Below are 72,089 nucleotides of genomic sequence, written 5' to 3'. Positions count from 1 at the left end.
TTCTGTGCTGCTGCCACTTCTTCTGGTGTGCTGCTGCTGGTGCCTGTTACTCTACCAGGTTGCTGCTGCTGGTGCCTGCTGCACTGCTTCTTGCCTCTCTGCAGCTGCTGCTGCCAATCCACTTCTCTGGGCTGTTGCATTGCTGCTGATTGCTTTGCTCTCCACAGCTCACTTCCAAAAGCCCAGAGCACAATCTGAGCCCAGCTGTAAGACCAAAATCAAAGCCCAACTCTCAAAGACCAAGCCCAATTACTGTAAAAGGCCATTTCACTGTTCAGGTGAGATTGAGCCCAAAGCTTAAACAAAGAACCAAAGCCCATTTGCACTTTAAATATAACTGAGCCCAAGCTCAGTTCATTTTATGTTTAACAAACCAACTAAGCCCAATCCATTCAAAGGGTATTCAAACCCAGTAGTACATTAAGCCCAACACTTCCAAAGGGCTTCTAAGCCCAAAGCAAATCTAGGAACCCAATTTAGCTAAAACACTTCCGAAACACACCCGATCTCTGTGGATCGACCCGTACTTGCACGAGCTACAACTGACGACCGTGCACTTGCGGTATTACTGTAGGCCCGTTTCATTTCGCTCATTTCTACACACCTCTCAAGGCCCAACAAGTTTTTGGCGCCGCTGCCGGGGATTGGTGCTGTGTTTTATCTGTGTTTTTCTTAGCTATTTTGCATTTCATTTCATAGCATTTGCATCTGCATCTGCTTCATTTCATTTGCTGTTGGACCTGCTGATTCTGAACCTGTTTTTTCTCCGCTGGGACGCCACCAAGGAAAAGAACCAAAACCCAACTGGGTTTTTGCAACAATATCAGAGCAGCTGGGCTGTGCTAAAAAGGTAAGCCTAAACCCATTCCATTGAGAGAACCCAACCTGTGGGCTTCCAAATTTTTAATTGTGGGCTTGTAATAATTAACCCAATTTTTTGGGCTTTTTATTTTTCTATTTTGGGTTTGTAATAATTTATTTGTGGGCTTGTTTGTTTAATTTGTGGGCTTGTATTTATTTTGTGTGGGCTTGTTTAAATTCTTTCATTGGACTTGTATTTTAGACTCTGGGTTTAAACCCAGCTGAGCTTATAACTGATTGTGGACTTGTAAGTGAAGCTCGAAACCAAAGTTTTAAAAACAAACGTCGGGCCTTAACCAACTGGGCCAAATTAAACTTTCAAAATTAAAACTTGAATTTTCGTAGGCCGCAGCTTCCATTTCATTAGAGGCTTGCACAGTGGGCTTGCTCCCATTTCAAAAACCAAATTTTATTTTCTTTATTTTATTTAAAAAAAAAAAAAAAAAAAAACCAAAATTTTCTTTTGCTCCCAATTTTAAACCAAATTTCTTTTATATCCCACCAAAACCAAATTTTTCCCAAAAATCCAAACCCATTAAAAACCAAATTTTGGGCTTTGTAACATAGTTACTTAGCTTTTGAGCCCAATCATGTATAGATCTTTTTCTACAGTTGGGGAATACAATAAATCCCTTAGAGAACTTGCGTATGGACAAACTTCACGTTATGAACCTCCCACGGACCATGATGTCAATAGTTATAGGAATTATTATGGACATTTTCAAAGTCCCGAGCCTCAATACATGAACCCTAATGACTATTCACACATGCATCGTTTGCCACAACGTGAAAATGAACATTTTGCTAGTGCCTCACTCACACAATCATCTCTTGTGGATCAATTAGAAGCTCGAATCGCAGCTTTAGAAATGCAATCACATGAGGAATCTGTCACATCTAATTTTCTTAGGCAACCTGAAATCTATGCATGTCCCGCATGTGGTAGTTTAGACCACCCTGTTGAGCATTGTCATATTTTGCATAATTTTAGGCAATCTAGAGAAAATCCAAGGTATGAAATGCCCATAAATTGTGAGAATGGTAGTCATTGGGACCATAATCAATCCTTTGAGGGTTGCGATCAATCTTTTATAAACCCTAATGACCATGCACACATGTACCAATCACCACAATTTGAACATGAAGAATTTTGTACTCCCATGAATTTAGACTCCACCACAGAAGCTTTCAGACTTAGTGAGCAAAACTTCGATAGATCTACATCACGAATTCAGGCATATTTAGATCAGATTTTGCTTCACCTACAAAAGGAGGAAATTCATGAGGAAATGTATGTTGTCCCTAATGAAGTGTCTAGTCCCATTCATATAAATAATGTTGAATATGAACCTAATTTAGAGGAACATGAATTGACTAACGACACCACCACTGTTAATGAGGACCAATATGCATGCTACCATGATGATGATTATGATGATTATGATGATGTGTTAGAAGAACATGAAAATATTGTGGAACCTGTTGGTTCAATAACATATGGCTTCTCGCCCTCGACCTTCATGAATGTTGTTTTTTCTAATACTCATTGTAATTCATATGATTTTGATATTGACATGGGATTCGTACAATTATTCTGTGAAGATGAGCATGACATAGGAATAGTTGAATCTTCTGTAGACACTAATATGCATGAAAATATATTTGATGTGTCTGATTCTCTACCTAGGTCACATTGTGATATTTCTCCTGATTTGCCAATGCATAAGAATAAATTTGTTGATGATGTTGATGATTCTGAGTGTGAACTTGCTAATTTGATTGATGATTGTGAGCATGATGTGACATGTGTAGATGAGTTAGAAGATTTTGATTTGATTGATAATGATATGCCTATTCTTCTACCTAAGTCACAATCTGATGGCCTTCCACCCAACCTAGATTTGGTTTGTACCAATATTATAAAACCAATTTCTCTGAGAATGCCCAACCTAGGTTTGGAACTGTGTGCTTCCCAAGTCCTTTGGACTATTTTGCTTCCAAATAATACATTTGAGGAACCACAGTTGGAAATAGCATGTTTGCCCGTCCCTAGCACAGTTCATTTCGAGCTAGACCTTTTGCATGATGAACCCCCGAAACTGCGCGATTTTGTTTTCAAAAGTATATCTTCTGTAAAATCCAGATTTGGGGGTAGCTCATTTTGTTTCACAGTTTCACTTGCGTTTCTTTCCTGTTATTATTGTGTGAAGCTGTTGAAATGTCTACACTTCGTCTTTTGGGTTGATCCTCAACTCTTTAGATTGTTAGTGTATGGTGAATTTTTTGTATATAATCCAGTAGATAAAATTTTAAAAACCCTTTTGTTCCTTTTGTATATATTTTGCTAATCCAATATGATCTCGGCTGAAATATGTTGGATTTTTGCCTTGAATAACGGAGTTTTAATTCTGCTTTCGCCGAAATCGGGTATTCTCTCTCCTTTTACTCTACTCAGCATGTCCCTTTCCATATGTTGCATTTTAATTCTTTCCATATTTTGAAACATTGAGGACAATGTTTAGTTTAGGTTTGGGGGTATAGAGTAGATACCACGATAATATGCTATAATTGAAAACAAAACTCCTTCTTCTTTTTGAAAAAATTGAAAAATTCCAAAAAAATTAAAAAATTAAAAAATCAAAATTCAAAAAAATTAAAAAATGAAAAATCATAAAAAATGGAGCTCATTTACCTTGAAATGTTGACTCTTGTGCAAATATGTATTATTATTAGGAGTCTTAGTCTAGATATTTAGGCACCCTGATTCTAGCACAATTCACATAGTGATAAGAATTTGCACGCGCACGATCTACCAATACATGTATGGCCTCGATCTTCAAGGTGTTTGATAGGAAGTTACGATTGCCAATCACTTTAGAATACTGAACGAAACTTGACTAGCTTGTTCTTTGGTTGGTTGGGATAGAAGGTGGAGGTTACATTAAGAAAGACAACCATCGAATTTAACTGGGTGCATCAAAAAGGGCTACCTCTTGCAAAGTGTCATGTAATTTTTTGTTTCTTCTTGTTATGTATCAAAGTGTTTCCTTGTTCAAAAAAAAAAAAAAAAAAAACGATGTATATATTCAAAAAACGATGTATATATTCAAAAAAAACGATGTATTATTCAAAAAAAAAAAAAAAAAAAAAAAATATCAGAAAAATACCAAAAAAATCAAGTATTTATCATTCCATCATCTCTTGTTCCAAAATAAAAGAGATTTGTCAATGTAAATAAGAGTCATGTAAATAGTCATCTTTTGTTGTTTCTTTGTAATAAGCAAGGAGGGTGTATGCCATTGATGTACAACGCGAGAAATTGTGAAATACCTCCAACTCATTCACAATTCTCGTAAAGTCCGGACAGCTAGCTAGATTTCGACCTCAGTTCTTAGCCTGAGAAAACTACTCTTGGTGATTAGTAGTCATAACTTCAGATCTTCTTTACACATGTGTAGATACACTTACACTCTTATCACATGTCCTTATTTGTTATCAGTGCTAGGATTGTGCCTTCGATAGCTAGATTGACATCTCCATTTTGCTGTGAGCTTAAACTGTTTGCACATGTCACGTTTGATGGAATCTGAGCTTATATTTTGTCCTTAGGTTTGTAGGCACACCTCTGGTAAACCTTCACGAGACTTCACTCGTCCACTAGGGACCTTAGTGGTTTAAAAGGCTTAGTGCATACGCTAAATGCATTCGAGAGACCAGCGACAGTGGTATAGGTAGGATTTCCTTAGTTTTGTTTTACTTGAGGACAAGTAAAATTCAGGTTTGGGGGTATTTGATGAGTGCCAAATATTGTATATATTTTATCCCTTTTGTTGGCATTTAACTCATCTTTTGTGCATTAATTCTACATATTATCCCATATTCTGTATTTTCATTGTTTTCAAGAATAAATATTTATTAATTAATTTTGCATTTTTGGTAATAAATAAAGTTCGGATGAGTCGTGGAGCGAAAAGAGCAGAAAAGTAGTGAAAAGCTGGGAGAAATTACGCAAGGAAGCCGCGAAGAATGGTGCGCACAACCTCATTTCTACACACAAAAGCGCCTCCGTTCTCAGCCATCAGATCAGTTCTCAGAAGCATCCGACGGTCGCTCCTTCATAGAGCATCAAAATCGGAAGTCTCTGCCAAGCACCACAGCGCTGAAATTCCAAGCCTTCAGATTAGATGGTAGTTAAATCCAACGGTCGCTCCCTTTCTGTGCATCAAAGTTTGATATCTCCGCCTTACACTACAGCACCTAACTCCATCTGGTGCCGTTAACTTCGTTGCACCTCAGAATCCGATGGTCGCTTCACACACCCTTCCATCTATCCGTTCGATTCCACTCAGATCTAATGATCCAACATCTAAGCTTCGCAAATATCGAACTCGATGCAGCCGCTTCACACCCTAGCACCGAACCCATCCACCCCAAACAAACAGACCCTTCTCCCATTCTTCTCCCGAGCTCTTCTTCCCCTTCTTCCCAAAAAAATTGCAGAGCTCTGCAACACCACCTCCTCCTCTGTCTCCTCTGCCGCAACCATTCCCTCACCACCACCAGTTCCATCACTGCCACCACCATCTCCAACACCCGACAACACCCTAGCCTAGCTATTTTCTTCATCTCACAACCTCTGAAACCCTAGGTTTTGGGGTGAGTAAAATAGCTAGAAATTAGGGGACAATAGGAGCAGGAAGAGCATCAGAGGGACATCAAGAAGCATGGGTCGAGCAAATTTTGGGAGTTTGTAGGTAAATTTTATGTAATTTAAAATTGCCCTAATTTTCTGATTTGGGGAAAATGGGTGTAAACCCTAATTTGCTAATTTGGGTATAAAAGGGGATGTGTATGAGATGTTAAAACTTGTTCTTGGACTAGCCAAGTTTCCCCCTAATTGGGTTAGGTTTGATTTTAATTTCACTTTCATTCTAAATCATTTGCATATTTTTCTTCTTGTTCACTGTGCTGTGTAATTGTTTGATGTTGTGTAATTGTTGATGTGTTGTTAGTTTAATGCTCCTGTTCATTTGTAATTGTTCCTGTTTAGTTCTAGGTGTTAGCATGTTCTAATTCACCACTAGGGTGAAGATGAAACCTTAATGCCACTGTGTAGGAGACTACAATTTTGGCCTCTCATCACTTTGCTCTCACATTGTATGTCAGGCATACATTGTAGTTAGGATACCCCTGTGATTGAAAGTGCAGCAGCCCATGTTAATTGATTATGGTCCAAACCTCAGACTAGTTATGCTCTAATCAGATAGCTAGTACCTTGGGAGGATAATTTGGTTGCAATTGGAATATCCGACTTAGTCTAGGTTAAGAGGTGGAATCAATGCCCTAGTTTGCCATCAACCTTCATTCTCATCCACAATTCCATCTTCTACTGTTTAACTTTGCTTTCTTGTTTTCTTTCATTTGTTTTACTTTCACTTCTCATTTGCTTTACCTGCACTGCTGCATTACTACTTGCATTTCTGTTTTGCACTTTCTTTACTACTTGTTTAACCTGCAACTCTGTTGCATTTCTGCTTTGCATTTACTGCACTGCTGCTACAGCTCTGTTGCTACTGCACTGCTGTGCATTTTCTGTGCTGCTGCCACTTCTTCTGGTGTGCTGCTGCTGGTGCCTGTTACTCTACCAGGTTGCTGCTGCTGGTGCCTGCTGCACTGCTTCTTGCCTCTCTGCAGCTGCTGCTGCCAATCCACTTCTCTGGGCTGTTGCATTGCTGCTGATTGCTTTGCTCTCCACAGCTCACTTCCAAAAGCTCAGAGCACAATCTGAGCCCAGCTGTAAGACCAAAATCAAAGCCCAACTCTCAAAGACCAAGCCCAATTACTGTAAAAGGCCATTTCACTGTTCAGGTGAGATTGAGCCCAAAGCTTAAACAAAGAACCAAAGCCCATTTGCACTTTAAATATAACTGAGCCCAAGCTCAGTTCATTTTATGTTTAACAAACCAACTAAGCCCAATCCATTCAAAGGGTATTCAAACCCAGTAGTACATTAAGCCCAACACTTCCAAAGGGCTTCTAAGCCCAAAGCAAATCTAGGAACCCAATTTAGCTAAAACACTTCCGAAACACACCCGATCTCTGTGGATCGACCCGTACTTGCACGAGCTACAACTGACGACCGTGCACTTGCGGTATTACTGTAGGCCCGTTTCATTTCGCTCATTTCTACACACCTCTCAAGGCCCAACATATATCTCCTGTAATTTCTTCAATTAAGTACGATATCGCTGATTCGTGAATGAACGAATGAAAATCCATGTGAATTTATGGATAACTTTGCCGAAATACGTTACCAGAAAATTTCAGACTTCAGATTTTACTAGAAACGCTGTAGAATCCTCGTCCGAAGTCAGATTTTCTCGGTTTGCATATGTATCTTCAAGCCCAGAAAATTTCCAAGCTTTTTCAAAGAAGATCTTTGAAGTTTGAGCATGTTTAGGGTCTGAAAAAGGCGAAATAGTGAACTTCCAGGAGAACTTCAGAATTTTTCCAGATTGCATGTTGTTCGATGTTTTGGACACATATGTTAGCTCGTGCATCATATTGCTATGAAATTTTGATATGTTGTAGTAAACATCCATACGAAGAGAATGGTATATGACCAAACCTTAAATTCCTTATCAATTGCTCCCAGTTATTCGTTGAATACAGGGCAGTGTAAAATCTCTTCAGCTGAGCTTGTTTGAAAACGTGTTTCATGACTTCTACACTATTTGCGCATGTATTGGGTGCATAAAAAGGAAATTAGATGATGTTAGTTCACTTACATTATGAATTTTATGGTTGTGTTGGGTTTCCACGCTTGAATCATTCTAATCTCATGTAATCTTCACATTAGGTGCCAAATGCTGAAGTTAGGAATAATGGATCCAACAATGATGACTTGAGAAACTATGGAGCCGTTGATAATGAAACCTACATCCCTGTACCTCAAGGTCATGTAAATATTGTTTTTGATGCCGTGGAGGTGGCGTGAGATGGTGGAACTCTAATCGAGAATGGAAGAAGCTGCTTCAATCAAAGTTGTTCCTATGATTGCTGACGCTGCTCCAGCGACTGAGAACCGGATAATAGTGCATGAGTATCCCAACGCAGGGACTGCTTTTACTCCTCCATTTGGTGAGATATTCCCATATCGCAGGTTTGTTTGTGGATTTAGCGTTCCCATTAGACATGCTGCTATGTACAAGAAACCGTAGAAGACGTATGGGCACATCGTCGTTACCAAGGATCCGGAGCATAGTTATTTCTTGACGAGGCAAGTAGAATCCATCTTGCGTGTTATAAATGATATCCGCATCAAATCTGGAAATACTTTCACCCGGGGTGTACTCTTTGATTGGGAGTACAACTTGAAGAAAGCTGAAGAACTTGGCTTCAATCTGAAATGGCTTCGTCAAAAGATTGATGCTATCAGGAAAGCAGTGGAAGGTGACACTCCTTTCTCCACCAGTGATGTCGCGTTGAAGAAGATGGATGAAGTTGATGAGCTGACCAAGAAGCTGGAGGCGGAGAAAGCTGCTTTGCAAGTCTTGGAGGATGCAGAAAAGCAGAAATCTTATTTTGCTGACTTTCTTTAGTTTTCTTTCCATGATATCTTGAACCTTGGACTTCTGAGAGATGTGAGGTTTTATTCTGGTCTTGATTTCTTGGTCGGTTTTGGATTGTGAAATCGATCGTCTTGACCAGTGGACCGTCAATCCCCAGTATTTTTTTGAATCTCTCTCTTTCGTTTTCCCTTCTTCTGGCAGGACCTAAATAGAGGATCCGGGTAGAAAAATTGATGTAAAGACCCAGGTAGTCGAAATTGGAGGTACCTTGATGAAGGACTTAGCGAAAAGACCTGGTGGACACCGATCGACTGTGGAAGTCATGAATACCGTCTAAGAATTGTTGCTTGCATGTTGTATGCTCAGGAAGCTGTAGGAACCTCATACGACGTCGGAATCTGATGCTTGACCCCAACTTTTGAATCTAAGAGACTGAGTTGTCACATGAGAAAGAATCACTCAATTCGTAGTTGTAGAGGTCAGCCAAAGAAACGTGCACATTTGTGATTTGTAATCCCGTATAGATTTTTCATATTTCATAAACCTGACTGTAAAGGCCATATCTTTCAATGTCCGATCAATGCGCCCTTTTGATATGTTGTAGAAGAGACATAGAAGAACATCTTTCATTGAGGAAGCATTGTCCCATCCTCACCCATTGGTACGTTTTTGTAAACCCATGGCCTGAAATGTGTTGTATCTCATTTGTAGAGGTGATGAGAACATCTTGTAGAAGACTTTGGATTATGCCCACCAGTCGTGCCAGATTTAGGAAGACTTTCATGTGAGCATGTTATCAGGTCTACACATCTTGATATGAATCATTGGTTCTTAGAGGAGTCCGCTTCATGTGTAACACTTCAGAGAATGATTAGTTGATGAAGCCCTGAAGATGTTGCTCCTGAGACCGTTGTTGGTGCCGAGACCATGATTACGCTCCAGAGATCCTTGTCGATGCTGAGATCATGGATGGTGTTCCTCTAGAGATTATTGTTGATGTTGATACCATGGTTGAAGTTGCTCCTAAGACCGAAAAGGCTAGAACCATGATTATAGATATAATCTTTGCTACTTCATCCAGTGAGCCTTTTACATTCACGAACTAGTTGATAAGTTGAGCGTTCGTAACATGAAGGTGTACTGAGAGTTCAACCTGAATGCTCCTGAAAGCATAACTTTACCACAAACTGGCTCTGTCAGTGAGTCGACATTGTTGTGGTAGATGGCATCAAGAGTTTTCATACTGGATGTGAATGGTGAAGAGAGAAATTTCATCAATCATGCATGGGCTTGTGATGTAGCGAAAACCCGTTGATGAAGTTTCACGGAATCACCTCAGGTTTCCCAGTGTATATTGAAGGAGTTAGCGCCATTCATGATGTTGCATATGCTTCAGAAGTCTTATCATGGGATAATGAAGACTTATCGTTTAGTTACACTTTGATCGTGCTGATGTTGAATCAATGTGTCATCGTCGAGATATTTGTGCTGAAGCTGTACTCTTTGATTGGGAGTACAATTTGATTTTTTTTAATGCTTGAGCGTTGAAGCGTATATTCCTTAAGCATTGAATGTCTTAGGGGTTTGATCGTCTCGGCCCTGGAGTATCTTCTGTTGATTCAGCATCCCTTTCGTTGCAGTAGTGGGATTCGACACTTGTGCAGAAATCAGAGCTTTCTGATTTTTTGGAACACATGGACTTGCAAGAGAAACGCCCAAAGTGTTCTTTGCCATGTTTGGACGTCATTAATGAATATTTCAATGCTTGATTCGGAGAAACGGTGAAGCTACCATTCATAACGTCTTGTAGAGTTGCTAGCATAATTAAGTCCCCATGCTAGGATAGCATGTGAGGAAATAAATGACATAGACATGGAATGATACTTGCCTGAGCGCGGAACCTCTTGATGAATGTCTATGCATATTTTGCAGGTTCTTGCTTCAACCTCGTCGAAATTACTCAAAGTACTCTGATGATGGAATGTCCGTCAAATCTTCGGGATTAGAACTTTTTTCGTTGGAAAGATGTGTAACCAAAGGCGCTTTGTAAGTACTCCTCTTTTCAGCATGGATCCACGCTCGTCTGAAGGACATGTCATATCCTGGATCTTCTTGATTAATTATGTGAAACTTGGTTTCTGTCCAGGTTGAACTTATGTTCACTTTGAGAATGATGTAGCCATAAATATTTCCGAGCGCTCCTTCAAGGTCTCTGATTGATATGGAGCATGAGTATCTTCTTGTCGAGTGATTCATGTGGATCCAATGGTTTTCAGTGGAATGTTGTTGATGGAGGTGTCAGCATCGATCAACGTTCTTCCAAATTCGTTTCTTCTGAGACTGAATGTGGTAAGCAGTACCCATACATATCTTGGTATGTGGCTGGAGGCTCAAGAAGTATTTTCGGAATGGACTTCTTGACACGATGTGGTTCAGTAATGTGAACATGTCTCTTCTTTGTGCCTTCGACAGATAACGCAATTCATGTTCGACCAAGGATTGAACTGCCTCTGTGATAGGTTGTTCAGAGAGTGTAAGGTTTTGACTGGGAGAGGATTATTGTGTACTCCTTCAGTCCCCAGTTGAAGCTATTGTGGATCAACCTTCTCTTTGAAAATGTGCTTCAAAACTCCGCAGTCGCTTGTGGGATGATTGACGAACCTGTGGAAGCGGTAGTAACGAGGACTTTCCATGTCTTCTTCAGTTGGTTCTTTCTTGACATATGGCAACTTGATTGCACCATCTTGGACCCAGACATCCAGGAGTTCGATTACCTCTTTAATGGAAAAAGGAAAGTCAGGTGCTTCTTGATCAGGAACTCTTGTGCGTTGGCCAGAGGCTTGTGCATCTTTCTTATCCTTCCTTTGTGATTTTGAAGGAGCTGAGGTATGATTGCGCGGCGGTTTGGCTTTCCGTTTGCTCACTTATGAAACAGTGTTTGTGGAAGGCTGGAGGTTTTACTGCTTCTTGATCATACGTCTTCTACCTCGAGTGTCTCGCAGTTCTTCAGCCTTTGTAGCTTTTTTTATTTCCAGTAAAGCGGGTGCAGTAGTTGCTGATATCTTCGCCGCTTCATGAAGCTCTGAGAAGGTCTGGAAACGGATATTTTTCAATAAAGATCTATATACCGGGATCATGTCGTTGATACACAAGTCTACCAGTTGTTGTACCGTGACGTTCGGATCATGGCAATCCAACGCTTGAACTCTGAACCTTTTCACATAATCGTTAGGATGTTTGTTGTTCCTTTGAAACATCCTTCTGAGATCAGAGAGGGTAATTTTCTCTGAAACGAAGAAATACTTCCTATATAAAGCATTAACCATTTCTCCCCAACCGTTGATAGTTCCTAGTGCGATGTTGTTGTACCAGGTGTATGCTCTGCCTTTCAAGGATTTTGAAAATTCTTTGAGACGAACAACATGGTTATGCTCATGTTCACTCAAAGCTTCCAGGAACCGAGAAACATGTTCCCGAGCATTGTCGGTTCCGTCGTACAAAGTAAAGGTTGAAGAGATATAACCTTTTGGAAGAGGAATCCTCTGCGTAGCAGCAGGGTATGGAGGCTAGCGACGATGGACATGTGGGGTCTTGTCCTTTCCACGGTTCTCCAGAAGGCGTTCCAAATCCTCCCGAGTGATGAAGTTTGATGACTCTTTCGTCGATGGATCATCTGCAGCTTTGCGGACTTCATCATCATCTACTGTATGAATCGTAATTACCTCAGGATCAGCGTCTGAGGATTTTTCCTTCTGTTTTCCTTTTCCTTGGGTCCTCCTTGACATTGTATCAGTAAGAGCCTTCAGTTGATTAAATAGCTCCTTCTGTGTTGTAGCCATATCGGTTTGATTATTTGCAAGAGTCTCTTGCACTTTGATGAGATCAGCAATGGTAGGTGGTAGATTCCCTCTGACTTCCTCAGGGTGTCGGCCGAACAAAGGATGACCCTCCGCGTTGACGTGAGGAGGAGTAACATTACCACCTTCAGTGTTAGAGGCCGGAATCGTTCCCGGGATATCCTCGTTGTCGTCGTTGTTCTTGTTACTAGTGATAGCGTCGTTTGCGTTGGAACCTGTGACTAACCCATACCTAAGACCAGCCATCTTGTGGAGTTGTGAGATTGCAACCGAGAGAATGATCTCCCACTGTAGTCTCCATTCTGTAGATGTGGAAAACGATTTGTTGGTTTTCACGGGATTGAGGAGACGACCGTACGGAGGAGACTCCTTGAACCGAGCGAAATGTTCAACCTCACACAGATGCACTGCAAGAAGGGAGTGCTTTGAATTCGAGAGATAGTTCTGTAGTACTCCGGCCTAAACCAAGACAATGGACATTCCAAAGTAAATTCGGTCACAAGATAGGATGGGTTGATCTGTAGGAGGGAAGATGAGAAATGTGTGGAATCAATGGTAATCAAAGATTGTGGGTGTGTTGTGAATTCTGAATAAGATAAGTTCTGAATGACTGAAGTTGCTCAGTTGAGAGTAATTGCTCAATTGATGAGGTGTTGATCTCGTGTTGTCTGTGAGACGTGAGATTCTTCGTTGTTCTCCAATCATGATTCAGAAACTTATTTATATTGTTGGAATTGTAGACACCATGATCCCATGAAGTGTGACAGTTGATGGAATCAAAGAGTGGGAGAATGGAAATCATGTTTGAAACCAGTTGCTCATCGTGCGGAGACTTGGTCGATTTTTCATCCACTACTTTGTTAACTCCTTCAACTGATTGCACGACTTGCTCACATTCACATTGTGTGTATGAACACACGTGTCGTAGACTGTCAGACCAAAATCCTAGTTGATATCCCCCATGTGACACGATTGACGTGTCTTGGTTAATTAGTCAGTTGTTGACTTCATGACTTTATGGGACGATGAGTCCATGTATTTGCTGAGTTGAACATGATTTTTAAAAATGTTCTGAAGCTCATGAATTGAACGTGTCTGTTGAGACAGATGTATAATTCTCACGTTGATAGTTGAGGTGAGCAAGTATTGCTCATTCGATGAATTGTTGAATATTGAGGGTTGAATCAATATTCCTTGGTTTGAGCAAATATTGCTCATCTAAGCAAGTGTTGCTCGTGTGATGAATTATTGGTAGCGTGACCAAAATAAAACATTAATTAGAATACTGGTAGGTAGTTGAGCCGATCACAATTAATAAGAATACTGATCATGATATCGTCGTAAAGTTATTAGTGTTCGAATCTGGAATTATGATCCTTGGACTCAGAAACCCTAATTTGATCAATTGATGACCAATTGATGATTTATTTCAAAATCAACCATGGGACGAAGGAAAGACCGGCTACATGGGATCATGGACCGACCATTAAGTGCCCATATGCTTATGTGAGCAGATACCAAGGTCTCTTGAAGAGCTGGTGACTTGTTGATGAAAGAATGATTAAATGTTGGTTCAATCATTTCTCATATAATGCTCGTTTGAGACTTAGGTGATAAAACCTAATTAATTATGAAGAGGTGAGGGACCGACCAAGGGGTCATGAAATCATCCCTGGGTGGTCACGGTATCGACTGACGATCATTCCATGAAAATCCAAAATTATTTGGAAGAGTTTTGGACCTAACACGTGCAATTGCGCAAATTAGGTCAAATCATGAAAATATGTGGGACCGGCTCATTGCGAGCCAAGGAGCCAACCCTGGTCGGTCAAGGTAACATGCTCATGTCGTCAACACGTCTGTGTCTCAATCCTGAGAATTTTGATATTTTTTGGCGTGCAGTTGAGCATCCATTCGAGAAAATATGACAAAATTAGGGTTTTGCTCAAACTGAGGAAAATTCATGAGATGAAGGAAAGTAATTATAAAATGAAGGAATATGCGGCGTGGGACCGCTGGAGCCAAGGCATGGCCGGCTGGCCAGTGACCACGGTCCCATGGTGCCTTTTTCTAATTTTATAATATTTTTCATGATTTTATGAAAATATCATGAAATCAAAGAATTTTGTTGAAATTAAGGAGTTTCCTTAAAGTGAGAGTTTCCATGGGATCAAGGAAGCAAATAATATTAAAATAATAAAATAACTGCGTGTGGGGCCGACTAGGGCATGGCCGGCCGGCTTGGGCCCGGTCTCACGAGTTTCCTTAATTTTATGTGTATTTTTCCATGATTTGAAGGAATTTTCATAATTTAAGAGAAATACCATGAAATCAAGGAATTGCATGGGATCAAGGAAACCTTAAAATAATAAGGAGTGTCGGACCGGCTGAGGCATGGCCGGGCGGCTGGGGCCGGTCTCACGGGTTTCTCTAATTTTATATTATATTTTCCATGGTTTTGTGAAAATACCATGAGATTAAGGAGTTTTCATGAGTTTAGGGAAATAATAATAAAATAATGAGGAACCATGAGGTATGGGGCCGGCTGGGATCAAGGCATGACCGGTTGGCCAATAATCACGACCCCATAATATTTTCCCTAATTTTATATTATTTCCTTGGTGTGAAGGAAACACCACGAAATCGAGGAGTTTCCTCAAAACGAAGGATATTTGTTCAAATGAAAGGATTTTCATGAGATCAAGGAAAATAACAGAAAATAGCCAGTAGGTGGGCCCATGCTCCCAGCGCCTTGGTCAATATTTTAGTTATTTATTATTTTCCTTCCTATTTTGTATAGGTTCATCGTTTCGTCGTATTCTGAAATATTCGTTCGTGCGGTGATTGTTAGTGCATCATCGTTGAGTACACTTGCACCTTTTGAGCCGGGGCTTACTCAGAGGTAGCTCAGACGCCCGTGAGTTAAATATTTATTACTAACCCATGGAATTCTGCTGGGAAGAACCATAGATTGAAGTAACGAAATACTGCGAAAATATTTGAATATTTTCGAAAATTCAGTGGATGAATCCAAGAATTTAGGAATAATTAACTTATGGCTCTATAGTAGCAGAGGAAGCTGTCTAGGAGCATTAATTATTCTGACATGAGCTTGTTGGAGCTTCATATCCTTTATATAGTCAGGGAAAACCGTTGTTTGTATCCTGAAGATGTTATCGCTCTATACTAGCAGATCAAGCTGTCTAGGAGCCGTCAATCTCGTGATTCTATATAGAAATAATTACTGAAGTGTTCAGTATTCATGAGATATGTCGTTGTCCAGCCGAGAGACTACATATCTGCATGTACTCTGAGAGAAAGTATTACCAGTCAGAGGATTCGATGAGATACTCGTGTCTCAATACTCACATCTGATTGCTGGATCAGAAGTTCGTATAATTATGGGTTTACGATTTTAGCCTTTGTCGAAAATCCGCCATCTACAAGACCAAATTTGGATCGATTCCTGGCATGTCTTCCATCGACCATGCATATATATCTGCGTATTCTTTTAGTAGCCTTTATAGTTGCACTTCCTCCTCTTCTTCAAGCAAAGTCCCGATATTTAACATCTTTGGTTCTGCCCCCGTTCTGATGTTGATTTTCTTTGTTGATTTTATTGGTGAGCAGATTTGAGGAGTGCTTTTCTGTAATTGTCATTTGGCGGAGACATCTGCGCCTGGAGTGGCGGAGGTGCTTTTCTCCGGTGATGAGACGACTTTGGGTGTTGAGGGGGCTGCGTCCTGCACTTCCTTGGTATTTTCCTTGCGTCTCTTTCTTTCATGTTGTTGAGCAGCAGTTCTTTTTTCGTTGAGCCTGATTTTTGCTAGATTGCATAGCCTTGCGTCTTGCTGGTCTCCTTTGATTTCCATTTCTCCCATAGGTGTAGGAAAGCGTAGGTATTGGTGATACGTCGAAGTTGTTCCTCGTAATCTATGGACCCATAGCCTGCCCATGATCACATTGTAGGGCGAGGGTGCTTCTACCACGCAGAAGCGTGTGTTGGTTACTAAGGGTCCTACATGTACCTGCAAGACAATTTCTCCCTTTGGTCTAGAGACTGCTCCGTTAAAACCATATATTGTGCAGGTGGAAGAATCCATTTGCTCTGCTGTTAGTCCCATGCGCAGGTATGGTTCGTAAAATATCACATTTAACGAATTTCCCCCGTCCACGAGAACCTTTATAACATTCCATCCGTGTATTGGAAGGGTGATCACTAGTGGATCATTGTGCATTTCGACCTCCTGGTTGACATCCTTTGTCGAAAAGGTTAATGGTGTGGCCATAAATTTCTCCCAAGTGTTAGTGGGTGGGACGCTTAGCTTGAATACCTCATGGGATTCAATTTTCTTTCTGTTTCGAGCCAACTCGAGGATATCTTCGAGCATTTCTTCTTGACCACCGCTGGAGAAGGTGATCATGTTGATGTATTTGTCATCATGGGGTAGTTATACTCTTTTCTTTGGAATCTCCTCAGTTTCCGCTGGCTGCAGCTGTACGTACTCCATGAATTTGCCTTCGTCGATGAATCTTTGAATCACGTTGCGCAGGTGGCAGCATGTATCAATAGTATGTCCATAGTATTGGTGGTACGCACAGTACTCCTTAGCTTCATTTTTCCTTTCAGGCTGCTTTCCCCAAGTATTAGGGTAAGGAAAGCCTGGCTTTGCTCCCTCATTGCTTAGGATGTGAGAGAAAGTTGTATTCAGCTTTTTGTATACTTTATCCATAAATTCTTCTCTTCCTTTGCCTCTTTTTCCATCTACGTGTTTGGATAGCTTGTCTCGAGAGCTGGCTCTGCCCCCAGCTTCGTTTTGTTGCTTAGGTACCTCCGGAATTGGTTCAGGGAGTTAGTTTGTTGTGGAGTTGTTGTTGTCTTTGCTTGCGCCCTGGGGTTGTCCCTCTGGATTTCTTCGAGTCTGATGAAACGATCTTGGACAAACCTGAGTTCGCCTTCAGAATCTAGGGCTTTGTTGTGAAGCTCCACGAAGATGGCTGAGGTTCTATCAAGTCCGTACTTATATCAATTTATGCTAATTTCTGGATTGACTTTCCCAATTGCTTGGCATGTCTTCTGCCACCTGTCTGTGTACTTCCTCAGTGTTTCTCGGGGTCCGATAGCTAAAGCAAATAGCCTATCTAACCCAGCCTTTTTGTTGATTTGTTGTACATGTATGTCTCCAAAAACACCGTGGACAATTGCTCGAATGAGTCAATTGAGTTTGCTGGTAAGTTGTCATACCAGGCTAGTGTTGATCCCGTTAAGCTTGCTGGGAAGTATCTGCAAAGTACTACCTCATTTCTCTCCAATGGGCAAGAACACGAGTGTAATATTGTAGGTGTGCTGCGGGGTCTGAGGTACCATTGTATGCTTGGAATGTGGGTATCGGGCATTTCGGAGGGATGGACTCCCTCAAAATGCGAGAAGATAGCGGGGACGTGGTTGCTTCTTGTAGCACTTCTTCTAGTCTTGCGCCTGTGTGGCCAGTTTTTAAGCCTTAGATCTCCTTCCGCATTTTCTCTATTTGCTCCATGACCATGTTCACATTGTGGGCATCTTTGGAAAATGCGTCGTCGTAGTAGGACTGAGAGGGTTTGTACGTTGAATCCATTTCGTCTGGGTCATGGTGTGCTCTCCTTGCTCCCTTAGGTTGATTCGCCTTTGGTGGGTTGGAATCCACCCTTCGTCTTCCTGAGTTAGCTCCGTTTTCACACCTCTGCGGCGGAGGGTGAGTCTGGGAACCTTCGATTTGTATGTATAGCATATCTTTGAGATTCTGATTCTCATGGGCCATCTCATGCATGGCATCTTAGTTTTCCTTGTTACGGAGTAACAAAGCTGCTATTTGAGCCTCCATTTGATCTTCGTTGTGGGCTCCACCTCCCTGAGGAGTGCTGTCGTCTGGATCTTCAGAGTTTTCCACTCCTTCGTCTATAATTGGCGCATCTAGATATATCTGAATTGGGGTTAGGTTTCCCAACCCTCGTCCCGTATGAGCTAAGGTTATGTGTAATGGCATGTCGTAGATTGGTTGAGCTCCAGATGTCTGCCCCATCCCTTCAGCAGGAATAGTTGACTTGTTAGAAATTGTTCTTCTCGCTATTTCGCTTTGTCCGTCCTCCGCTTCATTCCTTTGATTTGCGTGAGCCGGATTTCGGTATCCTGCGGTCACAGAAGAGACAAGAAAGTTTGCCACTTGGGTATCTTCGTAAAAAGTAGCAATTAATGCTCTGACACGGAAGACGGCTAAACAGCTTTTTCAGAAAAAGGACTCAAATAATGTTTTTGACAGACGGGTATTAAATGCTTATGACACCCTTGGGAAAAACAACCTTAAAACATTGAATACCAATGAAAAGGGGTGTCAAATCTTGCGAAAAACAAGGCTATTAAATGCGTTAGAAGATCTTTTATCCTTAAATTCGACTGAGATTCCTCTGTCAGTCAAAGGTTCTCAGATCTAGAATATGCTCTATTAGAGAGGTTGTTTTAGTATAAAACAAAGATTTTGGCGTTTTGTGAGTATGTTTTTTGAAAAAAAAAAGTGTTGTAGATCTGTAAAGAGGCACGTTTTTAGAGGCTATGAACTCGAAAAACGTACACAACCAATGGACGAACGAATCACTAGAGAGTGAGATTCATCGCCGAAACACATATCCCTTCGTTTAAGAAGACGTAAAAATGAAATATAAAGTTGTGTCTAAACTCAGGTTCGTGAGAAAAACACGGTGGGCGCCAAACTGTGACTACTCGTTTTCCCATAGCCTACGCGATGTATACAGTTCAAAGGGGCTGATACTAAGAAGTATTGATACCTCTGTTGAACTGATAGCGCTAAGTAATAAATAATATCTAAGATCAATAATAACGAAGAACACAAATATAATGTAAAAACTTCTAAGTTATCATGAGACACAAGATATAACGTGGTTCGACATTTGTCTACGTCCACGGGGTAATGAGTGATTGTTTTATATTTAGTTTGTGGTGGTTACAAAGATCTTAAATGCTTCCCAAAGTAATAGAGAGAACTCAAGTGGAAGTAAATACTTAAGTTCTAAACATTAAAGAGGTATAAGCTTAAGACTAGATCTTCTCTCCTAGATATTGAATGCCCCCAGTTTGTTGGTGAGTCTTGGTATTTATAGCCCCTCCTGCTCCTAGTATATCTTTGCTGCCTCTGGGTCCATCGTCCGCTGATATACCTTTCGTACTAATGGTACCTTCGTCCACCGTGTACTTCTCCAGTTGTATCTCGCCACCTCAGCTGGCCCACGTTCCTTCGGGAACTACCCAACCTTAGTACATGTTGTACCTTCGTTCACCGCCAGCTTCCGTCAATTGGGTTCTGCCACGCTTTCTCTCTCCACGTGCCTTGATTCATGCGTGTAGATAAGATATTTGAGCATTTAATGCTGATTAGATGCGTCATCTACCTCTGTCCCCTCGCCAGATGATTAGATGTGTCATCTACCTCTGCCAGGCTTTTTCTTTCTTTATCTTGACCGTTCACGTCCTTTTTCTTGGGATGAGATAAAGTAGATCTGCGGAGGTATCCCTTGTTACTCAGGCTCCTCTGTTTAGCGAAGGCTATACAGTTAGATATGTATGCGGCCACTAAGATGGTGGCACGTGCTCCGCAAAATATTGGTATTCACTGAAATAGTAATTCCAAAAGTTAGATATAGATCTGTTGTATATGGGCTTGGTTATACTAGTGACACCGATGATTATGTGATTGTGGTAGCTACTTGTTATGATGTCCTAGCTGGTTATGAAGTTCAGGTTTATACATTAAGGTCAAATTCATTCAAAACCTTGCCCAACATCCCCCGTTATCTAATTTTTTATTGCATACAATGATGTTGAAGCAATATTTGTACATGGAGCTATTCACTAGATAGAAATGCAATCTCAATCCGGAAAAACATGCATTCTTTCTTATGATATCCGTGACGAGAACTTCAACGAAGTAGCATTCAGCCCGCGAGTCGAAGAAATATTGAATTATACGAATAAAAGACAGACGTCATTGGCATTGGGTGTTTTAGGAGGGTGCCTTTGCATTTTACGGATATACGAGGGTTATAGTATTTCAGTTTGGGTGAAGAAGGATCATAATGTGAGAGAATCCTGGACTAAATTGATCATTGTTGATCTCTTTCGAGTAGTTCCAAAGTCCATATGTTGAAATTATTATCGGAATTCAAGAATGGTGAAATTTTATTTGTAATATCCATGGGGCCACCTGCTAGGAATCGTTGTCTAGTTTTATATGGTTAGGTGAGTCAAAAGTGTAAAATTACGGAGATTCGCCACATTCTGAGCTCCAGATGGAATGTAGGAGTTTATGGTGAGAGGAGTGTAGCGTCACTCAACCCAACGAGTACTCAGGGAAGAGAACAAGAGCAAGTTGCACAATGCACACAGTAAGGACTAAGAAGATCAGTACGTTTGGCGAATAAAACGCAATTAGCTGAAAGAAAAAGCCTACTTGGAGGAGAAAGATAACTTAGGAGGCAATTATCCTTTTTTGGAGAATTGGATTCAAAATATGTATCAATTTTATTTTCTCCTCTAATCACATCGTTGTCTAGTCCTAGAAAAATAAAATATTAAAATTTCTGGTTTTTTTTTTGTTGATAGAGAATGCTTATAAACAAAAAAGAGGATACATTACCTGGTTGGTATTAGTATCCTTTAGATCCAACTAACTGTTTATCTAGTTTTTTTTTTTTTTTTTGGGAATAAAGGAAAAAGCGTAGCATCCGAAGAAAACAGTTAATTTAGGAGGCAATTATAAAATAACTTTGGAGAGATGGCTTCAAATAATGTATCCATTTTCTTCTCTAATCCCATACAATATTTCTAGGTACACAGTTGCATTTGATTTGTTAGCCAATGCAATGGTTGTCTGATTCGCTCTCTTAGTTATAGAAATTAAATGCCTTCGTTTGCAAATTATAATAAAAATTGACATTTTTGGTTTCGAGTACAAATTTGTGCACCCCTAAAAACCGGGTCGCACATTGCCGCTTTTACTATTGATCGAATTAATCATCAAAACCACTCCCCAAAATCTCGAAAACCACTTTCGTTCTTTTTGTTTTTTTTTTTAATTTTCCTTTCTATACGAAATTAACCAGTAATTTTCTCAACTTCTCCCCCATAAGCTCAGAACTTAATTGAGATTTCTGATCTTCTCCCCAAAAGCTCAGATTTTAATTGAGATAATTACCCAGCAAAAAAAAAATGAGATAATTAATCAACACGATTTCAAACATGAGCTAGTGATAGCAACAACAATGGTGGTGGACTAAAGGCAATTTTGAAAATAGAGCTCCTTTTGCTGATCAAAAAAAGAAAATAGAGCTCCTTTTCACCCCAACTAAATTTGACTGTGCTTTGTTAACTAATTGATATGATAAATTAGCATCATGCAAAAGTAAAGTTGACAAAGATATACTTATGATTTGATTAAACACTACGACTTATTTATGGTTGAAACTTGAAAGGGTTATATGGGACGGATTTCAAGAATAGTTGGATGGAATAATAATCAGAGTTTCTAAATATAATAAAAGAAAAGAAAACAAAGATCAATCTTACCCGCTCCTAATCCTAACACCAATAATGAAAAAATAATCACCCAAAATTTAATTTGATACACAACATATTGAATACTTGAGAAACTAGAGGAGAATGTAAGAAAAAAGAATGAAAAACAAGTCCAGTTTTGATCAAGATGGGGAAGCAGGAATACTAGAATCTTTCTATGACGGAGTACTTGAGTCAGAGAGAAGATGAACATTTTTATCTTTTTTAATTACTTTCAATTTAATATCAAAAACAGAAAAACCCATCAGAATCGGAAACCAACCAAATCATTTCAACCAATCAAGAGAGTCGGAATGTGCATCCCGGTTTCTAAGGGTGCACAAACTTGGACTCTTTGGTTTCCTCCCATGGAGGTTTAACTTGCCGTGTCTTTTGATTGAGCTGTTACATTTGGATTCTATGTTCATGACTATATTTATAAAAAGTTATGTACTAATAAATTAATTTTTGTCCAGTTTGATTCTTACACGCTGTTTGTCTGCATCTAACTCACCACAATAGATGCATCACTCGACGCGAATCAGATGCCAGACTGTTTTTCTGTAATAGTTTTTGTCGGATTTGACTCTCATTTGACTCAGATCTGATCCTTGACTCAAATTTGTTTGAGGTCAAGAATGTAGATGTCCCCGACTCATGTGACCAAACTATCGTCTCGCATACTTTTAGTCAGTTGAGTCACATATGACTCAAAAAACAAACATATCAAGTCAAATATCCAGATAAATCAGGTGATTCAGTTAGATTCAGACAAGTCAAACTCCATAAAACAAAAACAAACATGATGCTAGAGCAAGCATTATGATTGCATCTATGTTGCACGGACACTTCAAGAAAGATGCTGTAACCGTGGCAGACACACGAACGGACACGACACTTCCCGACACTCGATGGACATGCCACATCATCTGTCGCGTAAAAATTGATATTGGACACATTGCGGACACCAATTGGACACTTTCGGACACATCATAAATGATTTATTTTGATTAACCAAGTCAAAATAAACTAAATGTGACGCTAATTTATTCTTGTTTTAGTCAAATCAAGCATAATTCATGAAAAACTTTACCATTATTATATTATTATTAATTTTATATAATTAGTAATTCAATATTTTACAAATAAGAGTAATTATTTTGTTGTGTAGATTGTAGTAATATTTCGTTTTTAATGATGTGATTAATATATATATAATGTGTCCCCGTAACCCGTTTTTTTGAGATTTGACGTGTCCCCGTAACCGTGTCGTGTCGTAACTGTGTCCGTGTCCGTGCAACATAGGATTGCATAAATTTTCTATATCATTCTACAATGTAGAGAAATTCAACCACTGTGGTAGGTAAACTAAAATTAGCTAACACAGACTGAGGATCCAACCTGATCATTTATCTTATTTGTATTTATGATCGGTAAAGAATTTGGAACTAATGTATTATGATCTCAACTTACTTACTTGTTATCACCACCTAATAACTTTACCACTATATTTCCGTGATACCGGTTCATAAAACTTGCTTTCGTCTAGTAAAACTTTCCCTACATTTTTACAGTTTATAGAGTTGACAGATGTTCCCTTCTCAGCACCACCAACTACTCGGTTTACTCACTGCAACTCTACTCTAACAGGGGGTTAGTCGTGAGAGAGTTCGAGAGATTTTAATGTATTTAGGTTTTCTCCTGTTAGTCCTGAGGGGGTTTGAGGGAGTCTCTCCAAATCTCCGTTAGTCGTGGGGGAGTTTAGAGGAGTCTCCTAAACTCTCTAGAAAACACCTGTTAGTCGCTGGGGAGTTTAAAAAAAGCTCTTTAACTCCCTGTTAGTCATAAAACCCTACAATATTAGGGAGTTGGTTGCTTTGGGGAGTTCGAAGGAGTTTTTAGTGTATTTTGGTCTCACAACAAATCTCTCAAAAGAGTAGAGATTTGAGAAGGAGTTTGGTGGATAGAAAACCATAGGAGAAAGAAGAGGAAACGTTTTTTGGTATGTTTTTTTTCTTCTTTGATCTCCATGATTGTTTATAATAGTTTGATTTGTGTACTATTTTGATTATTTTTCATATCTTTGATCTCCATGATTGTTTATTTTGATTGTGTGTATAGTTTTTTTTTGTGGGTACTCTCTCTCTGTCAAAACCCTAATTTGTGGTTCAAAAGATCTTGGTAAGAAATTGCATGATTTGATTATAATGATATCTTTAAATTTAAACGTTGGAATATGATGAAATTTGCGTATGTCGTACTTTACCTTGTTATAGAAGTACAGTAAAATTTTCACGCGGATCAGGTCACGTTTGCTACTGCAAATCTTGCACAATATATGACTATGGTCTGCTGAGTTTAAATCCCGAATAGGGGACTGATTCCTATTTATCTCATTCTCCGCTTATCGGACAAAGCTGAAATTTTAGTATGATGTTTGTATATATGAAGGTTACCTACTGTAGAAATTTCATGAAGTTCTGATCATTTTAGGTACACCAAAGTGTGAGAAATCCGGAACTGAATTTTGTATGCACGTATTGAAAGTAGTCGGGTTCTGAGTAATGTATCTTTTTAATGAACCGTTGGAATGCTATAATTTTTGAGTGTGTTGTGGAATATTTAGTTTTAAGCGTACCATAAAAACTTAAAGAGGATCAGGTAAGTATTAGTACTGCAAATATTGGACAATCTGAAACTGTGTTTCGGTGAAACAGAATTCCTTTACAGCTATCTTCATAATTTGTTATGTCATCATGCATTAATTGGCTTGCTACTTTGCATGGGTGTCATTGAGAATCACTATCACTTGTTAAGTCATCTTATTTAGACACATACTTCTCTTCTACTCTATATGCCAAAGTTCAATATAGTGGCGTACTTCATTCCGTATTGGCGTGTTTTAGACAATTCATACGGTGCTTTTGTTATAATGATATCTTCAAATTCAACCGTTGGAATATGATGAAATTTGAGTATGTCGTAGTTTACCTTGTTATAGAAGTACAGTAAAATTTTCACGCGGATCAGGTCACGTTTGCTACTGCAAAGCTTGCACAATATATGACTATGGTCTGCTGAGTTTAAATCCCGAATAGGGGACTGATTCCTATTTATCTCATTCTCCGCTTATCGGACAAAGCTGAAATTTTAGTATGATGTTTGTATATATGAAGGTTTCCTACTGTAGAAATTTCATGAAGTTATGATCACATTAGGTACACCAAAGTGTGAGAAATCCGGAACTGAATTATGTATGCACGTATTGAAAGTAGTCGGGTTCTGAGTAATGTATCTTTTTAATGAACCGTTGTAATGCTATGATTTTTGATTGTGTTGTGGAATATTGAGTTTTAAGTGTACCGTAAAAATTTCAAGAGAATCAGGTAAGTATTAGTACTGCAAATATTGGACAATCTGAAACTGTGTTTCGGTGAAACAGAATTCCTTTACAGCTATCTTCATAATTTGTTATGTCATCATGCATTATGGACGGTACACATATCCCAGCAATGGTAGAGAAAATAAATGCAGCCGTTTATCGGAATCGACATGGAATTACATCTCAAAATGTGTTAGCGATTTGCAACTTCGACTTGGAGTTCATATACGTGCTCAGTGGATGGGAAGGGTCTGCTCATGATTCGAAAATACTTAACGACGCAATGACAAAAAGAAATGGACTGAAAATACCGCAAGGTAATTTTACTTTTATCTAATGTGAAGTTTTGAGTTTTTTTGTTAAGTTATATTCGGGTTCTACTTGACGAAGTTTTCTTTTTGTGTTTTATTCAGGTAAATATTACTTGGGGGATGGTGGGTTTGCAAACCGACGATATTGTTTAACACCATTTTGTGGCCAATGTTATCATTTGAAAGAATTTTCTGGTACGGGTAATCATGCGAAAAAGGCTGAAGAATTATTTAACATGCGTCATGCTTCTTTGAGGAATGTAGTTGAAAGATTGTTCGGTGTTGTGAAGTCTCGTTTCTTGATCTTTAAGTCTCAACCTCCATTTCCGTATCAGGTGCAAGCGGAGATAATGACAGCTTGTACAGGCCTACACAACTTCTTACGAAAAGAATGCCGTTCAGATGAGTTTCCGGTCGAGGAAGAGGAAGAGGAAGATAGCCATCCATCAACGCTTGTAGATGACGATGAAATTTTGACACAACAAACTCAAGAACAACAACGTCAAGAAGCTAATGCATGGAGAAAGAGTATAGCGGATGATATGTGGGAAAATGTTCGTGAACAAAGGGAGTTAGAATTGTATGGAGACCGTTAAATTGAAGGGAAAAAAAATTATCTCGTTGCACAAAATAACATACTATTGATACAGAGATATGATCATTTTCATTTATTTTTTTCTTTTGATTAAAGATCAATATTATTTGCAAATAAGGGTTTATTGTTTCTTAAAAGGGAATGAGTTAGGAGTGAACTCTCTCAAACTCCCCCAAACTCCCTCTAATAAACTCTCTCAAATTCCCTACACTCCCCCGAACTCCGTGAACTCAAAAACACAAAACTCTCTCAAACTCCCTACACTCTCTCAAACTCCCTACACTCTCTCAAAATCCCTTAGATTTAAAATACACTTCCCTCGGAAATCACTCGAGGACTAACCCCTATAAAACTTAAGTTAGAAACGAATGTAATCATGCGAACAATTCATCTCCTATCTCACACTAAAAACAGATTCAATCTTATGTCATCAAAATCTCTTCTTTCCTCAGTTTCACTCACAAAATCAAACCCATTTTTTGATTTTCTCACTCAATCCCATTTTCATCATCAACGACCTTTCAAATCTTTCTTGAGTTCTCCTCCACGAACATTTGCAACCATGGGAGAAGATTTAGTAAAAGGAAACGTTTTTCCTAATGGACTTGCTGTCATCACTCTTGATCGTCCTAAAGCTCTCAATGCCATGAATCTAGGTTTTCTCCTTACACATTATTATGATTCTTGAATTCGTTTTTTTTTTTTTTTTTGATTTCTGACTTAACTGTGATGCTGCAGAGATGGATTTGAAGTTCAAAAAGTATATGGAGGAGTGGGAAAATGATCCTATGGTCAAGTGTATTCTGGTTGAGAGTAGCTCACCTCGTGCATTTTCAGCAGGTATTATTATCTTCTTCTTTAATATGTTTTTCTTTGTCAATAATCATCTTAATTGCTTCTTAATTGAGATATCAGAAAAATTGGATAAAACCTAGTGGTTAGTGTAGAAGAAGGTCCTTATTGAAGAAACTGTATGTTGTTTACAGTATCTTTCATGATCCCAATTTGATTGGGGTTTTCTTTAGTTGTCTTTAACACACCAAATGTCATATTCGCCATTCACCGCCCCTTGAAAAGAAGTTCTTCCTTTTTAATTTGTAAAAGATGAATTAGAATTGTTTGATATTCGCTACTAAGAAGCACATTTCTGTTTGTTTCGCAGGTGGTGATGTGAAGCAAATTTCTACCAGACGCCAAAAATCAGATATTATTGAGGTACTAAATTTTATAAGTTTATTGTCTCCGACGAGCCTATGATTGTCACACTTCATAGCATGAAATTATCTCACCTTGTGTGGTTATTAGTTTGGATTGTTTGAGAATGTTGCTTTGGAACCTTGCATCACTCATCTGTTCTGATTCGTTCATCATATTTGTCGTTAGAATATTACAGGTTCTTGCTTTTTTGTGGACAACCAGTTCTGTACTTATGATTGTGTTATCTGCAATGTGCCTGTACACACTGTGCTGGAGTACTTGTTTAGAAGATTTATCTTTCAAATATTTAGACTTTTCACAATCGCCCACAAATTGCTTACCTGGATAAGCTATTAAGCGCATAAAGCATATAATTGTTGTTATCTCGAAGAACATGTTTTACATTTGTACTGTTTTGGTTAGAAAACTCACTCTTTTGGTTTATAATGGATTTCAGTTTGTACATAAACTTAGATGTACTGCCTTTGGATACAGATCTCCTTACAGTTTTGCCCCTCATTGTGGTAGGCATTCTTGTGTATGAGTCTTGTGAATTTAGTTTTACATAATTATCCTCCTACAATTCTATTGCAGGTGTTTACTGCAGAATATTCTCTGATATGCAAGATATCTGACTGCGAAGTGCCATATATTTCCTTTATGGATGGAATAACAATGGGTTTTGGAATTGGTTTATCTGGGCATGGTCGCTATCGCGTCATCACTGAGGTAGTCTTTGCTTGCTAGACAGAGTTATATACATAGAACATTTAGAATCTGTATTACATTTTTCCTGTTTAGAGTGGGATATTAAATCGATTTTCTTAGAAGATGCTCTAAATCCTCGGTCATGTTTGGTCCAAATGGAGATGATCCAGGTACTAAATATTTTTGTGAGCGGCCTCACAAAGTATTGATATTCTGAATCATCTGCACGTGTGAGGCCCCACAAGACTAAGTTTTCTAAGTGCTTCTTAACCAGTATATAAAAAATCTCTTTTTTATTAAAAATCCTGCTTCTTGGCCAATATATATTTACTAGCATCACCTTATTTGTGTGTGCCTTTCTTAGCGTACAGTTCTTTCGATGCCCGAAAATGGTATTGGCTTGTTCCCAGATGTTGGCTTTGCTTACATAGCAGCAAAAGGTCCAGGAGGAGGATCAGTGGGTATGCGCACATAACTTCAGTTGCAGCTCTTGAACAGTTTTTATTATTGTACATCCTTCACAATATTCATTCATTCATTCATCTGTCTGCCATGATCACTAGATTAATTTTTTGAATCTTCTAGGTGTTGACATATTGTTGCCTGCCTTGAAATTGTGATGAAAAGATTGGGTGCTCAAAAACAGGCTTTAGGTTTCTTTACCAACAGTTACAACTTATACTTAACTTGAAGAAGTAGATGAAATTCTACTAGGCTTACTATCATTCCACTTTCTCTTATTTAATAGGAAGTCTCTCATTTTCTGTCTAACTAGTTAGATAATAAATTTAGATTCTTAAATGCCACATTAAGTATCCGCATGCCCATGACGCTGGTGTATCTTAGGTTATGTTGCTTATAACGTCAATGTCTGGTGAGTAATGCACTTTAATCCTAATGCTAAAGTGGTTGACTGGAGTATGAAATACTGGTTGGATGTATTAGCACTGAGACCTTTGACAAAACTCCTCATTGTGGTGAGGGTCGTGGTTGTTGAGTACGACATTGTTGGTGTGCATGGCCTGCGAATAGGGACTCATCTAGCCAGTTTGCTTTGAATCTCTGATAGTTTACAAGTTAATCATGCAGTCTTCTGGCCCAAGATTCAGTTAACCTCTAACTAGAGGTCCCTTAAAGCACTACTGATCAACTGACAAAGTTTGCACTTAAGCACACATTGGAACATCTTTGGATAAGTCTTCGTCATGCTTCGGCAAATTGTTATCATGGAAATAGTTATGATATTATGAAGTAAATAAATTTATTATATATTTCATGATATGTAATAAATTTATTATATATTTCATGATGGTTGTAAGCCTTCAGGTAACGCTTTCCGTGGTCGAGGACTCTCTTACATTTGTTAGTGTGTTCCCGAAGGATAGTTTGGCTGACTTTCGTCACATAATGATACTAGCAAGTTATCCTCCATTGTATTATTTTATATTTTAAGGCTCCTTTGTATCCCCACTTCATAAAACTATGTCCTCCTTTCTTTGTTTAGTACTCAATGGTTTCAGCATTTACATCTATTGTATCTTGCTGATACCATGTTCATGTTTCTTGACAATCAGTACTGTGCTTAATTAAGCATACAAGTGCTGACTCTTAACATTTACACTATCTTTTCAAAAGAAGATCTTTCAGCAACTTGGCTGAAGGAATTTTCTTACTCCTGAATTTAGTATAGAAGCTTCTAAGAATCTGTAGCTACATTCTAACATGTCTCTCTGTGTACTATTTGTTTCTTGCACCATTTGACCCGTCTGTGTTGGTTTCTGCAGGTGCCTATCTTGGGATGACTGGAAAACGTCTTTCAACTCCAGCTGATGCCCTATACGTAGGTCTTGGAACTCATTATGTGCCGTCGCGAAGCTTGGGTTTACTGAAGGATGATCTTCTAGCGTTGAATTTGTATTTCACGGTTCACTTTCTCATTCTGGCGTCCAACTCTATATAAGTAGATTAATCCTATTGATATCCCACAGTTTTGTTATTTGTCCTTGATATAGCCCCTACAAATCCTAATACGAGTGCACACTCAATACTTGCTAAGAAACTTCATTCATATGAAAATATTGTTTCCATATTTACCCAGGTTGATGCCTTGGTGAATATTGCCATCTGGGATTTCTATATCATGTATTGTTTCTAAGGACCTTATCTTAAATCTAGGATCAGAGATTCAGAGTCATTTATCGCCAACTTTAAAGTATTTCTGGGTACTATACTTGGTTACTGTTATTGTTAGGGAAAATTATATGACAAATACACCATTTTTTTTCTACTAATAATATTCATCATACAGCTCAGATGACTCACACAACGATGTCAAGGGGCTACTGGCAGAATACAACATGAAACCAGAATCAGATTCTCAACTAGAGTTGCTTTTACCTCAGATTGTTTCATCGTTTGGTTCAGGCAAATCAGTCATTGAGATAATTGAAGAGCTGAAGAAGCTTCAACAGAGTACTGATGCTACAGGTGTGGTGGATTAGTATCTTCTGTTTGGGAAGATATTCCTTTCTCTTGTTATGTTTCTGAATTTGCATTCAACAGATTTCTGTAAATGCCTCAAATATTTCTGGACCTTGTGGGTCAATATTCTCCAGTCCTCCCTCAATATTGTCACCACTTAGTGACCATAACCAGAGAATGCAGTCATCTGCCTTATATACCAGCAGTGTCATGCGTGTTCTTTAGTTTTAACATCTCTTATCTCCCATTGATCAACTACAATATTCTAACCTTGGTTATTCTCTATTTCCTGTTCTGGATTCTGAAATTATTCTCTTTATCCTGGTGGTCACTCATTTCATGTTTCATTTTGGACTGCAGTGGTGGAATGGGCTAATGATGCACTGGCAGCGCTTGGAGAAGGGGCCCCTTTTTCTCTATGCTTAACAGAAAAGCATTTCTCAAGAGTTGCATCAGCTCAGTTGGAAAAGAACAACGATGCATGCCAAGCGAGTTTGTTTCCCACCCCTAATTATCTATCTCCTTCATTTGTGATTTTGCTTTTTTGTTCATTCCCTATGCTAGTTTTTTTTTTCTTTTAAGTATTTGCTGTCTTAATTGGTTATATCCAGTTGAACGATGTGATGAAAGTTGAGTACCTAATTGCCATGAGATCCTCTCTGCGAAATGATTTCTCTGAAGGTGTTCGAGCTGTCTTGGTGGACAAGGACCAGGTCTCGTTCACTCCCATGTCTCCTTCTTATCTATTATGAAGAATGTTGGCATTCCTTGCTACTTTAAATGATCATTGGCTAAAATGTTAACTGTCTCCGGTTAGAATGAGTCAAATGGCTACATTCCCTACCTATCACCATTTGTCTTGTAGCATTCAGACCATTTCCTCTACTTGTACCAGTGAAACAATGGTAGAATCTAGATTAGGTATAGACATAGGGTAAATGAAAAGAACAACTATATGTCAAATTGAACCTCTCTCAGGACTTGATGATAGAATCATACTTCCATATCAGTACTCAAGGAAACAATCAAGCCCATTTAGAGTAGTTCTACAGATTTATCACCTTTGTGCATTGAGAGTTTGTTTGACTTGATATTATTTTCTCTACTGGCACAAATAGTACATGGCTGCTTGAGAGTTACAGTTGAAATCAAATTTAGGAACATGATGTGTTTATCCATTTTAAGGTATTCATTATTTTACTGGGTCCGACATATAACATGGGTGATCTCCTTACTCCATTCCTGTTTAAATTTCCTCGCAGAAGCCTAAATGGAACCCTGCTAGATTGGAGGATGTTGATCACAGTGAAGTAGATTCCGTCTTTGAGCCACTGCACCCAGAAACTGAGGAACTTGCTGTGTGACAGATGAACTCAGGGTTCATCCTCCAATAAATTATACCATAGGAAGGTGGCATCTTCTGGAAAGAAGTGGAGCATGACTACACATTTTGGTTCAATATAATTAATTTTTTAGCTTCAATTTGCTGGATGGCTAATAAGATGTTTTAGTTATGAATTCAAAAAAAATTATTCCCATGCTTAGGGAAACAGTCCGAAGCAGGGACTACCGGTTTATACTGTATTTTCTGCTTTGAAGTAAATGACACAAATATTAATATTGCTCTGAGAAAATGCAATATGCCAATATCACATCAGCTGCTGCATTATATTAATATTACTCAGCGAAACTGCATATCAAGTCAACCCCATTGATGACCAGGGCCAACTCAAGTGACAGAGGTGTGAAACTGCAAATGTGGGTGAGTTCCTCGAATTTGGCAATGTTAAGGCGGAGACAATCAGAGACCTGGACATTTGGTTGGTAAAATCTCCCAAAGTTTATTGGGATAAATAAAGATATGGAAGCATTTTTAACGAATTTTTCTTTCCAGTAAAATGATGCAACGCTTGAGTTTGCGCTAATACGAGTAAAAATAGTGCAGCATTGTTTTGCAGTCTGGAGCGTTTTTCTTAAAAGTAAAAACCCAATAATTTCATATCTGAAAATAATCTGAAGAGTTAAGAGTAAAGAATATGATGTTCCTCAGTTTAGTGGGTTGGTCAAGCTGCCAATAACCCATGGACATACACTCGCCAATCTTAGTTGACAACCTCAAGAAGGCATGGCTGCATGGTTCTCCTTTGTTTCCAAGAGATGAATATCTTCTCTTCTTTGCATTCTCCCATGTTCTATTCTGATGCTGGAAAAAGACATACTGAAGGCAGAAAATCTATTTCCACAGCTTCCGAAGTGACATATTCTTGTCTGTTTCCTTCTTCATTACCTTGGCCACCGACATCTCAAAATCTTCTTGTGTTACATGCACTCTCCTTTCCCTTAGAGCAAACATCCCAGCTTCTGTGCATACAGCCTGTGAGCAATGAAAAGAGTTCGTTAAACACAAATTCAGAAGGGAAAACAAGCAATGCGAGTAATAAAACTAGTAATGCTGCAAAAAGAGAGAACCCCAAAATGGTGGAAACACACCTTGAGTTCTGCACCAGAGGCACCACCCATCTTCTCTGCTATCTTCTTCAAATCAATGCCTCTCATCAAGTTCATCCTTCTTGAATGAATTCTTAGGATATCGGCACGAGACTGATGCAGTTACAAATGGATTATTAGGATCTAAGTGCACAGGAAGTTACATAAACATAGTAGTAGAAACAGAGATGGCACGTCACATAAGCAATGTATATATCCAGGTGGGCCATGTCAAAATAATTATAAAAACAAACCCAGCGGAATAGCAGAAAGATAAAATGTCACACAAAAGATTCTGGAAACAAAAACACTTATAAAGAAAGGTTTGCAACACATACATCTTCATTTGGATTTGGGAATTCGATCTTTCTGTCGATTCTACCAGGCCTAAGAAGTGCTGGATCCAGAATATCAATTCGATTTGTAGCCATCAAAACCTGTGGTGAAGAATAGTTAAATGTCTAGTTGTAATTGTATATCTTCGACATAAAATTCAACAGTTAAACAATATTAAAAGAATGAAGAAAAAAGACAGTACTTTGATCTTGTTTGATGCTTCAAATCCGTCGAGTTGATTAAGAAGCTCAAGCATGGTACGCTGCACTTCACTATCACCATTGCCACTTCCAGATTCCATTCGCGCAGATCCAATGCTATCAATTTCATCCATAAAAATGATTGATGGGGCATGTTCTCTGAAAAGGAGCACGAAAGCAAGTAGTAAGCAAATGGGGCGTAGGACGAAATGAAGAAGCATAGATGACTGTTGTCCAATTGAAACTCATGATGAATACACAAAAAGACACGAGTAATAGAAGTGAACACTTTTCTTTTTCGAATATAAGTAAATGTAGATTTACTATATACAACATGACATAGTCCAAGAATCCCGAGACAAACCTGGCCATGACAAAGAGCTCTCTAACCATTCTAGAACCTTCTCCAATGTATTTTTGGACCAATTCAGAACCAGAAACCCTGATAAAAGTACAGTCAGTATGATGAGCAACTGCCCTTGCTAGCAATGTTTTTCCTGTACCAGGTGGCCCATACAGCAAGACTCCCTATAATTTGAAAAGAGGAAAATAAATTAGGATCGTGGAACAACAGCTACAAAGTGAAGATCCGTGATTAGAGATGATAGTTTGGCAAGGTACAAGAAAAATCAAAATTACCTTTGGTTGAGCTATTCCAAGACTTTCAAACAATTCAGGATGTTTTATTGGCAGCTCAATGACCTGAAAGGTTTATGTACAAGAAAAATCAAAAGCAGTTTAAAAAATAATGAAAGATGCACCAAATGTCAACCAGCAAACTGTAGAATGTCGGCACACCTAGGTCTTTGGAAACCAAATTCAATGTTCAGATTATCCAGAAAAAAACTGCTACTGCTATTCTTAATAACTAAAAGCAGACAATCTTGAAAAAGTTATCAAATATCGAACCTCTTTAATCTCTTTGATTTGCTGGTCTAGACCACCAATCATATCGTAGGTAGAGTCGGGAACTTTCTCAACTTTCATAAGGTTGACAAGAGGATCTACTTTGCTAGGCAAGATTAAGTGAAGAACATAGCTATCGTTACGGAGAGCAACTCTGGTTGTTGGTGTGAGTTTTGTGATATCAATGCTCTTATCAATATCAACGACATACTTTCCTTCTGGATGAACCTGAAAAGAACAAAAAAGCATCAGCCACTGAAAGAAGCTTTGGCATTCACACAAAGACATCTATAACTACCGAAAGAAGGTAACAAGTAAGCATAATCCTCCCTAATTTGAACATGATCTCCCTTTGTGTTTGACGACTAGAGGAGTTATTACAGTTACGTGTATATAATACATGAGATGTTGCTAGTTGATGAGCGCTTGTAGGTAACGAGTTAATAATAGATAGTCAATGCTGATCAAAAATCCTAAAAAAACAGCAATCTCCTATGTGACTGAATTTTTATGTCGAAGATAAATAGTAATGTATTTACCACAGAAGTGTAAAAAAACTAACTCAATATAAGAGCAAAATTCTCAGCTAGGCGGAAAGAAAAAAAATCCAACCAACAATTACCTTTACTAAAACCTTGGATTTGCCCATAACTTTCACTACTTCACCAACATAGGATCCAGGTTCCTGAAGAAGCTGCAGCTCCTCCCTAAGCATCCTCACTGCACATAACATAACAAACCATTCAAAAGCTAGAAAACCATAAACCATTGCTTCTAACATACTTAAAAACTCAAATAACCCGACTAGCATACCCAACGGAATCGCTAACTACCACAATTATTTCCAAGAATAAAACACAACCAGCGCATTTTTCAAACACAACTAGCAATCCCACGTCCTTGTAAGATCCAGTAAAATTGAAGGCACTTGTATATTTGTTCTACTATTATCATTATATGAACATAACATCCTTTCAGAATACACAGCGCAATATGAGTTACATAATCAGAATTAAGCTGCAGGCATTACATTTCAGATTCCCCAATTGCAGAGAATTCTTGTTTCAACTAGAAAAAAATAACCTAATAAATCTGCAAACCCAGAATCAAATATCTGTTCCCCAAAAATATCAAATTCCTAATCTCCAATTACCCTAAAAGATTCAAACTTTCAACTAATGAAGTAAACCCATGATAGAAATTCATTCCTTTAAAGCAAATCCAATTTCAGTTACCAGATAAAAGGTTCAAAAATCGGTTCAAAAATCATATCTTTGACCAACAAACAAAAGGGGAAAAAGCAAACAAAAGAAAAACCCTAGATTGTAAAAAACGAACCTTTGGAGTTAAAATCATTCCTTTGAGCTTCTAACCGATTTAGGTCATTAGTTTTGCTTTGCTCCAAGAGTACTAGATCGTGAATGTGTTGTTCATAGTATCTCTTCAAACCTTCACCAAGACTTGCTCCTGAGGTACAGACTGCATCTTTTTGGGTTGTTTCTGGTTGATATGTGTCGACTTCCATTGTCGCCATTGTTGTTCTTCTGAGATTTTTTTCTCGTCTGATGATCTCTCTGGAAAGATTAAGTATTGATTCGTTTTATAAGTTTTCTTGTCACTGTTTTCTTGTATTAGGGGAAATTCGAGTCTCCCCCTTAATAGGAAAGACGTCCTGAGTTCCCTGTTCCCTGTTTGGCATGCCCATGGGCTTCCCAACCAAAAAAAGTGTGGCCAAAAGAGGTGATTCCCGTGTGCGGGAATCCCACCGGGAAGAGTCCGGAGACGGCTAATGGTTAGCTGTTTTAAAAAAGCTGAAAACGATTATCCATTAACCATTCTTCTGGAAAAAAACGGTGAACCATTGTCCGTTCTCAATGAACGGCTAACCGTTGGCCGTTATCTTTTTCCTGAAATGGTTAATGGGTAGCCGTTCCTTGACCTTTTTTCGTTTACACTCGGTGTACACTAATTTTTCAGTTTATGTTTTCTTTTACGATTAATGGTTACACTGTCTTTGTTTTGAGAAGTGTGTTGGAGTAATATTTATTTTCAGTTGTGTTGGATGTACATGTGCAAAGGTATACTCGGACGTAATATTAGTCTCAGATTCTTATGATCATCAACGCACTGTTAGCCTCGGATTTTATCATCATCAACGCACTGTTAGCATCGGATTCTTATTTCTAATTGATAACTTATTCAAATCGATATAACTTTATCTTTATCAACAACGGGGATTTCTCTTATAAATCCCAATCAAAATTTTTACAAACACAATTCATTCATTAACCATTCAAAGAAACACCTACCTTGAAGCATAATATAATTTTCGAAATTTACCGAGTCACGAATGAAATCTAGCAGGAAAGGAAAACAGATAGTGTGTGTCAAGGCAAACCAAATTTATCCACTCTGTTTTCTTGATGACCATTCCGCAATGCAGTGCCCTTGGATGTATTCGAAGCGCCCACAAAGAGATTGTACAGGCATCAAAATGTTACTCGAATCGGAACCAGGACAGAGTAGGTACCTTCGTTGCTAATTCGACAATTGTCGTGAATAACCACAGTGGTTGGAAGATGCAATCAAGGCAAAAGATGATATAAAGTGTTAGAGCACTGCTCGGTCGAACTCGCATGCGTTGTTATATCAAGCATGTTTGTCAATGTTAGTGATCAAAACTATAAGTCTTGATTTCTAGTCTATTATAGCTAAGTCTCGGACTAGGATAGTAATTGTAGTTGAGCTCAAGGACTCCATGGCGATTCATCATACATGTGGAAGAACTACTTAAGGAACCGATGAAACTTCTCGACAAAAAGTTATGTGAAGACTTAACTTATCTGTCACTCAAAAGTCTATCTATTTTATCTCCTACTTCTTGAGACAAAAGTCGTATGCTATATATATAGACTTAGATTATACACATTTGGTATTTAGAGCCGAGTATATCTCGCCTATCTATATCTCGAAATATGAGTTGGTAAGCGTTTCGCTTCGACCATGTTTTTCTTTACCTAGTGACGCAAGTCATGATATGTTTCAATCACTTTGAAAATTGCTTTGACGAGAAATAGTATAACAACTATATAACGTCCTCTAAGAATGTTTCAATGATTGGAATGAGAGTTTAGATTATATAACCATAATGGACATAAGTATGTTGTGGAAACACATATGTGCATAAGTCCTATACTGGAAGAATGGCTAGTAGCCAAGTCCGCGAACTCAGTCCACGAACTGCCGAAGTTCTCAAACCCGAGAATTTCTGCTGGAGCTAACAAACTGCTTGCGTGATCCCAGTCCGCGAACCGGAGAAGTTCTCATCCCGAGAATTTCTGCTAGAGTTTGTAAACTCTGTCCAGTACCTTAAGTCCGCGAACCTAGTTTGCGAACTTGAGAAGGTTATATATCTAAAGATGATTTCTGAACTTAACTTATAAAGACTAAGGAATGCTTTTGCAAACCGTGGCTATAAAGTTCATGAACGGATTCATGTGAATCAAATCATCTTTGCTTCAATTGTGTCTTGTGTAGTACATAAGATTTCCTTGCAATTGAACAACTCTCTAACTAGTTCATATGAGTCATTTGAACTAGTCATGGTGAGGAAGAAAATAGTTGGTATGAAATGCTCAAATGGCTAACCTTTTGGTTGACTATTGTTGAACCAACAATGCACACGTTTGGGTACGGTTAACAAACCTAGAAGCGTGCATTTCATTTGTGTATAACAAGCTAAGACTTCGATCTAACGGTTGAGATATATTAGCTTGAATCTAAATCAGGTTTTCATCTTACGGACAATATTGTTTGCTTTGTGACCAAGGCGAAACCCTGATTTGAAAGACTATATAAGGGGACATCTAGCAACTCTGCAAAACTAATCCCCACACCTTACATGTGATGCTAGTTTGCGTGCTAGAGTCGGTTCTCCTTTAACCTTTGGTTTTCTTCTTCTAAAACCAGGTTAACGACTTAAAGACTTCATTGGGATTGTGAAGCCAGACCGATACTACTTTTATCGTAGTTGTGTGATCTGATCTTGCATCTTCTATCGTACAAGTACAATCAGATTGATTGGCTTGATATTTGATATCTCCGATAGGCAAGATATAAAAAGTAATCACAAACATCTTCCTCTCATTGTTTGTGATTCCACGACATCTTGTTTCGCTACCATAAGATTAAGATTGTTGTGAGGTGATTGATTTATCTTGGTTGTTCTTCGGGAATATAAGACCGGATTATCAATTGGTTCCTATTCACCTTGATTATATATCAAAAGACGGAACAAAAACTTTAGGGTTTTTCTGTGGGAGACAGATTGATCCTTTGATAGACTTGTCTGTGTGAGACAGATTTGTTTATTGTCAAAGCCTGCGATTGGGTCGTAGCAACTCTTAGTTGTGGGTGAGATCAACTAAGGGAATCAAGTGTGTAGTATTCTTATGGGATCAGAGGCGTAGGGGTGCAACTGTACCTTGGATCAGTGGGAGACTGATTGGGGTTCAACTACAGTCCAGTTCGAAGTTAGCTTGGAGTAGGCTAGTGTCTGTAGGGGCTTAATACAATGTGTATTCAATCTGGACTAGCTAGGTCCCGGGGTTTTTCTGCATTTACGATTTCCTCGTTAACAAAACTTCTGGTGTCTGTGTTATTTCCTTTCCGCATTATATTTTTTTAATATAATAGAAATAATACAGGTTGTGCGTTAGATCAATCAATTGGATAGTCCGACCTAATAGTTGTTGATTGATATTGATTGATCCCTGGATATTGGTCTTTGGTACCGTCCAAGTTTATCTCTCTTTGATAAAGACTCGCAGATTTCTATTTGCTTGAGTAAAGATCAAATTGAGAGATTGAGATATAAACTCGTTGATATATTTTTAATTGATTGAGTCTTGTTGATTCTCTTGAAAGTATATTCGAGTTTGTCCAAACAGATTGCTAATCGAAATATTTGGTGGTGTTGTTAGACCCCCGCTTTTTCAATTGGTATCAGAGCAGGAAAACACGTTTAAGACCTCAAAAGTTTGTGTTTGTAGCGATCTGACTATATGGACTACACTGTCTCAGTTGACGCCTCACCAGTGTCTGATAAACTGTTTTTTCTTCAACAAGGGTTGGATGAACAAATCCGGATCTACGCTGATCTGGTTGCAGAGATTGCAATTAGTAAGGATTTGATTTCCAGTAATAGTCCCTTGGTGAATCTGAGTAACTCCAGTTGTTCCTCTTTTAAAAAATAGTCGTATATCAGATGGTAATCAACGAACGGATGTTGAGAAACCTGATATGACTTGGAACCACTCAGATAAACACACAATAGGTGATCCGTGTTGCTGTTGTGATTTTTGCAATCACCTTCAACAATTTTGTATGCCTCTTCAAAAGAGTTTGGATGTTGCAAGTATTCCTTGTAGGAAAACTAAACAACCTGTGGATACTCTAAAAAGGCATACAAGATTATTAGGAAAGTCTAAACAGAAAAGTACTGATAATCTGAGTACCCTTGTCCTAAGTCCTTTGTCTACTCTACAATGGTTTGTGATACGTATTGATCTTTGTACCTTGGTGACTATTATTATAGAGGCGGAATTCAGAATAATAATAGACGAAAACTAGAAAACAGAACACAAATAAGTAATTCGAAGAAATACATCTTCTCTAGATTATGAACAAGAAAATTATTACAATTCTCTCTTTGTTACGCTCACAATCTTTATAAACAGTAAATAATATTTAACTATTTTTCTAAGCTTGCTTTTACAATAATTAATTGCCTCACAAACTTATCTCTAGGTGATTTGTATCACAAACCCTTTGATCTAGGTGAGTCTGTATCACAAACCACACTCTAAATGATCAAAGTGTGTCTGTATCACAAACCACACCCTAGATGTCTTAGCTATGAGCTAAACATCTCTATTTATAGTTTTAAAGGTTTCCAAAACCTCTTAGGAATCTATTTCCTTATCTAAGAATAATACCTTTTTTAGGTATATTTCTTTATCTAGGAATAATTCCTTTTCTAGAAAGAATTCCTTGTCTAGGTATATTTCCTTATCTAGGAATATTACCTTCTAGGAAATATTTCTTTTCTAGGTATATTTCCTTATCTAGGAAAATTACCTTGTCTAAGTATATTTCCTTAACTAAGAATACTGCCTAAAAATCAGTATTCCTTCTCAAAGTAGAAATCTATCCTCAATCCTGCTTAAGGATCACTAGTTCCCGAAGATAGAAAGCTACACATGTATCATGCGCACCAACTCAAGAAATTGAACTCCTGTGAAAGTTATATATGGAAGTTAGGGAACCCGAGAGTTCCTTTCACCTTGCTGAACCATCTCTCTTTGCTGGAAACTTGACCTTGACGTCTAATTTGAAAAGCATCCATAACTCCTCTTCTTGTCTTAGTCAATCTTCGCTCCATAATGCAATCTTGTTCGAGTGGATCTTCTTCTTCTTCCTCGTTCTTTTCTTCAAAAACACCAGATGAAAACATAGTTTTTTTCTTCGTCTTCGGCTTAGGTGTATAAGACTTCATGTCTGTTTGTAGCGCAACCACCTTCTCTTTCGTAGTTAATGGTTTTCTTTGCTTAGGATCATCAACTGACTTTCCCATCTTTGGTTCTCTTGTTCTTTAAACGTTTTCTTGCTTCTCGACTAACTCACCAAGTTGTTTGTAGAGAGATCTAGTGAAGACCATAAACCACTGGAATCTTCCCTAAAAGAAACGAACCTTGCTCTGATACCAACTTGATACGTATTGATCTCTGTACCTTGGTGACTATTATTATTGAGGCAGAATTCAGAAGAATAATAGACGAAAACTTGAAAACAAAACACAAATAAGTAATTTGAAGAAATACATCTTCTCTAGATTGTGAACAAGAAAATTATTACAATTCTCTCTTTGTTACACTCACAATCTCTCTAAACATTAAATAATATTTAACTTTTTTGCTAAGCTTGCTTTTACAATAATTAATTGCCTCACAAACTTATCTCTAGGTGATTTGTCTCACAAACCCTTTGATCTAGGTGAGTCTGTATCACAAACCACACTCTAAATGATCAAAGTGTGTCTGTATCACAAACAACAACCTAGATGTCTTAGCTATGAGCTAAACATCTCTATTTATAGTTTTAAAGGTTTCCAAAACCTCTTAGGAATCTATTTCCTTATCTAAGAATAATACCTTTTTTAGGTATATTTCTTTATCTAGGAATAATTCCTTTTCTAGAAAGAATTCCTTGTCTAGGTATATTTCCTTATCTAGGAATATTACCTTCTAGGAAATATTCCTTTTCTAGGTATATTTCCTTATCTAGGAAAATTACCTTGTCTAAGTATATTTCCTTAACTAAGAATACTGCCTAAAAATCAGTATTCCTTCCCAAAGTAGAAATCTATCCTCAATCCTGCTTGAGGATCACTAGTTCCCGGAGATAGAAAGATACACATATATCATGCGCCCCCACTCAAGAAATTGAACTCCTGTGAAAGTTATATATGGAAGTTAGGGAACCCGAGAGTTCCTTTCACCTTGCTGAACCATCTCTCTTTGCTGGAAACTTGACCTTGACGTCTAATTTGAAAATCATCCACAACTCCTCTTCTTGTCTTAGTCAATCTTCGCTCCATAACGCAATCTTGTTCGAGTGGCTCTTCTTCTTCTTCTTCCTCGTTCTTTTCTTCAAAAGCACCAGATGAAAACATAGTTTTTTTCTTCGTCTTCGGCTTAGGTGTATAAGACTTCATGTCTGTTTGTACCGCAACCACCTTCTCTTTCGTAGTTAATGGTTCGCTTTGCTTAGGATCATCAACTGACTTTCCCAACTTTGGTTCTCTTGTTCTTTAAACGTTTTCTTGCTTCTCGAGTGACTCACCAAGTTGTTTGTAGAAAGATCTAGTGAAGACCATAAACCACTGGAATCTTCCCTAAAAGAAACGAACCTTGCTCTGATACCAACTTGATAAGTATTGATCTCTGTACCTTGGTGACTATTATTATAGAAGCAGAATTCAGAAGAATAATAGACGAAAACTATAAAACAAAACACAAATAAGTAATTTGAAGAAATACATCTTCTCTAGATTGTGAACAAGAAAATTATTACAATTCTCTCTTTGTTACGCTCACAATCTCTCTAAACATTAAATAGTATTTAAATTTTTTTCTAAGCTTGCATTTACAATAATTAATTGCCTCACAAACTTATCTCTAGGTGATTTGTCTCACAAACCCTTTGATCTAGCTGAGTCTGTATCACAAACCACACTCTAGATGATCTAAGTGTGTCTGTATCACAAACAACAACCTAGATGTCTTAGCTATGAGCTAAACATCTCTATTTATAGTTTTAAAGGTTTCCAAAACCTTTTAGGAATCTATTTCCTTATCTAATAATAATACCTTTTTTAGGTATGTTTCTTTATCTAGGAATAATTCCTTTTCTAGAAAGAATTCCTTGTCTAAGTATATTTCCTTATCTAGGAATATTACCTTCTAGGAAATATTCCTTTTCTAGGTATATTTCCTTATCTAGGAAAATTACCTTGTCTAAGTATATTTCCTTAACTAAGAATACTGCCTAAAAATCAGTATTCCTTCCCAAAGTAGAAATCTATCCTCAATCCGGCTTGAGGATCACTAGTTCCCGGAGATATAAAGATACACATGTATCATGCACCCGCACTCAAGAAATTGAACTCCTGTGAAAGTTATATATGGAAGTTAGGGAGCCCGAGAGTTCCTTTCACCTTGCTGAACCATCTCTCTTTGCTGGAAACTTGACCTTGACGTCTAATTTGAAAAGCATCCATAACTCCTCTTCTTGTCTTAGTCAATCTTCGCTCCATAACGCAATCTTGTTCGAGTGGTTCTTCTTCTTATTCCTCGTTCTTTTCTTCAAAAACACCAGATGAAAACATAGTTTTTTCTTAGTCTTCGGCTTAGGTGTATAAGACTTCATGTCTGTTTGTAGCGCAACCACCTTCTCTTTCGTAGTTAATGGTTTTCTTTGCTTAGGATCATCAACTGACTTTCCCATCTTTGGTTCTCTTGTTTTTTAAACGTTTTCTTGCTTCTCGACTAACTCACCAAGTTGTTTGTAGAGAGATCTAGTGAAGACCATAAACCACTGGAATCTTCCCTAAAAGAAACGAACATTGCTCTGATACCAACTTGATACGTATTGATCTCTGTACCTTGGTGATTATTATTATAGAGGCAGAATTCAGAAGAATAATAGACGAAAACTAGAAAGCAGAACACAAATAAGTAATTCGAGAAAATACATCTTCTCTAGATTGTGGACAAGAAAATTATTACAATTCTCTCTTTGTTACTCTCACAATCTCTCTAAACATTAAATAATATTTAACTTTTTTGCTAAGCTTGCTTTTACAATAATTAATTGCCTCACAAACTTATCTCTAGGTGATTTATCTCACAAACCCTTTGATCTAGGTGAGTCTGTATCACAAACCACACTCTAGATGATCTAAGTGTGTCTGTATCACAAACCACACTCTAGATGTCTTAGCTATGAGCTAAACATCTTTATTTATAGTTTTAAAGGTTTCCAAAACCTCTTAGGAATCTATTTCTTATCTAAGAATAATACCTTTTTTAGGTATATTTCTTTATCTAGGAATAATTCCTTTTCTAGAAAGAATTACTTGTCTAGGTATATTTCCTTATCTAGGAATATTACCTTCTAGGAAATATTCCTTTTCTAGGTATATTTCCTTATCTAGGAAAATTACCTTGTCTAAGAATATTTCCTTAACTAAGAATACTGCCTAAAAATCAGTATTCCTTCCCAAAGTAGAAATTTATCCTCAATCCGGCTTGAGGATCACTAGTTCCCGGAGATAGAAAGATACACATGTATCAGTTTGTGACCATCAGCCGTATAGGAGGAAGGATTCCTACAGGCAAATCTAAAGTTAAACTTCAAAATTTGAGCTTTTAAAGTTGTCTTCCTTCGCAAGGAGAATCGGGCCTTTTTGATGAAACTCTGAACGATCCCTTCTGGGTAAATACAATGCATGCAGAGTTAAATCAAATTCAAAGACATATTGCGTGGGATTTTGTACCATGTTCTTCCAATATTACTATTGGTAGTACTAAATGGAAAATCAAGAATAAGTCTGAGGTGGTTAACACAATCGTCAATAACAATGCCAGGCTTGTCACTCAAGGGTGTTCACAGTTTGAGAAATTCATGATTAACGAAACTTTCTGACATGCTTTGTGTCCATTTTTTTGATAGACAATTTCTGTTCTTTTGAAAACAAGTTGTTTCTAATAAATAATTATCATATGACTAAGGAGTCAGATATTTCCAGATTCAAAAGAAAGAGGATTTCTGCTCATACAACAAACCTTGATAATTCACAATGTGATAAACAAGGGGAGCTTGTGAGTCATAACGTCTCTATCTAATCCATAGAAGTTAGCAACCTCATCTTTATCTTGAGAAAATGGGGTTTGCGTATTATTGGCTCAAGAATTGTTTCCTTTGTTAACATGGTTCTTCTAACTATATAAAATAATGTATCCTAAATTTTTTTGTCAAAAGGTTTATTGTCTAGGGTTTTTGCCGTTCATAAACTCCGTGGTTTCATGGCTCCTGTAACTAGAGGCACCACAAGCATGGATACAGTTGAAGTAGCTAACGTACGTCCGTGTGTAGGAATTCCTTCCACAAGAATAAAAAAGGTGAAGGATGCAATCAATAGTAAAGATTCTTCCTCAAACTGGTTCTTGTCTTTTTATCAAAGTGATAATAAATTCAGGAATCTAGTAAAAGAATTCATCAGAAAAAGAAACGATTTAAATTCTCAAATCGCCTCATCTTTGGAAGAGATGATTCACCATGAACGTATGTTGTCACATACAAAGAATACCGTACGAAAACTGAAAAGGGAACTGTGTAAGTTGACATTTAGTTCCAAAGAGTTGGAGGAATTGAATGATCCTGTCATCAATGGTTTTTTCAATAACGAGAAGGAATTCACTGAAGATGCTTTGGATAAGCTTATTGTCTCCGAGTATGTCTTGTCTTTGGTTAGTTGGAAGAATAACTAGTGCTTTGAATATCAATGATTGTGACTACACATAGCTATTATTTTCATCTTCTTGTATTATTTTTTAGGTTTATTGGTTTTAAATTCTAAAAATATTTGGAGGATGATGGTTTGCAATATTTAATCTTTATGATTTGTTATATTGCAATTTGTTATGGGATGTTGATGTTTACGTCCGTGAACTATGTTGTCCCATATTTTGTCAAAAGTAAAGTCGTTCATGATCGGTATTCGTGTATTGATTTAAGGATGAATAGACTTTTGACAAATACAAAAGTTAAGCCTATATTGTCAATTCTTTCATGGAAGATAGGCTAAAATCTTTTGTATTTAATGATTAAGTCTATTAAATATTGTTATGCATATAATGATGAAATATAGAATAAATCCTTCTGCATTCCATAGTATTGATCTTCACTGATCCATATTTTATGTAATACTGTGAGGCTCCGTAATATGTCTTTTGTTGAGCACGATACGACTAAGTTGATTAATTGTGATTAGCTTGGTTGGTTGTTCCGTAAGGTATTTTATGTTGAGCATTTGTGAACTAAATTAATCATCTTGTTTGGTTATTTAGTTATTGCTCCGTAAGTTCTCTTATGTCGAGCAAAACAAATGACAATTAAATTTATTAATTTTTTGATTAGTTTGATTGTGTATTCCAATTAGATTAATTATGGGTTCTCTTGTAATTAGTCTAGTTGAGTTTTCATATATTCCATGAGTTTTTCTTTTGTTGAGTATATGAACGGTTATCCTAATCATTTTCTAATGGTTATGTTAGTCGTATGTTCTGTAAGTTTACTTATGTTGAGCATAATCAATTAAGTTGACTACTTTGTGTGTTTAATTTGATTGCGTATTCCGATTAAATTAATCATGGGTTTACTTGTGATTAATCTGATTGAGTTTTTGGAAATCATTCTTATGGTTTTGGTGTCCAATAAAAATCCTTTATTTCTCTTGAAATTAAGGTCGCTCTTGTTGTTCCCTTGGGAATGACATCAAATGGGGGAGAGTTCTTTTGAACTTGTGCTTAATGGTCACATCTTGAGGGGTGTGCGGCTGTGGAATTTTAGAGGGGTTATGTTGTATCTTTAAACTCCTTGATGAATGTTGTTAGCTTCAGCTATATGATTGCATCTAAATAAGATGATGTGCTTCCTTTCTTTTAGTCATGAAATGTCTCTTACGGAAATTTCATTATGATCCCGTTCTTGTACCTTTGCCAATTTTATTGACAAAAAGGGGGAGAATTAATATGTAGTTCACACTACAAATACATATGGTTTTCGGATCATTGTGTAAGGGGGAGTGGTTTCCATGTGAGATGGAGTATTGACTAAGGGGGAGTGATACATATCACCATAGTATTATTGTTGAAGTTGTGATACAATTGGACTTTGACACTGTGTAATAATACTATGACACTGTATAACAATGATCGAAACCGATGCTTTCTTATTGTTATAGCTATGGATCTTCAACAACGATGATTCTAAGCTTACAACCTTTGGGATCATTGGAGTACTTGGAAGGACGAAGATTTCGAGGAATGTTGAAGATTAGACATGTGGAATAGGAGCTTATAAAGTTTCATTTTTTTGTATTCCATATGTATTCATAGTTTTGTCACTAAAATTGACAAAGGGGAGATTTTTAGAGCACTGCTCGGTCGAACTCGCATGCGTTGCTATATCAAGCATGTTTGTCAATGTTAGTGATCAAAACTATAAGTCTTGATTTCTAGTCTATTATAGATAAGTCTCGGAATAGGATAGTACATGCAGTTGAGCTCAAGGACTTCATGGCGATTCATCATTGTAGATGGGGAAAAACGATTTGCTGGTTTTTAAGGAATTGAGGAGACGACCGTACGGAGGAGACTCCTCGAACCGGGCGAAATGTTAAACCTCACACAGATGCACCGCTGTAAAGGGGGTGCTTTAGATTCGAGAGATCAATCTGTAGTACTCCGTCCTAAATCAAGACAATGACCGTTCCATATTAAATTCGGTCACAAGAGAGGATGGTTTGATCTGTAGGAGGGAAGCTGTAAAATGTGTGGAATCAATGGTAATCATAGATTGTGGTGTGTGAATTCTGAATATGATAAGCTATGAATGATTGAAATTGCTCAACTGAGAGTAGTTGCTCAATTGATGAGTTGATGATCTCGTGTTGTCGATGAGACGTGAGATTGATGATACTGTTGATGCTTCAATCATGATTCAGAGACTTATTTATATTGCTGGAATTGTAGACACCATGATTCCATGAAGTGTGACAGTTGATGGAATCAAGGAGTGGGGAAGTGGAGATCGTGTTTGAAACCAGTTGCTCAACGTGTGGATACTTGGTCGATTTTCCACCCACTACCTCGTGAATTCCTTCAACTGATTGCACGACTTGCTCACATTCCATCGTGTGTTTGAACACACGTGCCGTAGACCGCCAGACCAAAACCCTAAGTGATATCACCCCAAGTGACACGATTGACGTCTCGTGGTTTGTTAGTCAATTGATGACTTTGTGTTTTGATGGGACGATGAGTCCATGTAGTCGTTGAGTTGAACATGATGTTCTAAAACTCGTGAATTGAACATGTCATGAGACAGAGGTATAGTTCTTACGATGAAGTGAGCAAGTATTGATCATTCGATGGATCGTTGAATATTGATTGTTGAACCAATATTCCTTGGTTTGAGCAAATATTTATCATCTGAGCAAGTGTTGCTCATGTGATGAATTGTTAAATATTTGATCGTCTGAGCATGTGTTGCTCATCTGATGGATTATTGGCAGCGTACCAAAAATATTAATTAGAATACTGGTCGTTGAACCGAGCATAATTAATAAAATTAATGACCATGAGGTCGTCGTAAAATTATTAAGGTTGGAATCTGGAATGACGATCCTTGGATTCAGAAACCCTAATTTGATCAATTGATGATCAATTCATGGTTCGTCAGAAGTTTAACCATGGGACGAAAGAGGGAGCGACTACATGGGACCGTGGATCAACCTGTAGTGTCCATATGCTCACGTGAGCAAATACGAAAAACTCCTAAAGAGTTGACGATTTGTTGGTGAAAGAATGATTAAATGCTGGTTTAATCATTTATTCGAAAATGCTCGTCTGAGCCTTAGGTGAGAAAACCTAATTAATTATGACGAGGCGAGGGACCGACCATGGAGTCATGAAACCGGCCCTGGGTTGTCCCGTGACCGCCTGACGATCACTTCATGAAAATCCAAAGTGTTTGGGAGAGTTTTGGACCTAATACGAGCAATTGTGCAAATTAAGTCAAAACTGTGAAAATTGATGGGACCGGCTTCCGTGAGCCAAAGAGCCAATCTTGATCGGTCAAGATAGCGTGCTCGTGTCCCCAAGGCGTCCGCATCTCAGTCCTGAGTATTTTGATATTTTCTGGCGTGCAATTGAGCATCCATTCGAGAAAATATGCCAAAATTAGGGTTTCGACGAAACTGAGGAAAACACCATGAGATGATGAAAAATAATTATAAAATAAGGAATGAGAGGCGTGGCACCGCCGTGGTCAAGGCATGGTCGGCCGGTCTTGACCACGGTGTCGTGGTGCCTTTTCCTTAGTTTTATAATATTTTGATGATTTTATGAAAAATTCATGAATTTTGAGAAATTTGATGAATTTTGGGAGTTTCCATGAATTGAAGGAGTTTTCATGAGTTCAAGGAAGCAAAAAATATTAAAATAATAAAACAAGGGCGTGTGGAACCGTGGAAGGCATGGTCGGCCGGCTAGGGCCCGGTCCCACGAGTTTCCCTAATTTTATAATGATTTTATGAAAAATTCATGAATTTTGAGAAATTTGATGAATTTTGGGAGTTTCCATGAATTGAAGGAGTTTTCATGAGTTCAAGGAAGCAAAAATATTAAAATAATAAAAAACAAGGACGTGTGGGACCGTGGAAGGCATGGCCGGCCGGCTAGGGCCTTGTCCCATGAGTTTTCCTTATTTTTTTTAATATTTTTAGGTATTTTGATGATTTGAGGGAATTTTTCCAAATTTGAGAGAAATACCATGAAATCAAAGAATTTGATGAATTCAAGGAAAACTAATAAAATAATAAAACAAAGGGGCGTGTGGGACCGGCTAGGGCATGGCCGGCCGGCCAAGGCCCGGTCCCACAAGTTTTCATAATTTATTTTATATTATTATTATTTGATGATTTGTGCAAAAATACCATGAAATCAAGGAGTTTTTTCATGAAATTAGAGAAATAATAATAATAATAATAAAATAATAAGGTACCGTGGGTGTGGGGCCGGTTGGGACCAAGGCATGGCCGGTTGGCCAATGGTCACGCCCCACACTCCTTTCCTTAATTTTATATTATTTTTTATGAATTTATGGAAGTACCATGAAACCGAGGAGTTTCCTCAAGACGAAGGAAATTTGATAAAATGAGAGAATTTTCATCAAATCATGGAAAATAATAAAAATGCATTAAAAATGTAAAACTGGTGTGGGATTGACCACAACACGGTCGGTCGGTCGTGTGTCCGTGCTCCCAGCACCCTGGTCAATATCTTTAATTATTTATTATTTTCTTCTCTATTTTGCATAGGTTCATTGTTTCGTTGTATTTTTGAAATACTCGTTCGTGCGGTGACTGTTAGTGTATCATCGTTGAATACACCTTCACCATTTGAATCGGGGCTTACTTAGTGGTAGCTCAGACGCCCGGTTGTTGATTATTTACTACTAATTGCGGAATTCAGTAGAGAACAATTCACAAAACTGAGTAATAAGATGTTTATTATTAATTCATAGGATCAGCTGAGGATTCGACTACGAATTCAGAATAATAAAGTGAGCATTACCATTCCATGGGATCGTAGATTCAACCATAGAATTGGAGTAATTAAGGTTTATCTATTACCATTTATGAGACCACTTGTGGATTCGATCATGAAATCAGAGTAATGAGATAATATTTCTATTCTATGAAATCAAGCTGTGGATTCGATCATAGAATCAGAACAATTGTTATTGTGATTCCATGGGACCATTCGTGGATTCGACTATGGAATATGAGCGATTGTAATTAGGAATAATTAACTTTGTGTCTCTATACTAGCAGAGCAAGCTGTCTAGGAGCATTAATTATCCTGATACGAGCTTGCCGGTAAGTCATATCCTTTATATAGTCAGGGTAAACTTGTTGTTTGTTCCTGAAGATGTTATCGCTCTATACTAGCAGAGCAAGCTGTCTAGGATCCGTCCATCTCGTGATGCTATATAAAAATAATCACTAAAAGTATTCAGTATTCATGAGATATGCCGTTGTCCAGTCGTGAGACTACATATCTACATGTACTCTGAGAGAAAGTATTCTCCGTTGAGAATTCGATGAGAGACTCGTGTCTCAATACTCACGTCTGATTGCTGAATCAGAGCTTCGTATAATTATGAGTTTACGAATTTAGCCTTTGTCAAAAATCCACCATCTACATTAAGTCCCCTGCTTACTGAGGAAAGCTGTGTTCCTCAGTCAGCATTAAATGGTGATTTTTCGGCCATAAATAATAATATCAGTAATTGAACTTAGTCGTAAGTTGAGACGTTAGCGGATTTAAAGAGCATGAGCAAACCACTACTTGATGAAGGCTTCAATGTCATGATTGGAGCGTCTTTTGATGAACATAAATTGGTGTTGAACCGCTGGTTTGGACGACGAGTCCATGGTCGGTTAGGATTCGCGGGTCGGGCCTAATAAGGAAATCCTTAGAAAATTAGGTTTTGGAAATAAAATTGATATAAAAGGGATTAATCCTTTTTTATTATTATTTTCCTCACACACGACCAGCACCTTCATCACCTTCACGCCAGGGAAGGAAAGTTTTCCCGCCGGAGCCGCCAGCCGCCACCGACCGCCGACGACGTCCGACCGTCGTCTGGCCGCCGCACGTTAGGTAATTTTTTTTTTTCGTTTTCTGATGTTTATGATCCCCATGAGTTGTTCATGCTTTTATCATGATGAAGTTATATACATGTGTGTATATTAGTGTGAGTTTTATGAAAAAACCCTCGTTTTTTGAAAACGTATATTTGTTCGATCGTTAGTTTTGCAAACTAACTATAATCCCTGATTTAGGAGAGATTTTTTTTTAGTATATGAACCTATGTTCAGTGATAAAACTTAGTTTATGAGTTTTCATGTGTACCAAGGTTTTATTATAAAAGAAGTGAATTTTCATGAAATCGGAATAATCTTTCGTTTTAAAGACAAATAACGATGACACGAAGGAAAATATATATGATGAACTTATGTCCAGTGATAAAATTTTGCTTATAATCTTTCATGTAAATACAAAACTTTATCATATGTATGAGATGTGAGCTTTCACAATATTTTTTGAAATAAACCTTCGTTTTAAAGACAAATAATGACGATACGAAGGAAAAATAGTTTATATATATATATATATATATGCAGCCATGACATATATTGTGTAAAATATGATGGTATATTTTATTTGCATGAATTTGTTTTCATTAGATAAAATTCTTGAGAATTTATGTAAGCAATGTTGCATTAATTGTTGTTTTTTCGAAAAATCAGAAACGTGGGTTTTGAGGAACCTTCGAAGATAGACAATATATTTATGATGAAATATCTTATTGTTGTAAACTTCATAGGTCAGTTGTGTGAATGTTCACATTATGAAAATTGTGTCCGTGATTTCATGAAAAATCAGTTTCAAAAATTAAATAAAGTTTCGTTCGTTTTTGCAGTTTTCGAAGAAACGAACGATTTTGGGGTGTTAACTCTAGCATTACTATCACTATTGTTAGTGGAAGTATAAAAGGTAAGAGTTAAGAGTTACCATTTTTTGCTTATGTTGGTTTGTTTACATAGTAGTAATCTTTGATCTTCCGGTTCCAGAAAATGTCGACCAACAATAACAACAATTATGATTACTGGTATTCCTCTTCTTCCTCTGGCTCTCCTGATGAGGATTCCGACGCTCCTGTAGAGAAATCAAAGGATAGGGTTACCCAGGAAGGGGCGAAGCCTAATGTTCCTTTGGGTAAGCGAAGAGTCTCTTTTGCTGAACTCGAAAAGAAAAGAGCTGAAAACAAAAAGGAGGATGCCCGTCAACGTGAAAAAGATCGCACCCGGCGTAAGAGACAGAGGGTTGAGGAGAAGCGTCAATTATTGGATGGGGTGCCTTCTGATTCTGATGCTGATGCTTCCGAAGGAGAGATCACATGGGAACCATCCGAGCGTTACATTAAGCCTGATCGATATGAAAGAGAGCATCGGAGGACGATGAAGAAAATTGAAGCTAAAGCTGCAGCAGAAGATAATTCGGATTCAGATGATGATGTTATCTTCCGTCCACCGGACTTCACCAATGATCCTGACAGTGACTCTGAAGAAGATGATTCCTAGAAGGGCAGTGACGATGAAGCTGACAATTCGGATGAGTCCGACGAGTAGTTTTACTTCCATCTTCTTATAGATGGTAGAGCATTCCCTTTTTAGTCTTCATAGTGGATATCTTTCTTTTGACTGTTTAAAGACTTTACTTCAATTAGACTTTTCTTCTGAATGATGAACATTTTGTTAACGTTGATTTCTTCTAATCCATGACATGGACCAATGTCCATATATCCAAATTCATTATGACTTGTCGATTTTTATGAGAAGTAACATAACACGGTTGAGAATTCATGACGTGTACAAGGCCGCATGGCCTATCCTTTGACCCGTGATGTTCAGTCCCCAGTGTGTTTTTTTCTCCGGGTCTTTGGTATCGATCCTTGAAGCCTAGGGTTTCATTGAAACTCGTAATTGAGTTGACTATATGACTATCGCCTGATATATATATATCTTCGAGACTCCAAATCTATGATCCACGTAAATATTTATTCCATTCCTGAGTCAGTTTCATCATGCAGAGAAGTTTTGATCCTACCCTCTTGCCGCATGTCGAGCAATAGCATTTCTTCCTAAGATGATCTTCAGTCGAAGCGTGAAATAACAACGTCTATCTCAGTAAGTTGTGCACTTCTTCTTCTTCTCCTTTCTTGTCTCTGTTCAATCGAGATTGTTGATCACAAGAGAATGATTTGTCGTAGGACTGTAAGAAAAATGCTACTCCTCATAATGCAAGGCCTAAGCGGACTGTTAGAGCTCCTGCCCGGTATGAATCGGCTCGTGTTGAATCTGGATCGTTTGTAAGTAAACATATGACTCTTGAGATTATACTGAGTCCCGCGATTAACACTCATTCGTTTCATCGTAGGATGATGCCCGTGTCGTTGTCGATGCTAGACGAAGAAAGAGTGGAAAGTCCGTGACCGTGGTTGAGGTTGAGGAAAGCAGTAACCAGGCATGTGAAGATTTTGTAGGATCCATGGAGACCGGAGATGGTGTCCATGCTCGTGAATACCCAACCGCTGGACTTTTATTCGAAGCCCCATTGATTAATACCTTCCCAGATAATGAAATGGTCGGCGGATTCGTGGTTCCCAAATGTCATGCATCTTTGTACACCAAGATCTGGAAGAAGTATGGTCACATTGCCACCACAGAAGTGTGGAAAGGTTTTCTTCCAACCCTTTTAACCACGGTAGCGGGGTTATTGACGATCATCGAGGAAATGAATCAGATGCACTTGCGATTCAATGTAAGCTGGCTCCGTCGTCGTCTTGAGATAATCAAGGTTCATAAGGCAGCAGAGGCTGCTGATGCAATTTCCATGAATGCAGCTTTACTGGATGAGGAGAGGATACTGGCTCTGGAGTCAGCAAGGGTTGAGAAAGCGGTCGAAGACTTGAAGGCAAAGACCAAGATTTTTTAGAAGAAGCTTGACGAGGCTTCTTACAGGGATTATCCGTTGCTGGATGGTTTGCTCTGAGTGAGCATTTGTGATTGTTGTTTTTGAGTAAATCAGAGTTTCTAGTTAGGTGAAACAGTTGATCATGGTATGAACGAATTTTTCTCATTCATGAAATGTTTAATGAACAAAAGAGCATTCGTATTCTCTTTGGAGGAATGAAATTACATTTTTGAAAATGATTGAAATGATGAAGAGGTAGTTTGTTTCATGGATCAGGAATAATAAGCTTTGAGCCATTTGTCATTGATGATGTTTCCTTCCTTTCCTCCATTGATTGCTAAAATTTTGTAGTATCCGCTAGACATTGCTTTGATAACAACATATGGCCCTTCCCATTTAGGAGAGAACTTAGTAGCGGACATGTCTTTTTGAATTTTCTTTGCCGTCTTTAATACCAAATATCCTACTTGAAATGTTCGAGGTCTTACCATTTTGTTGTAGGCTCTGGAGATCCTCTGTTTGTAAGCTTCCACATATTTTTCTACCTTGGTTCTCTTTGATTACAGCATATCTAGCTCAGCGATTATTGATCTGGAGATTTCGGCCTCATCCCATTGTACACCACTGAATGCTGCAATCCTGGCTGAGGGAACTTTGATTTCTGCTGGAAGTATGGCGTCGGCTCCATATACAAGGGAATATGGCGAAGTACCGATAGAGATCCTTGGTGCAGTTCTGTAAGCCCATAGAGCCATGGGTAATTTCTCATGCCATGATCGAGGATTGTCATGAATCGTCCGACTGATAATCCTGACCAAAGTCTTGTTGGTACTTTCCGCTTGACCATTTCCTTGTGGATAGTAAGGCTTGGAGAAGATTTGTTTGATCCCATATTTATTGAGCAGCTTCTCAACATCTTGATTGGAAAAAGGAGTTCCGTTATCTGTGATGATATGCTTAGGAACTCCGAATCTACATATTATGTGCTCTTTGATGAAGGCGGCAATCGTAACTCCAGTGGTGCTTCGAAGAGGAATAGATTCGACCCACTTGGTGAAGTACTCTGTCGCAGTGATGATGTATTCATGTTATTTTGAAGATGCTGGATTGATCTTCCCAATGATATCTAGTCCCCAGCTGTAGAAAGGCCACTGACTATTCACAGAATTCAATGGGAGACAAGGAGTGTGGATGAGATTACCATGAGTTTGGCATTGGTGACACCTCTGAACGTGTGCGGCTGCATCATCTTCCATGGTTGGCCAATAATATTTCTCATGAATTTGAAGAAATAGTTTCCTCTTTCCTTGATGTTCTCCATCATGTACTTCCTTCAGGATTGTAGGGATTTCATGTTCGGCTAAGCACCTCAGTAAATTTCCACCAAAGCTTTTGCGGTATAAGATCCCATCGATATAGACGAATCTCTTAGATTTTTGAATGAGTTTGACTGCTTGCTTCTTTTCCAGTGGTAGTTCGTTGTCCCGGAGGTATTTGATGTAAGGCTCCCTCCAGTCCCCAGTGTGGTGGACCGTCAAAACCTCTAAGTGATGAGGAGGTGTTTGGTAATCAGGACAAGATCCTTGTAAAGTTCTTGACTGAGTGTCCATGGATGTCCAGTAGTACCCCATTCTTTGAAGCTTTCTGTAAAGTGTTACCACTAACGTTTTCCCAAAGACTTCCTCATGTATACGCTTGAGATGTTCTTCCGCTTCGTTACTCCCAAGACATCGTGATAGATATCCATCAGGGTTCCGGTAGTATAGCCCTCATGAAGCAAGAAGTAGTTCTTCAATTCCTTGAGGCTGACTTGGCCTTCTGAAATAGAGCTGCTCAATTCATGAATGATGGGTGCTCGCCAATCGTTCGCTGGAATGTATTCAATCTGAGTGAGCTAAGTTGATGATACCGTATGCCTCTGTACAGTGATCTTTTTCTATGCTCATTCGAATTGCATCTTGGAGGCGAGAGTTGCTAGGAAATCAGCATGCCTATTGTTAGTCGTTGCGTCAGCAAAATAGGTCAACAGTCGCTGAGCTTCGGTTCTGAATGGAGCAATTGTGATTTCTTTGAGAGAATACGTTCCATTCATCTGGTTGACCAATAATTTTGAATCTCCCCTTATCTCGAGGTGTGTTGCTCCTGCTTGCTTGGCCAAGGATAATCCTAATAGGAAGGCTTCATATTCCGCTGAGTTGTTGGTGCAGTGGAATTCCAACTTGAACGAATGTGAGAAAACTTCACCAGATGGAGACACCAGCACTATGCCCGCTCCCCCGGTGTCACTACTAGGGGTGGCAGATCCATCAAAGTATAAAAGCCATGTTTCTTCCTTGATGACCAAGATGTCTGGGAATTCGCCGGGTACTTCTTCATGTAGTGTTGTTGTGTCTTCCCCTGGAAAAGCGGCGAGCAAGTCTGCGACCGCTTGACCTTTGATGGCTTTAGGTGGCGTGCAAGCTATGTTAAATTCTGACATCTGGAGTAGCCACTTCGCTGGTCTTCCTATCAAGGATGGCTTTGATAGCAAGAACTTTATAGGATTAGCTTTGGAGATGAGTACGACCATGTTAAATAGTAAGTAATGTCTGAAATCTGGATTGCATGTACCAATGCCAGGCATGCTCTTTCGGCCTTTGGATATCGGAGTTGAGCATCTCTCATTGTGCGGCTGAAGTAGTAAATCGGTCGTTCGACGCCTTCGTCGTCTTCCTGAGCGAGGAGTGCGACAATGGCGACGTCACTGGAGGTTGTGTAAAGAATCAGGGGTCGTCCCTGCACTGGAGACCTCATGACGGCCGGTGACAATAATATCTGTTGTATTTTATGAAAAGCTTCTTGTTGAACAACTGTCCAGGTGAAGCTTGCTCCTTTCTTCAGCAGAGGTGTGAACGAAGCAATACGTTGAGCTAATCCAGGAATGAAGCGTCGAATATAATTTACCTTGCCCATAAAGCTCTGTAGTTCCTTCACGGTACGTGGAGGAGGCATGGTGGTAATAGCTTTTGCCTTTTCTGGGTTGACTTTGATCCCTTCAGCCGTGACCAGGAATCCTAGGAATTTTTCGGAAGAAACTCCGAATGCGCACTTCAAAGGATTCATTTTTAATTTGTATTCTGATAGACGCATTTATGTGTCTAATTTGTCCTCAATGTTTCATATTGTTAGTACTCGATTTCGTACTTATTATGGTGTTTTGTGTGTTTATAGGTATTTTTTGGAAATAAACATTGTTGGAAAATTCGGCTCGAAAAGTTGCTCGGGACACCTCCGGAGAACATTTGCTATACGGATCCCAGATTTGGATAAGGGGCACCCATGGTTATGTGTAGCCCAAATTCATCTTCAGCACCCAGGGCTATATGTATCCCAAATTTGTCCACAACACCCATTTTTTATTGGCACCCAAGCAGCTGGTTAAGGGGCACCTTCACCCCCTTCGTTTGAACTGAATATTGGCGGGAAAATATTTTTATTCACTGTCAGATTTCAATCAAGGATTTGTAGGTGTTATAGGGAGACTAAATGGCTGAAAATTTATGGGATTGTTCCTGGGACATATACAAAGCTATTACAAGTGTTTTGGTCTATCAAATTTGGCTGAAAAATCCGTGAGAAGAAATAAGGGCAGCACGTGCATGAGAGGGATAGTTCACGGGATTACATGAGTTTTGGAGAACTTAAACGTGTTCTACTCAAGTATGATGACTCTAGCAACACTTTGGACCTTGAAAAAGATAAATGAGGAGATTTTGAAGCTGTAGAAACGCGCGAGAAGCTAAATCAGGGAAGAAAATATTCCCAAAATATTTTCTTTACTGCCCGAGTTCAATGAAGAATATTGAGAATCATGGCGTGATTAAATGAGTCTAAGGAGTATAAATAGGTGGATGGGATCATAGAGAAGGGGATGGAGAGTTGGGGAAGAGAATAGAGAGTTACAGAGAAGAGATTGGACGAGTTGCAGAGAATATTTTTCTGCTGCTGTAGAACACGAAGAACACGAAGAACAGACTGCCAAAGACAGTCGTTTTTCTACAGTGATAACGACTCACAGGAGTGGGTCGTACATCAGAGGCAGACTTATTTGATACAGCGTTTGCGACACAGAGCCGTGGGTCTTAGAGAAACAGTAACACATATAACTGTTACAAAGGCCCTGTTTTATACCTTTTCTCATTGTAAATACCTTTTTGAGCAATGAAAAATTCCTTTGAGTGTGTTTTCACCATGCGGAGCTAGACCCCATCACTGGGACAACGGAGGAAGCAACTTTTCATGATTGTGGTAAATGAATTAATTATTTTATTGACTTTTTGCATAAATTTAATTGTTTTATGATTTCTATTAATTATTTGTTATTTTGTTAGATGCCGCATGCTTAGTTTTAATTATTTTAGATGCGTCATGCTTTTAACTTACAAATAATATTTTACGAAATCTATTTTTGGCAAAGAACTAGAGTCATAACTTCTTTTGTTTGAGCTATATTGTTTAGAGTTAATGACTGAACCACAACAATATGAAAAGCAGTGGAATCCCGAGTCCCGGTCTCTCTTCATCCTGTGACAAATTTTGTATATATATTTTTCCTTATTTTCTTTATTAAGTCTTAAAACAAATTCTCAACAAATCTGAGTGAACGAATCTTTTTACTACAACTCAATATAAAATCTCATCATATTCCCTGCATCTTTCAAACACCTGCCTTAGAACTTCGAGATGAGATGCCCGGGTCTTCGATTTTACCACCACATCATCAACATAGTCTTCCACTTGCTTGTGCATCATGTCATGGAATATGGCAGTCATGGTTCGTTGATAGGTGGCACCGACATTTTTTAATCCAAAGGGCATCACAGTGTAGTGAAAATTCCCAATGGGAGTACGGAACGCAGTCTTGTTGGCGTCATGTTCATACATCTTGATCTGGTTATACCCACTATAGCCGTCCATGAATGAGAACATACCGTGACCATTGGTTGCATCGACGAGCATGTCAATGTTGGGTAGAGGGAAATCATCCTTTGGACAACATTTATTCAAGTTCCTGAAGTCGACACAACATCTGATTTGACCATTTTTCTTCTTAACAGGTACCACATTTGCTAGCCACGTTGGATGAAGAATAGGCTTGATGAACCCTGCTGCCAACAGTTTCTGGATTTCGACCTTGATTTGCTCCTCGACTTCGTGCCTAAATTGTCTGGGCGGTTGTTTGACAACTTTGGAACCAGGGACGATGTGCAGGTGATGGGTGACGAGTTTGTAATCTAGACCCGGCATTTCTTAGTACGTCTAGGAGAAGACATCTTGATATTCTTTCAATAATTTTACCAGCTCGGTCCGCTCCTCTGGTGATAGCGCTGAACTGATCAGGATTGGCCTTGGATCGTCTTCAGTCCCAATGTTGATTGTTTCAAGATCGTCAGTGGTAGACTCAGTTCCGTCATGTAGTTGCCGTGGGGCACCTTGGACTTCTTCAAGTGATAGCTCACTCTGACACGATTCTTCGTGGTGGGGAGACTTTTCATCGTTCTCCCCGATTAATTGCTAATCTTTCTGTCGGCGATAAATGACTCTCCCTTATACGTCTCGATCGGTCATGAAGTTTGTCCCTAGAGTTGAGACTTGATCATTATGGCGTTTAGTCGGTGTAGTAGGTGACTTGATCATTTTAGCAGCTGAGGATGACGGATCGTTATCAGCCTTCTCGATAGTCTTCCAGCTTGGAAGTGGAGTACTGCGAATCCTGCTTAGAGGTTTCGGGACGCCTTTTTGAGATTCAAGGAACTCAGTATCATAGACGGGATCATAAGGAGATGATGAAGCCGGAATGCGAACGCTCTTGTTGTCGAGCAGGGCCTTCATGCATTGATGGTATGTTGAAGGAACCACCTTGTTATCATGGAGCCATGGGCGTCCCAGTATTATGTGGTAGTCAGGTTCTTGTTCGATCACATGAAAATTTGCTTTCGATCGAATCGGCCCCACCCTCAAATCTATGTATGCATATCCATATGTATGGCTTTGACTTCCTTCAAATCCTGTCATTAGGATGGGATAGCGAACGATTTTACCTTGTGGGAATCTGGCCATCCTGAGAGTCTTCATAGTGACAATGTTGGTGGAAGCGCCGGTGTCAACAAGAGCTCTTCTAAATTTGGTGCCTTTGATGAAACCAGTGACATACAATGCTCGGTTGTGTCCTTCATCCGTCATGCGATCTTCTTCTCCAAAAGAGATGTTGTCGATCGAATGTCCAGACACTAGGGAGACTTCTTCAACTGATGGTATTGGTGGCACTATTTGTACGCTGGATGATATCTGGTTAAGTGCTGAAAATGTGTCTGTGCGCTGATCCCTGGAGAAGTGCAGGAGTTCGCATAGATTTTCAATCAAATGTGTGACCTCTTGTTCCACCGGCTTCTCCTATGTGGTGAAGCTGTTGATTTGAGGGTCAGATGACGTCCCAGTCCCCGATGTTGAGGCCTCTGGAGCGGAGATACTTCCTAACTCGGATGTCAATCTGATGAGAAATTCGAGGATGTGGTTTATCGTCTCCTTCATCAGGTCCATGTTCCTGGTATGGACCTCTAGGATTTGAGCCAACTCTGCCAAAGTCGGGATCCCTCTGCTCTCCATGCCGCCAGGTGTAACATGAGGAATGTTGCCGTTTGAAATATTCTGATCTGAATTAGTTGAATTAGTCCTAAGACCAACCATCTTGTGAAATCGTGAGATTGCAACCGAGAGAATGATCTCCCACTGTGGTCGCCAATCTGTAGATGGGGAAAACGATTTGCTGGTTTTTAAGGAATTGAGGAGACGACCGTACGGAGGAGACTCCTCGAACCGAGCAAAATGTTAAACCTCACACAGATGCACCGCTGCAAAGGGGGTGCTTTAGATTCGATAGATCAATCTGTAGTACTCCGGCCTAAATCAAGACAATGACTCCAGAGTAAATTCAGTCACAAGAGAGGTTGGGTTGATCTGTAGGAGGGAAGCTGGAAAATGTGTGGAATCAATGGTAATCAAAGATTGTGGTGTGTGAATTCTGAATATGATAAGCTCTGAATGATTGAAATTGCTCAATTGAAAGTAGTTGCTCAATTGATGAGTTGATGATCTCGTGTTGTCGATGAGACGTGAGATTGATGATACTGTTGATGCTTCAATCATGATTCAGAGACTTATTTATATTGCTGGAATTGTAGACACCATGATTCCATGAAGTTTGACAGTTGATGGAATCAAGGAGTGGGGAAGTGGAGATCGTGTTTGAAACCAGTTGCTCAACGTGTGGAGACTTGGTCGATTTTCCACCCACTACCTCGTGAATTCCTTCAACTGATTGCATGACTTGCTCACATTTCATCGTGTGTTTGAACACACGTGTCGTAGACCGGCAGACCAAAACCCTAAGTGATATCCCCCCAAGTGACACGATTGACGTCTCGTGGTTTGTTAGTCAATTGATGACTTCGTGGTTTGATGGGACGATGAGTCCATGTAGTCGTTGAGTTGAACATGATGTTCTGAAACTCGTGAATTGAACATGTCAAGAGACAGAGGTATAGTTCTTACGATGAAGTGAGCCAGTATTGCTCATTCGATGGATCGTTGAATATTGATTGTTGAACCAATATTCCTTAGTTTGAGAAAATATTTATCATCTGAGCAAGTGTTGCTCATGTGATGAATTGTTAAATATTTGATCGTCTGAGCATGTGTTGCTCATATGATTGATTATTGGCAGCGTACCAAAAATATTAATTAGAATACTGGTCGTTGAACCGAGCATAATTAATAAAATTAATGACCATGAGGTCGTCGTAAAATTATTAAGGTTGGAATCTGGAATGACGATCCTTGGATTCAGAAACCCTAATTTGATCAATTGATGATCAATTCATGATTCGTCAGAAGTTTAACCATGGGACGAAGGAGGGAGCGACTAAATGGGACCGTGGATCAACCTGCAGTGTCCATATGCTCACGTGAGCAAATACGAAGAACTCCTAAAGAGTTGACGATTTGTTGGTGAAAGAATGATTAAATGCTGGTTTAATCATTTATTCGAAAATGCTCGTCTGAGCCTTAGGTGAGAAAACCTAATTAATTATGACGAGGCGAGGGACCGACCATGGAGTCATGAAACCGGCCCTGGGTTGTCCCGTGACCGCCTGACGATCACTTCATGAAAATCGAAAGTGTTTGGGAGAGTTTGGGACCTAATACGAGCAATTGTGCAAATTAGGTCAAAACTGTGAAAATTGATGGGACCGGCTTCCGTGAGACAAAGAGCCAATCTTGGTCAGTCAAGATGGCTTGCTCGTGTCCCCAAGGCGTCCACGTCTCAGTCCTTAGAATTTTGATATTTTCTGGCGTGCAATTGAGCATCCATTCGAGAAAATATGCCAAAATTAGGGTTTCGACGAAACTGAGGAAAACACCATGAGATGATGAAAAATAATTATAAAATAAGTAATGAGAGGCGTGGGACTGCCGTGGTCAAGGCATGGTCGGCCGGTCGGGACCACGGTTCTGTGGTTCCTTTTCCTTAATTTTATAATATTTTGATGATTTTATGAAAAATTCATGAATTTGGAGAAATTTGATGAATTTTGGGAGTTTCCATGAATTGAAGGAGTTTACATGAGTTCAAGGAAGCAAAAAATATTAAAATAGTAAAACAAGGGCGTGTGGGACCGTGGAAGGCATGGACGGCCGCCTAGGGCCCGGTCCCACGAGTTTCCCTAATTTTATAATGATTTTATGAAAAATTCATGAATTTTGAGAAATTTGATGAATTTTGGGAGTTTCCATGAATTGAAGGAGTTTTCATGAGTTCAAGGAAGCAAAAATATTAAAATAATAAAAAACAAGGGCGTGTGGGACCGTGGAAGGCATGGCCGGCCGGCTAGGTCCTGGTCCCACGAGTTTTCCTAATTTTTTAAATATTTTTAGGTATTTTTATGATTTGAGGGAATTTTTCCAAATTTGAGAGAAATACCATGAAATCAAGGAATTTGATGAATTCAAGGAAAACTAATAAAATAATAAAACAAAGGGGCGTGTGGGACCGGCTAGGGCCGGCCAAGGCCCGGTCCCACAAGTTTTCATAATCTATTTTATATTATTATTATTTGATGATTTGTGCAAAAATACCATGAAATCAAGAAGTTTTTTCATGAAATTAGAGAAATAATAATAATAAAATAATAAGGAACCGTGGGTGTGGGGCCGGTTGGGACCAAGGCATGGCCGGTTGGCCAATGGTCACGCCTCACACTCTTTTCCTTAATTTTATATTATTTTTTATGGATTTATGGAAGTACCATGAAACCGAGGAGTTTCCTCAAGACGAAGGAGATTTGATAAAATGAGAGAATTTTCATCAAATCATGGAAAATAATAAAAATGCATTAAAAATATAAAACTGGCGTGGGATTGACCACAACACGGTCGGTCGGTCGTGTGTCCGTGCTCCCAGCACCCTGGTCAATATCTTTAATTATTTATTATTTTCTTCCCTATTTTGCATAGGTTCATTGTTTCGTTGTATTTTTGAGATACTCGTTCGTGCGGTGATTGTTAGTGTACCATCGTTGAATACACCTTCACCATTTGAATCGGGGCTTACTTAGAGGTAGCTCAGACGCCCGGTTGTTGATTATTTATTACTAACTGCGGAATTCAGTAGAGAATAATTCACAAAACTGACTAATAAGATGTTTATTATTAATTCATAGGATCAGCTGAGGATTCGACTACGAATTCAAAATAATAAAGTGAGCATTACCATTACATGGGATCGTAGATTCGATCATAGAATCAGAGTAATTAAGGTTTATCTATTACCATTTATGAGACCAGTTGTGGATTCGATCATGAAATCGGAGTAATGATATAATATTGCTATTCTATGAGATCAAGCTGTGGATTCGATCATAGAATCAGAACAATTGTTATTGTGATTCCATGGGACCAGTCATGGATTCGACCATGGAATTTGAGCGATTGTAATTAGGAATAATTAACTTTGTGGATCTATACTAGCAGAGCAAGCTGTCTAGGAGCATTAATTATCCTGATACGAGCTTGCCGGTAAGTCATATCCTTTATATAGTCAGGGTAAACTTGTTGTTTGTTCCTGAAGATGTTATCGCTCTATACTAGCAGAGCAAGCTGTCTAGGAGCCGTCCATCTCGTGATGCTATATTGAAATAATCACTGAAAGTATTCAGTATTCATGAGATATGCCGTTGTCCAGTCGTGAGACTACATATCTACATGTACTCTGAGAGAAAGTATTCTCCATTGAGAATTCGATGAGAGACTCGTGTCTCGATACTCACGTCTGATTGCTGAACCAGAGCTTCGTATAATTATGAGTTTACGAATTTAGCCTTTGTCGAAAATCCACCATCTACAATCATACAAGTGAAAGAACTACTCAAGGAACCGGTGGAACTTCTCGACAAAAAGGTATGTGAAGACTTGAACTTATCTATCACTCAAAATTCTATCTATTCTATCTTCTACTTCTTGAGACAAAAGTCGTATGCTATATATATAGACTTGGATTATACACATTTTGTTAGAGCATAGCTCAGTCGACCTCGCATGCGTTGCTATATCAAGCATGTTTGTCAATGTTAGTGATCAAAACTATAAGTTTTGATTTCTAGCTTATTAGCTAAGTCTCCGACTAGGATAGGAAAGTATAGCTGAGCTCAAGGACTCCATGTAAATTCAACGACAATGACGAAGATCTACACAAGGAACTGTGGAACTTCATCAACAAAAAGGTATGTGAAGACTTGAACTTATCTATCACTCAAAAGTCTATATATTCTATCTCCTACTTCTTATGAGACAAAAGTCGTATGCTATATAGACTAGTTCATACACATTTGATATTTCGAGCTGAGTATTCATTGCTTATCTTTTTCTCGAAATCATGTGTTGGTAAAGCGTTTCTCTTTGATCAGGTTTATCTTCACCTAGTGACGCAAGTCATGAAAAGTTTCAATCACTTTGAGAATTGCTCTGACGTGAAACGATCTGTGAATAACAGTTATATAACGTCCTCTGAGAATGTCTCAATGGTTGGAATGAGAGTTTAGATTACATAACCATGTATTCCTTGAACCGAAGTTTTCGAACTTTGTTGATCAAGAGAACGGAAGGATTGTGGAATTGGCTTTCCAAGTCCGCGAACCCAATCCGCGAACTGTCGGAAGTTCTCGACCAAGAATTTCTGCTGGGATTTTCCGAAACTCGGTTGTCTGTTAAGTCCACGAACTCAGTCCGCGAACCCAGTCCGCGAACTGGCGGAACTCGACCGAGAATTTCTGCTGAGTTTGGAAAACTCCTCCGGTTTACTTAAGTCTGCGAACTTGTTTGTGAGCTTAAGAGGTTATGATCTAAAGATTTGCTCTGAACATGAAACGTTAAATTACTAAGGAATGCTTTATGCAAACCGTGGCTATAATGCTCACGAGCCGATTCAATCGAATCGAATCATCTTTGTTTCAATTGTGTCTTGTGTAGTTACCTAAGATCTCGTAGCAATTGAACAACTCTTTAACTAGTTCATTTGAGTCAATTGAACTAGTTATGGTGAAGAAGAACTAGGTTAATATGAGATGCTCATATGGTTAACCTTTTGGTTACTATGTTGAACCAACATATGCGTACACATTTGGGCATGGTTTTCACAAACCCAGTAAACGTATACCAAGTGTGTATGACAAGCTATGTTTTTCGATCTAACGGTTGATAAATATTAGCTTGAATCTAAATCAGGTTTTCATCTAACGGTGGATATGGATTGTTTTGTAACTAAGGAAAAACCCTGATTTGAAGGCTATATATAGGAGACATTTATCTTGAGAAAAAACTTAATCCCCACACGTCTGTGTAATACTAGTGCACTCACTAGAGTCGATCTCTATTAACCTTTGATTTTCTTCTCTAAAATAAGGTTAACGACTTAAAGACTTCATTGGGATTGTGAAGCCAGACCGATACTACTTTTATCGTAGTTGTGTGATCTGATCTTGCATCTTCTATCATACGAGTACAATCTTTGATTGGCTTGAGATCGTGAGAGTTCTCCAATAGGAAAGATAAATAAGTCACAAACATCTTCGTCTCACTGTTTGTGATTCCTTGACAAACCGCCTGTGTAGTCAGGAAGGATTATTGAGAGGTGATTGATTAATCTAGGCTGTTCTTCGGGAATATAAGACCGGATTATCAATTTGTTCCTGTGCACCTTGATTTCATATCATAAGACGGAACAAAACCCAGGGTTTATCTGTGGGAGACAGATTTATCCTTTTGATAGACTTTTATGTGTGAGACAGATTTGTTTATTGTTAAAGCCTTCAATTTTGGGTCGTAGCAACTCTTAGTCGTGGGTGAGATCAACTAAGGGAATCAAGTACGTAGTATCCTGCTGGGATCAGAGGCGTAAGAGTGCAACTGTACCTTGGATCAGTGGGAGACTGATTGGGGTTCAACTATAGTCTAGTCTGAAGTTAGTTTGCAGTAGGCTAGTGTATGTAGCGGCTTAATACAGTGTGTATTCAATCTGGACTAGGTCCCGGGGTTTTTCTGCATTTGCGGTTTCCTCGTTGACAAAATCTCTGGCGTCTGTGTTATTTATTTTCCGCATTATATTTTATATAATTGAAATAATACAGGTTGTGCGTTAAAGTTTAATCGATTAGAGATCCAACCTTGTGGTTGTTGATTTTATTGATTAACACTTGGATATTGGTCTTTGGTACCGTCCAAGTTATTTCTTGTGTTTGATTAAAAAGACTCGCTATTAATTTAGATTGAGTAAATCAAAACAAGAGAGAGATATTAACTCCTTGAGATACTTTTATTTAGATTGAGTCTGACTGTCTAGTTGATTCTCTAGCAAAGTATTTCGGAGTTAGTCCATACAGATTGTTAATCGAATTATTTGGTGGTGTTGTTAGACCCCCGCTTTTTCAATTGGTATCAGAGCAAGCAAACACGTTAAAGACCTCAAAATTCTGTGTTTGTAGCGATATGAGTATATGGACTATAAAGTCTCAATTGACGCCTCACCAGTTTTGAAAAACAATCGCAAGAAATGGTCTGACAAACTGATGTCTCTTCAAAAAGGGTTGGATGAACAAATCCGGATCAACTATGGTCTTGTTGCAGAAATTACTGTTCTTAAGTATTTTATATCTGGAAATATTCCCTTTGAGAATTTAAAAAGCCTCAGTTGTTGCTCTCTTAAGAAAAGTCACAAGTCAGATAGTAATCAACGACAGGATGTTGAGAAAACTGACATGACAAGGAACCAGTCAGACAATCTTCAAAGCGTAGGCTCATGTTGTGATCCGTCCGATCATATACAACAAGCGTGTATGTCTTTTCAAAAGAGTCTTAACGTTGCAAGTAATCTTTGTAAGAAAGCTAAACAACTGTATGACTCTCTAAAAGTTCATACAACACTACCAGGAAACTCTAAATCGAGAAGTACTAGTAGTATGGGTGCCTTTGCTTTAAGATCTACATCTCCCTTTCAGTGGTTTCTGGATAGTGGATGTAGTCGACATATGACAGGAGACCTCACTTGGTTTGTTTCATCTGTTGACTATGAAGGAGGTCCTGTAACGTTCGGAGATGGAAGTTGTTGCTACATTAGCAAAAAGGGAACGATCAAGTTACCCGGTGTTCCAGAAATCCATGATATGGTATACGTTAAAGGTATGACTGTTAATTGTCTTTCTATTAGTCAAATTTGCGACAAGGGCCATCGAGTTATCTTCAATGCAAATGGATGTGACATTGTTGACAAGTCTGGGAAAGTAATTTTTCAATGAACTCGTGGTAAAAACAATTGTTATCTTCTCGATACTCAGTTTAGCAACCGCTGCAACTTGACTAAGGTGGAATCTACACATCTTTGGCATGAGCGTTTTGGTCACATCAATTGTCGTCTTCTAACTAAAATCATTAATAAAGAACTTGTTAGAGGCATTCCCAAAATCAATGCAAAGATTGAAGGTGTATGTGGTGCCTGTCAAAAGGGTAAGCAAACGAAAATTCATCACAAACCATCTCGAGATATTCTCACTAAATCTCCTCTTGATTTAATTCATATGGATCTCTTCGGACCAACTCAACAACCCACTGTTGCTGGTAAGAAGTATGCTTTAGTTATGGTAGATGATTACACCATATTTAACTGGGTTGCATTCCTGGCTCATAAGAATGAAACCCTTGGTTAATTTAAGATTATTGTTAAAAGGATCCAGAATGAACAAGGTTGCAAACTGAAGAAAATTAGAAGCGATCGTGGTACTGAATCCAAAGACACCAAGGTATTTGAGTTCTATGACAAACTGGGGATCATTAAACAATACTCTCCACCGATCACTCCTCAAGCTAATGGAGTTGCAGAAAGAAAGAATAGGAACATCCAGGAAATGGCTAGAGTAATGCTCCACAACAAAAACTTACCTTTAAGGTTTTGGGGAGAAGCTGTCTTTACAGCGTGTTACTTGATCAACCGTGTGTATTTGCGGTCTAAAACCCTTAACAATCCTTATGAGTTATGGTATGGTAGGAAACCCAACTTACACTACCTCAGGGTGTTTGGAAGTAAGTGTTATATTCTGAAAGATCGAGAACAGAAAGGGAAATTCGACACCAAAAGTAACGAAGGTATCTTTCTTGGCTATGCCTCTGATAGTCGTGGTTTTCGAGTGTTTAATATCAGAACACAAGTCATGATGGAATCTGCTAATGTTATCATCGACGACATCAGTAATTTTCATTAAGATAATTCTCCTGCTGAATTTCCTCAAACGGAGACAATTGAGAAAGTCAAAGAAATTCCAGAATCAGTTGAAGTTGTCCCAACTGTTGTTGATCCTGACATTTCTAGTGATGAGGAGAAGAGCACTGATCAAGCCATTCCTGAGGAACAAGAACGTGTCCCTCCACGTGTAGATGGTGGATTTTCGACAAGGGCTAAAATCGTAAACTCATAATTATACGAAGCTCTGATGCAGCAATCAGACGTGAGTATTGAGACACGGGTCTCTCATCGAATTCCCGGAGAGTACTTTCTCTCAGAGTACATGTAGATATGTAGTCTCACGACTGGACAACGACATATCTCATGAATACTGAACACTTTCAGTGATTATTTCTATATAGTATCACGAGATGGGCGGCTCCTAGACATCTTGCTCTGCTAGTATAGAGCGATAACGTCTTCAGGAACAAACAACGAGTTTACCCTGACTATATAAAGGATATGACTTACCGACAAGCTCATATCGGGATAATTAATGCTCATAGACAGCTTGCTCTGCTACTATAGAGCCACAAAGTTAATTATTCCTAATTAAGATTAATTCTGTCGTGACATTCACTACTGAATTCCCAGAATAATCTATTATTGCTCCTATTCCATGGTCGAATCCACGATTGGTCCCATGGAATGGCAATAAAAATTGCTCATATTCCATGGTCGAATCCACGACTGGTCCCATGGAATGGCAATAAACAATTGTTCTGATTCTATGATCGAGTCCACTGCTTAATCTCATAGAATAGCAATAACTATATTATCTCATTACTCCGATTTCATGATCGAATCCACAACTGGTCTCATAAATGGTAATAGATAAATCTTAATTACTCTGATTCTATGGTCGAATCTACGATCCCATGGAATGGTGATGCTCACTTTATTATTCTGAATTCGTAGTCGAATCCTCAGCTGATCTTATGAATTAATAATAAACATCTTATTACTCAGTTTTGTGAATTATTCTCCACCGAATTCCACAATTAGTAATAAATAATCAACAACCGGGCGTCTGAGCTACCTCTAAGTAAGACCCGATTCAAATGGTGAAGGTGTATTCAACGACGATACACTAACAGTTACAGCACGAACGAGTATTTCAAAAATACAACGAAACGATGAACCTATGCAAAATAGGGAAGAAAATAATAAATAATTAAAAATATTGACCAGGGTGCTGGGAGCACGGACACACGACCGACCGACCGTGTCGTGGTCAATCCCACGCCAGTTTTATATTTTTAATGCATTTTTATTATTTTCCATGATTTGATGAAAATTCTCTCATTTTATCAAATCTCCTTCGTCTCGAGGAAACTCGGTTTCATGGTATTTTCATAAATTCATAAAAAATAATATAAAATTAAGGAAAGAAGTGTGGGGCGTGACCGTTGACCAACCGACCATGCCTTGGTCCCAGCCGGCCCCACACCTCACGGTTCCTCACGGTTCCTCATTATTTTATTATTATTATTATTTCTTTAATTTCATGAAAAATCTCCTTGATTTCATGGTATTTTGCACAAATCATCAAATAATAAATAAAATTATGAAAACATGTGGGACCGGGCCACTAGCCGGTCGGCCATGCCCTAGCCGGTCCCACACGCCCCTTGTTTTATTATTTTATTTTATTTTTCCTTGAATTCATCAAATTCCTTGATTTCATAGTATTTCTCTCAAATTAGGAAAAATTCCCTCAAATCATGAAAAATACTTGAAAAAATATAAAAAAATTATGAAAACTCGTGGGACCGGTCCCCTAGCCGGCATGCCACGCCCCCACGGTCCCACACGCCCGTGTTTTTATTATTTTAATATTTTTTTCTTCCTTGAACTCATGCAAACTCCTTCAATTCATGGAAACTCCCTAAATTCATCAAATTTATTAAAATTCATGAATTCTTCATAAAATCATCAAAAATATTAAAAAATTAAGCAAAATGGCACCACGGGACCGTGGTCACGACCGGACGACCATTCCTTGGCCTCGGCGGTCCCACGCCTCCTTATTCCTTATTTTATAATTATTTTCCATCATCTCATGGTGTTTTCCTCAGTTTCGTCAAAACCCTAATTTTGGCATATTTTCTCGAATGGATGCTTAATTGCGCGCCAGAAAATATCAAAATTCTCGGGACTGAGACGCGGACGCCTTGGGGACACGAGCACGCTATCTTGACCGACCAAGATTGGTTCTTTGGCTTACAGAGGCCGGTCCCATCAAGTTTCACAGTTTTGACCTAATTTTCACAATTGCACGTATTAGGTCCAAGACTCTTCCAAACACTTTGGATTTTCATGAAGTGGTCATCAGGCGGTCACGTGACTACCCAGGGCCGGTTTCATGACCCCATGGTAGGTCCCTCACTCCGTCATAATTAATTAGGTTTCCTCACCTAAGGCTCAGACGAGCATTTTCGAATAAATGATTAAACCAACATTTAATCATTCTTTCACCAAAAAATCGTCAACTCTTCAGGAGTTCTTTGTATTTGCTCACGTGAGCATATGGACACTACATGGTTGATCCACGGTCCCATGTAGTCGCTCCCTCCTTCGTCCCATGGTTAAACTTCTGACGAACCATGAATTGATCATCAATTGATCAAATTAGGGTTTCTGAATCCAAGGATCATATTCCAGATTCCAACCTTAATAATTTTACGACGACCTCATGGTCATTAATTTTATTAATTATTCTCGGTTCAACGACCAATATTTTAATTAATATTTTTGGTACGCTGCCAATAATCCATCAGATGA

At 38.6% G+C, this 72,089-nt stretch overlaps 2 protein-coding genes across 3 annotated transcripts; one reads left to right on the top strand and one right to left on the bottom strand.

Moving 5' to 3' along the window:
- Positions 1 to 26,424: 26,424 nt before the first annotated feature.
- Positions 26,425 to 32,211, top strand: LOC113353906 (3-hydroxyisobutyryl-CoA hydrolase-like protein 3, mitochondrial). 2 transcript variants are annotated; one of them, XR_003361601.1, is made up of 10 exons: positions 26,425 to 26,834; positions 26,917 to 27,018; positions 27,341 to 27,393; positions 27,970 to 28,104; positions 28,448 to 28,544; positions 29,868 to 29,997; positions 30,392 to 30,570; positions 30,925 to 31,056; positions 31,176 to 31,277; positions 31,827 to 32,211. XR_003361601.1 is itself a non-coding variant. In XM_026597376.1 (10 exons), exons 1-10 carry the CDS (start codon positions 26,555 to 26,557, stop codon positions 31,926 to 31,928), a joined length of 1,308 nt encoding a protein of 435 aa, XP_026453161.1. In that variant the 5' UTR covers positions 26,426 to 26,554; the 3' UTR covers positions 31,929 to 32,211. The 2 variants fall into 2 exon arrangements, 1 of the variants encoding a protein (XP_026453161.1); XM_026597376.1 differs by having other exon boundaries at positions 26,426 to 26,834; positions 30,925 to 31,052.
- Positions 32,212 to 32,514: 303 nt separating this feature from the next.
- Positions 32,515 to 36,107, bottom strand: LOC113349041 (26S proteasome regulatory subunit 8 homolog A-like). The gene is made up of 9 exons (XM_026592961.1): positions 35,832 to 36,107; positions 35,116 to 35,213; positions 34,497 to 34,721; positions 34,227 to 34,289; positions 33,952 to 34,115; positions 33,590 to 33,746; positions 33,390 to 33,488; positions 33,055 to 33,165; positions 32,515 to 32,938 (listed from the first exon to the last, which is right to left on the bottom strand). The coding sequence occupies exons 1-9, from the start codon at positions 36,025 to 36,027 to the stop codon at positions 32,798 to 32,800; spliced, it is 1,254 nt and encodes a 417-aa protein (XP_026448746.1). The 5' UTR covers positions 36,028 to 36,107; the 3' UTR covers positions 32,515 to 32,797.
- Between the last annotated feature and the right edge of the window lie 35,982 nt (positions 36,108 to 72,089).

The sequence above is a fragment of the Papaver somniferum genome, chromosome 2, assembly GCF_003573695.1.
Source record: "Papaver somniferum cultivar HN1 chromosome 2, ASM357369v1, whole genome shotgun sequence".
NCBI lineage: Eukaryota > Viridiplantae > Streptophyta > Magnoliopsida > Ranunculales > Papaveraceae > Papaver > Papaver somniferum.
This window is presented reverse-complemented; position numbering and strand designations above follow the sequence as displayed.

Bases quoted from the DNA above. Each gene is read 5' to 3' on its own strand.
- LOC113353906 (XM_026597376.1), top strand. From the start codon at position 26,555: ATGCGAACAATTCATCTCCTATCTCACACTAAAAACAGATTCAATCTT. The intron at 28,105-28,447 runs GTAGTCTTTGCT...TGCCTTTCTTAG, and splicing joins GCTATCGCGTCATCACTGAG to CGTACAGTTCTTTCGATGCC. The intron at 30,571-30,924 runs GTGTGGTGGATT...TTTGGACTGCAG, and splicing joins ACAGAGTACTGATGCTACAG to TGGTGGAATGGGCTAATGAT.
- LOC113349041 (XM_026592961.1), bottom strand. From the start codon at position 36,027: ATGGCGACAATGGAAGTCGACACATATCAACCAGAAACAACCCAAAAA. The intron at 34,722-35,115 runs GTAATTGTTGGT...TGTTCTTTTCAG, and splicing joins AATCCAAGGTTTTAGTAAAG to GTTCATCCAGAAGGAAAGTA. The intron at 34,116-34,226 runs GTAATTTTGATT...TTCAAATTATAG, and splicing joins TTGGAATAGCTCAACCAAAG to GGAGTCTTGCTGTATGGGCC.